We start from the raw sequence: 72089 nt of genomic DNA on the forward strand, positions 1-72089 counted from the left end.
ATATAACCAACATTAGCTTTATAGTTTGTGTAGTAGTAGGTTGACATAGATATGCTGAAGTGATGTATCTATCAATTTCATTTATTATATTTTAAACTTATTTGGAAATTCATAAAATTATTAAGGCAATGTTAATTTCGTCTTTGTCAACTTCAGCTTCTCATATTATATTGGTACATTCATAAATGTATTCTTTATTCTTCACGATGATATGATATACTAGGCTTAATTCTTTGACTACTGATGAATAGATATTCATATATGTGAAATAATTAGTCAAGTGTTACATTCAGAATGAAGAAATCGTAATAACTATAAAGTTGTGTTGGTTAATTAAATCTGAATTGTAAAATCATTGTGTTGAAACCAGATAAAGTTTTCTAAAATACTAACTGATCATAAGTGATACGTCTAAAACTCTTTGAATAATCAGATTATCAATGAAAAACAAGTTGTTTTACTCTCTTTTTATGCTTCAGCATATAGTACTTTAATTTCTGTTATGAATATGATCCAATAGAGTTTCACTTTTGTTTGTCTTAACAACTAGTCGAATAGAATAACATTTATTACGATACTTTTATTAATAAATTTGAACAGTCACAAGATAATTTTAGGCATGAATTGACGTCATCTATTGAACAAGTGTTCCCAAATTTTGACTGGTATTCCAGTTAATAACAATTTACTATGTGGATTATTTTTGAAAAAAAAAGCTAAATAATTTTCTACTAATCTTTCTCCATAGAGATTCTCGATATGTTTACATGTTCCCCAATTTATTTTCATATTTCAATGTTTTGTCATTTTTTCTCTTTTTTTAGAAAAACATTTAAAATAAATTTTAGTTTTTATAAACATTCGACTCAACTAACTCATGATCTCAACTATTACATTTACTAAAATATCCACAAAACCCCTTCTGATAATAATCAATATATGCTCACTAGTAACTAGCTTCAAGAGGTATTTCCTGCATTTCTAGTGAGAAATAGTGACCAGTGGAGTTCAATCGGGTCTGTTGTGAAATAGTAACTCACTGAAGACAATGGTGGATGTGTTGTTCAGTTTTGAGGATTAGTTGACGCTAAACATTAACACCGTTGGATGCCGGCAAGTTCAGTGGTTTAGAGGCTATGTGCTCGCGCGCGAGACTGATAGGTCCTGGGTTCGAATCTCGCGAGGCGGGATCGTGAATGAGCACTGCTGGGGAGTTCCACAATAGAAAGAAACGGGTTTTCCATGGTGGTCTACCTTCAATTGACTCATGATCTCAACCAATAAACTTACCATAATATCCGCGAAACCCCTTCTGAAGAAAATAACAATCAATTTCAACTTGATATATTACTAAATAAACAAATGAATTATTAATTTATCAATAATATAACGCATTTATTCAACATGTCATGAGTTAAGTGTCAAGTTGAGAAATTTTTAGTCAAAATAAATCTCAAATTGATTGTTTGTTATTTTTATTAGAATATAATGGCTTGATCAGTTCAACAACAAAATGATCATTGATTGTTCAATTTTTTGTAGGCATAAAATATATTAATGGAAATTAATAGATTGTTTTAAAACTAAGTTCCATATTTTTAACCATTCATCAATGTTAGTTAAGTGGATCTTTGTGGAAACTAATAATTCACAAGATATTGTAATTTTCATTATTCAACCATTTATTCATAACTACAGTCTTATAAGATTGAATTTTTTCACAATAGTTACCTATGAATAATGAGAAAATAGTATAAAACTTATCTTAGATAAGATTTGGTAATACGGGTATTTACGTAAGTTAGCTATTATAGCCAAGAGTTTTAAGTGTCGGTTGAAAAGTGTGTGGATTAATGAGATTTTCAATCAAGAATTGACATTGGACTTGGAGATTCCAAAACTCGATGAGTATATAACTGATTATTTACTTAGTGAACTTTCAGTCATGAGTAAGTATATCAGTGTTTTCACTAATTCTTATAGAAGACACTAAGAGACTCAACAAAACCCTAAGTAGACATCAAAAGGATAAATAACAACTGGAAAGGATTGTTCAAGACAGAGTTCGATAGAGAATGCTGGTGAGCGGCCTATGCTCTTCCTTGAGGGGTAACAGACCTAAGTAAGTAAGTAAGTATGACCCCAACCATATACCCAGATTGGTGAATTATTACACTTGTTACTTTATATTAGTGAAATATGTAATCATCCTATTGTATAAGAATATCATTATTCGGCGGAAACAGGGAGCATAGGTGGTCTCAGCTACCTAATTTTCAGTGCTCTTCCAACTAATATCAGTTCCCAGTGAAAATTACTTTCAGAATACTTAGTCCATGTTTATGTTAAATAATTGCCTTCTATTTTATTCACAAGTTACAATCAGTTCTTTATACGCATAAATGTTGTTGTGTCTTTACTCGACAATCAGAGTATTCTCTTACTAATAACGTTAAAGTTGTTTCACAGCCTAAATAAGAAACTAATTGAGTGTAATATTGATGTTTAAGAAACTTTAAATAAAACTGACATAATCAATGATCATACAAAACAAGAGTATAAACTTATCAACATTTTCAAGGATAATGTATGTATTCTATAGATGAATTATTAAAGTGGCAAGGGTTAATATTATTGCCCTAAACTAAATGTCAACTTGCATTTCTCCAGCCGAGTCTTCAGATTAGCAATTTTTTCCATATAAACTGATAACAATAAAAAAAACTAAATATCATGCATATATTAAGGTCAGTTGAAGAAATAATTAATCCAGAGTAATTAAGAAATTGAGCAGTATACTCATTGGTAGATTCTTGACATGTTATACTTGTACGACACAAAAGGCCTACTAGAAAACGGGAGAAAATTATCTCCGAAAAAATACATACAAACAAATACATTTGAACGATAAATAAATTAATATATTTGTAATATCTCAATGAGTAGAAATATTAGATATTCTGATGTTTGATTATTTATTCTCTGAAGAAGTGGCTTACACTAAGCCACGAAATGTCAGAAAATCTAATTTTTTTACTCATTGGAATATTACAAATATATTAATTTATTTATAACAATCTACCCAATCCTCAATTTGTTCGAAATTATCAAATCAAACCTTGGTAATGATCAAAACAGTGAACCGATCGTACGTTAGCATGAAGCACTAAAGTTGGCGCCGTAACCTTGAAATCTCTAAAGCGCCTCTGATTGTCTCGTTCATAAATTAGAGTTTTGCCGTTTTAGCTCTTTCAAAAGTTGACTTGTTTCTGGTTTGACGAAATGTCAGAAAATCTAATTTTTCTACTCATTGAGATATTACAAACATATTAATTAATTTATTGATAACAATCTACCCAATGCTTAATTTATTCCAAATTATCAAATCATACCTTGGTAATGATACCTACATTTGGACGATGTTTTAATTCTCTATAGATATATTTTGAATCTATTAAAAATGTATTGAAAATGTTAAAAGTCATAGTATAATTCTGTACTTTATTCTGTGTTTTTCTGTATTTCTAAAAGTACATATTATATAATATTGATAAGAAATAAGATTGTTATCAATTTTTAATAATCAATAAATCATTCGGAAAATAATCAATATTCTTTAGAAAGACTAATCATTATACAATATGAGTTATAATTCTCTGTTTCAGAAAAATGATTCATAAAAATAATTTATTAATTATAATATCACTGCTAAATATACATATATATTTGAGAATAAATTACATTGAGAAGGGATTTTCTAGAGATTTTAGTAGTATTATAGCTCAACTCATGAGTCAACTGAAGTTAGACCACCATGGAAACCCTGGAAGTACTAGACGGTCGTTTCGTTCAAGTATGGGACTTTTCAGTAGTGTGCATCCACGATCCCGCTCCATCTCCATAAAACCCGTTCTCATAATAATCATATGCTGACTAGTGACTAGTTTCAAGATGGATTTTCTGGAGTTCTAGTGAGAAGCCGTAACAAATGCGGTTCAACCGTGACTGTTGTGAGACAGTTACTCACTGACGACAATGGTGGACGGATGCGCAATATCATGGATTGTTGGAAGTTAAACTTTAATACCGCTGAATGCTGGCTTAGTGGTCTAGAGGTTAAGTGCTTGCGTACGAGACTGATAGGCCCTGGGTTCGAATCTCGCGAGGCGGGATCGTGGATGAGCACTGTTGGGGAGCCGTATATTAGGACGAAACAGCCGTCCAGTACTTCCAGGTTTCTATGAGTAGTCTGACATTATATCAATCCAAATAATATATATTTCAACATTTATAAGCGTTGAAAATCTATTAAAAGATGATATATTAAGAGTTACGAAACTTTGTAATTATTTGTGAGTTATCATTTCTCAAATATTTCTAAATCGAAAAAAATGGTAGTTGCTGTTGATCAAAAGACTATATAAATATAAATGGGTGATAAACAAAATTTTCATAACCTTGACTGTTTAAATCACTGTTTATCTAAAACATTAATTACTAATTTTATAATTATACATAATTAAACATGTGATTATTTAGTATTTGGTGTATCAAATCTATTAATTACTTACTTACGCCTGTTACTCCTCGTGAAGGAGCATAGGCCACTCACCAGCATTCTCCATCCAACCCTGTCCTGGGCAATCCTTTCTAGCTCCATCCAGTTGTAATTCATTCTTTTCATATCTGCTTCTATTATCCGACGCAATGTGTTCTTTGGCCTTCCTCTTTTTCGCTTCCCTTCAGGATTCCAAGTTAGGGCTTGCCTCGTGATGCAGTTTGACGATTTTTATAATGTATGTCCTATCCATTTCCATCGTCTTTTCCTAATTTCTTCTTCAGCTGGAAGTTGGTTTGTTCTCTCCCACAGAAGGATATTGCTGATGGTATCCGGCCAATGGATGTTGAGTATCTTGCGTAGACAGTTATTTATAAATACTTGTACTTTCTTGATTGTGGTTGTTGTAGTTCTCCAAGTTTCAGCTCCATACAGTAGAACTGGCTTGACGTTCGTATTGAAGATTCTTACTTCGATATTGGTTGAAAGTTGTTTTGAGTTCCATATGTTCTTCAATTGTAGGAATGCGACCCTTGCTTTGCCGATCCTCGCCTTTACGTCTGCATCGGATCCTCCTTGTTCATCGATGATGCTTCCCAGGTATGTGAAGGACTCTACATCTTCCAGAGTTTCGCCATCAAGTGTGATTGGATTGCTGTTCTCCGCTTTGAATTTGAGGACCTTAGTTTTCCCTTTGTGTATGCTGAGGCCTACTGATGCAGAGACTGCTGCTACACTGGCTGTCTTCATCTGCATCTGTTCGTGTGTACGTGATAGGAGGGCTAGGTCATCTGCGAAGTCCAAATCGTCTAATTGATTCTGAGCTGTCCATTGTATTCCGTGTTTTCCTTCAGATGTTGAGGTCTTCATAATCCAGTCGACCACCAGAAGAAAGAGGAAGGGAGAGAGTAAACAGCCTTGTCTGACTCCGGTCCTTACTTGGAATGCATCTGTCAGCTGTCCTCCATGCACTACTTTGCACTGTAGTCCGTCGTATGAGTTCCGGATAATATTGACAATCTTCTCAGGAACTCCGTGGTGTCGAAGAAGTTTCCATAATGTCTTCCTATCTACACTGTCGAATGCCTTTCCATAATCAATGAATTTGATGTATAGTGATGAGTTCCACTCAACTGATTGTTCGACGATGATCCGTAGTGTTGCAATTTGGTCTGTGCACGACCGATCCTTACGGAATCCAGCTTGTTGATCTCGAAGTTGGGCGTCTACTGCATCCTTCATCCGGTTCAGCAACAATCTGTTGAAGACTTTCCCTGGTATTGACAGTAGTGTTATGCCTCTGTAGTTTTCACATTTGCTCAGATCTCCTTTCTTTGGAATCTTGACGAGGTGTCCTTCTTCCCTGTCCATCGGCACTTGTTCCTCCTCCCAAATCTCTTTGAATAGAAGATAAAGCATGCTTGTGGTTGCTTCGATGTCTGATTTCAGTGCTTCAGCTGGTATGTTGTCGGGTCCTGTTGCTTTCCCGTTCTTGATTTGTCTGACGGCCATTCTAATTTCTTCCGTAGTTGGTGGATTGACATCTATAGGAAGATCTATGTGTGCTGCTTCGATGTCCGGTGGATTCATTGGAGCCGGCCTATTCAGGAGTTCCTCGAAGTATTCTACCCATCTGTTCCGCTGTTGTTGAATTTCGGTGATTGGCTTGCCTTCTTTGTCTTTGACCGGCCTCTCTGGTTTACTGTATTTCCCTGATAGTTTCTTCGTTGTATCGTAAAGCCGTTTCATATTTCCTTCTCTAGCAGCTTTTTCTGCCGTCGTTGCTAGTTCTTCCACGTATTTCTCCTTGTCGGCTCTAATGCTCCTCTTCACTTGTTTGTTTGCTTCTATGTATTCAGCTTGTGCTTGGACTTTCTCTGCTCGTGTTCGGCTGTTGTTTATTGCTTCCTTCTTGTTCTTCCTTTCTTTGATCTTGTCCAGTGTTTCTGTAGAGATCCATTCCTTATGATGGTATTTCTTTAGACCGAGAACCTCTTGACACGTTGAAGTTAATGCTTCCTTGATGCTTTTCCAGTTGTCCTCCATAGTAGTTTCTTCTTCCTTCAGTAGATCTTGTAAGGCTTGGAATCTGTTGTTGAGAGCTATCTTGAATTCATTGAGTTTGACAGTATCTCGAAGGAAGGCTGTATTGAACCTTTGTATTGCTGTTTGTCCACTTGTCCAGTTCTTTTTAGCTTCAGTTTCAAATTGGCTACAACTAGGTGGTGATCTGAAGCTACGTCAGCACCTCTCCTGGTTCTCACATCTTCCATTGTCCTTCGGAATTTTTGTTGATGCAAATATGATCTATTTGGTTCTCTGTAGTGTGGTCCGGTGAGATCCATGTAGCCTTGTGTATACGCTTGTGTGGAAATATTGTGCCGCCTATGACCAATTTGTTGAATGCACATAGATTTGCAAATCTTTCTCCATTTTCGTTTCTTTCTCCCAGTCCATGTCGTCCCATAATATCTTCATATCCAGTGTTGTCTATTCCGACTTTGGCATTTAGATCTCCCATCAGAATAGTTAGGTCCTTTCTTGGGCATTTCTCAATGATTGACTGCAGCCGCTCGTAGAACTGATCTTTAATTTCGTCGTTGCTATCATTGGTGGGTGCATAACATTGGATAATATTCATTAAGATCCCCTCCTTCTTTGTTTTGAATGATGCTTTGATGATTCTGGATCCGTGAGATTCCCATCCTACAAGTGCATTTCGTGCTACTTTGGACAGCATAGGAGCGACTCCCTGAGTGTGTGGAGCATTGTCCTCTTCGTGACCGGAGTATAGCAGCATCTCTCCCGTAGCTAGCCTTTTCTGTCCAGCTTGGGTCCAGTGGGTTTCGCTGATTCCCAGTACTGCTAAGTTGTATCTCCTCATTTCCATTGATATTTGACTGGTCTTCCCGGTTTCCCACATTGTTCGAACGTTCCATGTACCTATAAAAATTTTTGTTCTGGTTGTTAGAAGGGGCATCGGCCTCGTGGCTTCCGAAGGAACTCGGCTTTCACCATGAAGCGTCATAAGTCTTCTAAATGAAGACCTTCTAACTCCCAGAGCAGAGTTAAAATGGTTTGGATTATTTTTTCTGGTAAGCGTTTTTTTAGCGAGTTAGTTTTATACGGGTTGGGGACGCTAACCCCATGCCCAACCCTCCTCCTTTACCCGGGCTATATCTATATCAATCACATTTCATGTACAATAAAACAGTGGAACTAATGAAACATGTATAACATGTTATTAATAATTTCAATGATGCCATTAACTTCCCTAATGATATGGCAAACATTAGCTGAATCGATTAGAGTGCAAATGTTATATGAAACTGATTTATTTTCTAATCATCTATACCATTTGACCACATCTTGAGGAGTAAACATATAACTTGGTCGACTAATTTTAGATATTGGTCATAGATACTTAAATGTATGATAATGTAATTGTGTTCACACGTTGCATTATCGATCGATTGGTCTATAAACACTATATAATTGTAAATGAATCATACCAAAAAATGGTGTATTCATCTATCATTCTGATTTATTTGGATGCTAAACAAAATCATATCACCAGTCTGAGTTCTTACTACATGCTGTCGAATTCAGAGGTTCAGTACTAAGCACAAATTAACCGAACATTCCCGAAATGGTAGTTGGAATGATATATTGCATAAATACTTAATATAATATTATTTGGAAGTTGATTTCAAATGAAACAACTAAACATCGTTTGACAGATTAATTGCATGAGTAAAATTAATCCACTAATCTATTCAGTGATTTTCTAGCATATAAATACTCATACATCGAGAAATTTAGCAGACAGTATTTTTGTTCGTTTATCTTTCAGTAGTTATTTTACTGAAAACTATCTACAGATAGAAAAAAGCACAATACTGTTAGCTTATGTGTATTACATGCACTTGAACATATCGTAAGTTATTTACCAAGTACAACTTTAAGCGCTCCAACTTGAGCCATGTTATTTCTTCGACTAATAGCGGTGTTATCTAGTTGCCCAGACCAAAGTAGGTTTTGAAGGATCTGAACAAGGGGAATAATAATTATAAGTCGATTGTTTTAATAATTATTCTACCCCTGGCTCTATGTAATCTATTAAACTCTCAATAATCATACATAAACTTCCTGTTATTATTTTGAGTATCAAGAATACATACCAAGAAAGGGTAGTTCTTTTGTTAGTGTAGGACTAAAATTGATATGCATTAATTACGACTTGTCCGAAATTCATTCTTGAATTGTCGTTTTCCACTCACTCTGTGCCAATCCCTACATGTTTATCGTTATAACAAGGTTTCCTTATAAACGACGGTAGTTTTTTCCAACAAATCGATCTGTAACTACTTAGAAACGTTTCGCTTTTCCAAGTTATGATCAGCTTATGGATTCATATATTTGAATATTCTATTATAACCCACAGACAACTGTAGCCCATCCTACTTCTTGTTATGAAACTTTAATTAAAAGTAATAATTCAGTTAACTAAGTTCTGTTTATCACAACACAAAATAAGACAAAATACTCTTTATTATAAAGATAAATATTTAAGAATTTTCATTTTATTTCTTTAACTATGCAGAAGACACAACATCGTCGACAAACTCCCTCGTGCTACTCATTAGAATAGAGTAACTGAAGAGAGTATTGCACAGCTATAAATTTTACTAGTCTAGGTTTGTTCATAAGATCTGTATCATACAATTTAATTATCCTCTACTGAAACGTAATCAATCTTGAAAATAGTCAACTACTACGTAAAATTAATAGTGACGTTTCCGAACTATCTTCCAATAGAAGAGTTATTGGAGTAGTAAAATTCTGTTTCGCTAGTCCAATCGATCTCAGAAATTAATCAGCAGTTATTTAAGACTCATACAAATTACAAATCGGTTATGTTTAACATAAACTTGTGGATCATCGCCTTGTCGCCCAGTTATTTTATTAGAACTTCCAGAAAATAAGTAAACGTAACAAAGCTAATCATTACTTTGCAATTGCAGTATGTACAGCTAATCGGAAGTGGAATGCCTGACAGCAGAAGATTGAATCGAAGTGAACAGCAAAAGTAATCGAGACCAATTGTAATAACAACAGAATTGAATCATGAAGCATCTTAAGGACAACTAAAGGAAAATATGCAAACAATGCATTTATTGTATGATTTTCATATTTTTATGGAGTCACTCTGTAATCATGCATTATACAGCAAATTGGTTTACCCCACCAAATCTTCTTTCACTACAATATTATTCAATCTTCACTGAGAATATTAAGCGTACAACTAAATAGTATTTCAAATAAACAGAAATATCAAATAATCCATCATACTAGATTATCTCCTAAAAGATACACTTAGAAAACCGACTAGGTATTCAATTGGACCAAGCACTATTCACATGAAATGTTCTCTTGCATAGATTATACAATCTCTACTTGTCAGCAAAAAGACTTACACTAAGCACAATAGGATATTCATATCTAATATAGCAGCTGCAATGGGCAAGTAAATAAATATTTTTAAGCTTTATTTCAGGTTTGTAAAATATGTAACGAATTTCACACACTGAACAAAGACACTTTTAATTGGTCATACTTTAAACAGTTGCATAACCAATCAAATTAATTTACTGATAGGGTAGAAACAATTTATTGACCTCATGTCTGAAGGAAGAATAGCAAATGATTGTCCAATATTTAACTTCGATCTTGACTAGGTTCATAACTAGGTAAAACACCATCCACTGACAGCGTCAATTATAGTAACCTAGTAAACTGGTCGCATTACAACTAAACGTGTCAAGTATAACTTACATCAAATATTCTGTTATCAAAAATCCTGCGCACTAAGGTTTTCTGGAATCACTACTGGTCCGTACAAAACACCAAAATTAAATTTATTTGTTTGGTAAAATTCATGCACATGTCACAAATCGAAACTCTCTCAGTCCTTCATTATAGAATTACGGTTATGTCGACTTCTTTTAAACAAAAAAATCAGACATGCTTCCGAACTACGTTTCTTAAGAGTACTAAACTTTCAACTCAGAAAACTTCATTTTTCTCACATCCATAAACGGACACACATTTAGTTCATTCGCTGTCTGACAAATGACCATGGACATCTAATTGAAATATACTAAGAATTAACAAACTTTATATTCATATTGCTACCTATTTTTAACCTACTAAATTTATACAGTTGAATTCAGTTTACTAATTAAGAAAGCAACCTGTAAGATAAACCGTGAGAAACTTATGTTGCTGAGACACGGTAACATATAAATCGACAAGATAACATGTTTGTTTTTATTAGTTAACTTCTGTTCTTTTAGTGTCGTTCCCACAGATGGGTTGATTTTTTTTTATACATGATAAATAATATTTTCAGGCAACTTTTTCTTTCTTAAATGACCATTGTTTGCATTCAATATTAAACCATTTGAACTCAATTACTGTTAAGTTCTTGTACTTCAGGTGTTATGATTAATTTAAGTCAATATTATTGGAATCTATTACCGTCCCCACAACAATAATCTGTAGTGACGCGGTTATCTTATGCAGTTTACATCTATTCATATTGATTATGACAGTATGCAACATACTATATATGTGATGCTATGTTACTCATTCAGTTGTTCTTTACTTGAAACGTAAAAGCGTTTCTAGAAGTTTCGTCTTCTATCTTCGCATTCATGTGACTTTGTTATCGTTGAAATGTCACTACATATAACCAATTTATATACATATCATCAGCCAGGCTATCTTAACTATGTGGGTTTTTTTACAGAAGATAATTTGATAACTATTAGTATCACATAAAGTATAAGATTATTACATTATAATATGAGCATAATATATGGTTTATTTGAAGAAAACATTTTGCGTTTAGATAACGTTCTTATAACTTAATTCAAAATATAAACACTGAACAGGAAGCTTCCACATAAAATTTACTTTATCATCCAGAATAAAGCAATACTGATTTATATATTAATTGTAATTAATGTGTTAACGATCCTGATCCATACATGTGTACAAAAACACTGCACATGATATATGACAAAATGTAAGAGCCTTCAACTGAACAACTTAGGTACCTATATCTTTTTAAAAAAAAAACAAGTCAACTTTATCAATCAGCAAATCTTATACATTTAATGAATGAAGAATAGAAACAAAGCAGGATTTTCGAGAACAAAAAAACAGGTTATACAGTGAGACTTTTTATATTCATTATTGGTAGAGAATTGAAATAAGCTCAAACGAAAATGTATTGTATAACAACAAAAGTGTCATAAACGCATGATCGAGAAATTCACTTTGTTACTATGATGCTAACTGTGCAGGTATAAAGAAATTAGAGGATAATCTCTTGAAGAAATTGTAAAGACACAGAATGGACACATACACACATAAACTAAGAGAATAATATTACTAATTACTCCCATTCAATAGTTGCTGGTGGTTTCGAAGTAAGATCGTATAAAACTCGAGATATTCCAGGTACTTCTTCAGCTGCTTTCTGCATTTTGTAAACAACCTATACACAAAGATAAAACAATACTAAGTATTTCTAGATAGAGATAATATTAACGTTCACAAATGCAAAATACTAACAATATAAAAATATTTCTCACTCAAATAGTAGAGACAGTTTGTTGTATACTGACTCAAGCACAATTAAATTGACTTGTTGGTATTCATAAAAGGTCTAACAGTTAGTAATACTTATTGTACAACAATAGTGGATGCGCACTGCTGAGGAGTCCCATACTAGGACGAAACGGCCGTCTAGTGCTTCCAGGTTTTCCATGGTGGTCTAGCTTCAATCGACTCATGATTTCAACCTGTGAAATTTCTAAAACTCTCCACAAAACCCATTCTGATAATAGTGATTATGTTGATAAATTAACTGGAAACTAATAATATTTCAAAACAATAGCTACCATTTAAAGCGTAATGATAAAATGACCAGCACAACAAATGGTTCTATTTAGATACAACCATATGTATCATCGATTTCAATTGTTAACTGATGTCGTCGATTTTCCATTCGATAGTTATTTTTTCAAATATAATTTATCCATCATGAGCACTTTGAAGTCTCGCTTCAGTCACAATAACCGTTATGGATATAGTAGAAATCAAAGAAGATAAGATCTAGTGATTGATTCATCTAGTTGCATTATGTTGAAGTCTAATTGGTCACTTCAAGAAGATAAATGTTTTCAGGATAATTTCATACTACTTATAGTAGACACTTAACAAAGATTAAAATTTATACATAGCTTTTTCCAGACAAATTGGATGAAACGTTGTTACATAATGGAATGAAATGATTTATTGAGTAAATGAACGTTCTTCAGTGGCATAATTTTCAATAAAACATGTAAGCCTATATAGCTTTGTTAATGTCTATTAGTTTCCCAGTCATAAATATGATAATGGTGGGATAAATCAGAAAACAACAGAAATACATGTACAATCGAGATTTATCAAAACATCTGAGGTTTATCCAATCCTACTACCATAACGTAAAATACCCTCAAACAGCTGAATACACTTTTATAAAGCATAGTTAAAAGTATCGTGTAATACTTCCGCTCTTTATATCTTCTCCCAACTGCCAATGTCCATAAAGGTTCTCAGAATTCATACTTATCTAAAAGCTTTAAAAAACTCCCTGTACGAAAATGTATGCGATGTGACAATATGATATCGTTTATGCATGATATCATCTTGAATTTCTAGTGTTTCTAATTATAACTTCTATTTGTTACAGCTTTTTTCATCGTCGCGTAAAATCATTTGATAAGTAAGTTTGTAATCACATAGTTTGTAATTAATTGAGTAGATGCACTACATTATAGATGTATTCTGCTTTCATATGAATGCATGTTGCACTTCAGCAAAGTATTTTGGATTCACCTTAAAAATCGTAATGGTTCATGGTTCGAAACTTGGAGCTTAGATATAAAAATATGCCGAGGTTGGAAAACGATTGATATTGTTTGTTCTCAACCTTTTCTCTTATTTTTTTACCTGGGCCTATCTAGCATCAGTTTGACCAACCAGTTAGTTATTGAGTGGGATCTATCTTGATAAACTATGATTGAGTTAAGTGCGCAATCATAAAACATATAGAAAAACAATGCGTTTATAAAATTAACACATAAATATAGAATAAATAATATTGTAGACAATTACATACATCTTCTGGAATATGAACACCGGGAACAGCAGCAATACAAGTCATGAAATCAGCTGATTTCACAGGTCTGAGTACAACTGACCGTAAAATAGAAGGAACAGATACTACTTGACTTGGATCACGGTCAAAATGAATCGGTATAAGAACAACTGGCATTTGATCAACGTTGTTCATACAACCATTGTTTTGAAGTACTGACATAACCCTATCATCGACTTCTCGGAGAGTATCGATAACAGGTTCTCGAAGGTAAGTAATTGTAATATCATTTACTGGATGAACAACTTGTGGTCCTAATATATATACTATGCTGAAATAAATATAGGAAATAAGAATACCAACTTCATTGTGAATTCTAAGATCTACTTACATTTGATAAACAGTCCGTAAAACTATAATTGAGTGGAATGAACATTTCGTCTTTAATTAGAATTCAATGGACTAGTAGCTCTTTTTATGCACGTAGTCTTATGCTATTTTCAATATAATAAAAACGACATACGAACTAAAACATACCATGGAAATATAACAGTATGTACGTTAGTTTTTCCTCTATTGAACAAGGTTGATAGAACGATTTAGGTACCTATAGTTAATTAGCAAGGGTTTAAAAACTAAGTGAGCACCCTTTAGTAGAGTGTATCTAGAAATGCAAACCTGATGTTTTTAATCAGTGACAGATTTATAAACCAGTATGTTTTTAAACGTATGCGCTCTGTACACTTATCTTCACGCCCTTGGTTGACAGAAAAAAAGTACTCAAACACATTTTCTGGATAATTTTTATAATATTATGAACTAAGTATCGACGTGAAAAACTAAACTGGCTAGGACAGTCTGTGGAAGTGATATAACAGAATCCAACTGGAGAGTTGATCAGTAAAACAAGTCACAAAGATTTCGAATAACAATAATGAACCTACCGATTGATATTATGGCATATCCTAGGAATTAAATTAGCTAAAAACGAAAGGGCATCCCAATCTGGAGCAGTTGAACTAGATAAAGCACAAGCATAACTATAAGTACGATGATCACCCTAAAATACAATTAAAATGAAAAGATCGTAAAAAAAAGCTTAAAATTAGAGTAATTATTACGCAGTTTACAGAAGTTTAAGGGTGTGAATTTTAATCATTTTGAAAACAAACAGATTAACGATAGAACATGTAATTCATATATTCTATTTGATTAGCAAAATCATACTTGCACTCCGACTGAACGAATAGGTAGAACATAGGCGGCTAGAGACCGATTTGCTGTAATTTTTGATAAACGTTGTTGTTCTTCAGGTCTAGCAGCAGCATTGATCTTGTTTAAAAGTGCATGAGGCTGTTGGAAAGCAAAATGATAAGTAGCTGAAATTATGATGATATACGTTAAATGCAGTAAATCTTGAAAACAAGTACTTATAAAGATTAATACCAATAAACAATATGCATAACTCCAAAAATAACTGAAGACTTTTTGCCAGTAATAGGAATACTATTAAACGAATTCTGGCGTTCTTTCTGTGGTCAATGTGACTGAAATCACTAATGATGTAAAGGTTGACAATATTTATTTAAATGTTAACCAGAATCGATTAAAAATCATAGTTTTTTCAGTCCTAGTTTTTAAACTGCAAATATAAAGTTGGATCTAATACTATGAAAGTCGGGTATCTGGTGGTATAAACTTCTTGAGTTCCATATCTGGTTGGGGACCGCGAGATGATAGCAACCGATGGTTAGAGACCCTGAATGACATGGCTCAAAATCGTTTGCAATGGCGCAGGTGCATCCACTCTTTGTGTTCTCCCAAATTCTAATCTTCTGAATTCTTCATGTCTCTTTTTTTTCTCCTTCCAAATTGATTTCACTGTATTATACTCCTTAAATAACATCATCAAACCCTAATCTTTCTGATTACTGCTTGCACTCTTACTACCTCTACCACTACGGGATTTGAATCGACGACTGCATCTCTGTGCTAATGTGGTATGGCAACTTGAACCGATGTACGTACGCACGAAGTTCTACGTTATTACTGACTGATATCTGTTGACGGTTGAATGAGAGCGTTAACTTCGGGTGTGGAGCTTTATCTTATATATTCATATACAAGTGATGAGCATTATGTGCCTTGTTGTCTTTCTACGATGGCTACGTGTGAAATGACTGAAGCATTGAAAATTACTTTCTCTCGTGTTTTACTCAAAAAAGCAACCACTCGTAAGTGTATGCACTGTTTTCCGACTGAATCTATACCTATTGTCCGATGCGTCCTGATTGTTACTGTGAAAAATGAGGCAATATATACTCCTACGTACTTTTTAATGCTCCATATTAGGTTTGTAAGTACCAAAACACACCTCTAACGTATTTGAGGATGACCATATGAAACATTTCAACAAGATTGGATCTCGGTGAAAAAAGAACTAGATCACAAAGTATAACATTGAGGAGCTAAATTTGATTACCGAATAAGCGACAAAGCTTGACATAAATGTTATTGTTTTAAAGACGATTGGTAAAGATCTCACAACAAACCAACCTTTTGCGACATTTGATGATATCCAGAGATCATTTTTATAAGACTTGTTGTCTCCGAAAAATCTCGTTCAATATATGGTTCTGCAGCACATAAGATTCTAACTGCTAAACCTGGACCAGGAAAAGGATGTCGGTTGACAATAGCCTCTGGAAGTCCAAGTTGTCTACCAATCTGTCTAACTTCATCCTTATGGAAATCTGAAAGTGGTTCAACAACCCGACCCTTCAAAAACAAATAACAAGGTTTTATGTTTATGAAGTTATAGTTGAGGAATAAAAAGTGAATGATAGACAGATATAACATTCAAAAGTAGCCAGTATTTAGTAGTTTTTTCTAACATCTATTTTAGTATTCCCAACAAAAATTCGACACTCTACAGTCATATTCAAGCATTATGTACTACCACCCATTGAATATACTGGCCAATTTTAGAAAACAGTTCGTTATGAGAAAATCAAAAGCCCCCAAATGTCCTGGTACGGCCGAGAGTGGGGCGGGCTCGCCCTCCCTCTGGAAATGCTCTCACACGGCTACGCGTACACAGCTTCTGCCAGGGAAGTCCTACTCACTTCCTTCTCCTGGAGGGGGTGTTGTTTACGAAATTGAGAGGATGAAAAGTTAATGTCTGGCGCTTTAAACGGAACCTAAACCAATGGTGCACATGGGCTCCAGTAACCTGAGGGAACAAATGGCGTACGAATTAATTGTTGGTCACCGGCTACCATGGGACTGCATCTCCTCACGATGCTCCACTGCCTTGTGGATCAGACCTTTAGGTCAAAGGCTCGGGTGTGACCCCCTAAGAAAACCACCTGCCTCGGTTTGGGCACCCAGGCAGTATCACAGCCCAAATACAAATAGAATGAAATGACGATATTTGCTAAAAACACTATTCTCGCTTCGATTAACAGTCAAACATTTCGCATTATTATTATTGTTTACTACGTCACTTATTCACTCTCATTAATTTCCACTTTGTGCATCTTTATTTTTCAACTTAAAAAGCAGCTCGCCTATGATGGAAACTCGGTTCTATCTAAACGATCTCGAGTCACTGACTGGTTGAAAGTTGAGTGCCAACACCAAATACGAATACTGAGACAGCTTTTCTGAAACCACGATGTCTCTTCGTCATCTCTGCCTATGCCTTGACAGATTGCGGCCTGGATGCAATCAAAGATGAATTCTAACACCAGTTATCTTTTCTTCTCCAGAAAGTGCGTTCGACAGATATTGTAGTACTAGCCGGAGACTTGAATGCGCACGTCGGGTGTCTAAGCACAGGAGAGAATCGTTGAGGTGGCCGATGGGGACTTGTTGGTTGCAGGACAGATGACGGGGACCGTCTACTGCAACTGTGCACAGACCACAACCTGTTTCTGGCTAGCACTAACTTCCGGCATAGTCGTCGCCGATGTGGCACATGGCGTCCTCCCTCTGCATCTCAAGCCTGGACTCAGATTGATCACATTGCGATCAGCTACCGCTGGCGTGGTTGTGTACAAGACTGCCGCTCCTTTTGGAGTACCTATCTGGACTCTGATCATGCCCTGGTCTGCGCCATTCTTACCTTACCTTTCAGTGGCCGGCGAAGTGATCGTCACCAAAGGATTGATGTCAGCAAATCGGTTGCAACTTCTGTTGTTAATAAGTATCGAACCCAGCTAGCTTTTACACTAGCTACCATTCCACCAAAAAAAGTATAGATGAGCATTGGTCGCAACTGCATGACGCTATGAAAATAGCGAGTAAAGCCGCTTTCGGCTGCGCAAAACGTCCCGCTTATAAGCATTGGGTTTCTTCTGGTTCCTTACTACTCATTGAAGCCCGTCGGTCTACTCCGGATGACCGTGAGTTTGACCACAAACGGAGGTTGTTACGTAATGAAGTTGGGCAAAGCTTGCGTAAGGACCGAGAAGCCTGGTGGTCGGAGCGTGCTAATGAGATAGAAGCAGCAGCTGCATCTGGTAACTGTCGGAAGCTCTTCCAACTCATCCAAGCCACTAGCAGCAAGACGTTTGGTGCGAGTGGTACAATCTGCGAGGATGACGGGATGCCAATCACCAACATCCATCGACGTCTTGGACGATGGGCAGAATTCCTCGAAGGGCGGTTCAACTGGCCTGCTGCTCCGGTAACATCGACCAGACTGTCCTGCCCTCCATGGCCGGTGATGACTGATCCACCAAATGAGGCGGAAGTCCGCAAGGAACTCCAACTCTGAAAGCGCTACGAATCGCCGGGCCCAGATGACTTACCTCCGGCTTTTCTTAAAGATGGTGGCGACTTTCTGGTTAAGGAACTGACTTCGCTGTTTACAAAGATTTGGGAGTTAAACAGTATTCTAACATCATGGAACGAGTCAATAGTTGTCCCCATCTTTAAAAAGGGTTCACGTCGTTCCTGTAACAACTATCGGGGGATAAGTCTACTTCCGATTGCGTCCAAGCTATTGGCTTTCATCACACTTCGTAGGTTGTTCAAAACCCGAGAAAGATTGACTCGCGAGAAGCAGGCTGGTTTTTGTTCTGGTTGAGGATGTATTGATCATATCTTCACCCTCCGCCATACTTATCAAAGGCCAACAATCGTGTTTCTTGACATCAGGGCTGCCTTTGATTCGTTGGACAGGATTGTTCTCTGAGATTGTCTATTGAAGATAGGGTGTGCCTGAGGATTTTATTAACATCTTAAAGGCTCTATATACGAACACCTCAGACGAAGTGAGGGCATACAACCACCTTTCTCCATCGTTCCATTCAAGCAGTGGGAATAGACAGGGTTGCCATCGATGACATTCTGGAAACAGCTCTGATGGATGCAAGTAATGGCGGTGTGGATCTGTTGCCTGGAGATGATATTGTCTTACTGTGCAATAATGCCCAAGCCATTCAATCCGCACTTAGTCAGTTGGCAATCAGTGTCCGTAAGTATGGTATGTACTTTGCACCCTCGAAGTGCAAAGTACTTCTACTAGACTAGCAGGATTCTAATCCTGTACTCATCCTGGATGGTGAGCAGATAGAAGTAGTCGAGAAGTTCGTGTATCTGGGTAGCTGCATAAGTGCTGGTGGGGGTGTGAGTGATGAGATCAATGCACGAATAGTGAAAGCCAGAGCGGCTTATGCCAATCTGGACCATCTTTGGCGCCTTCGTGATGTCAGTCTGGCTGTAAAAGGTCGGATCTACAACGCATCAGTGAGAGCAGTTCTGCTCCATGCTTGTAAAACCTGGCCTCTCCGAGTTGAGGATGTTAGACGACTCTGTGTTTGATCATCGTTGTCTCCGAAGGATTGCTGACATCCAGTGGCAACACCATGTTAGTAATGCAGAGGTTCGGCATCGTGTGTTCTGGAGCAGAGACGATAATCCAATTGGTGTCACCATCTTGAAACACCGACTTCGGTGGCTTGGACATGTTCTACGAATGTCGTCCCAGGGAATTCCACGTCATGCATTATTTACCGACCCTGGGATTGGTTGAAAAAAGGGGAGGTGGTCAGTACATGACATGGTGTCGTGGCATGAAAGAAAGCTGACAAGGGCTGGCTTGTGTTGGTCTTTCACGACTCCCTGGCTGGGGTCCGAGAGATGGTGCAACACAGTAGCTAGAGGCGTTGTCCGATATGGCTCAGAATAGAAGCGAGTGGCGATCCTGCTGTAACCTTTTACTTTCTTCATAAAAAGTGGTTGGATCTTCCTTAACTGAAAGAATTCTTCTGGTTGTACCTTTCCGTTATTATTATTATTATCACTACACTGCCTTACAGTAATCTTTTCTTTTTTCTTTTTTTTATAAGCACCTTACCTTCTTTTTTCTCTCCCTATTCTCATTGTTTTATGTGGCGCATATACATCTGGTGCCCCCTTGTACCAATATTTATGTGTTCAAATTAATAAATAAATAATACAGTATATAGATAGTTTATTCTACACAATTCAAAGGTTAGTATTTTTAAATGTATTCGAACTGTCAAGAAGTATAGGACTGCAGCTAATTACAGTAATTCATGTCAAGATTTTTGTAACTAAAATCAGACTGCCTAGTAATCTTTATACCACATATTTGTAAACTGAGACTTGTACCGTAGTCGAAATTTTCATCAAAACGTTAAGACCTATTTTTGTATATCACTGTTACTACTAATGCTTTAGCCTTTGACTACAGTATAACAACATCTCATATGTTCTGACAAGGCTATCAGCAGTAGGTGTCGGACAAAACAACTGCTATACATCTCGCAGTTTCATTTAAGGTAATCAAAACGGTTTAGTCTTACAGGAACCTCAATGTATACAAGAAACCACTATGAATTATTTCACTTCACACACATCATGAATTAGTTTGTAAGTACAGAATAGATTTAACCTTTCAAAAAATTCACATATGCATCTTACAAACCATATTATTAATCTGCAGATCCTTTTTCCATAACTACAATGACCCAGGATCCCTACTCATATAATTATTGATATATTTAAATAATAAGGGAGAAAAGCTAGTTTCCTGAAGCGTGAATTCCGCCATGCAAGTTAGAATGAATGCATATGTCATCAAAATACCAACATCAAAGCCATGAATATATACATTTCTTCCCCTTGAAGTCTCATCAGATGATCAGAAAGTTAAATGAAGCTTTTAACCATCATTTTCACAAAATATGGTTACTAAAAATTTCGTGTAATTCTGAGACGTCCACACAGAATTTATTTTCTATTTCGTCTTGAAATATATATATATATCCTCCATCCCTAAACTAATAATAAATTTAAATCATAAACACATTTGTGGACAACAAAAAGCTTTTTGTCATAATAATTGAAATTTTCGCGTTTACCAACCTGCTTCTGTAAAATCTGGACCAGTGTGGTTGTATTATGATGAGTCTTAATTGTATCTGCTCGTTGACTAGCTAAATGAGATGCAGATTCGATTAGATCAGGCCTCAATGTTCCTAGTAAAGTAATAAAAATACACTATTTGTTGGAACCATTTGACTAAAAAGCAATACAAACAAACACCAAGTAGAGAAAAATTAAATTGACAGCAAATAATATTACGTAATAGTCCAATGTGTGAGAAATTTGTATATATATATATATATATATATATATATATATATATATATATATATATATATATATATATTGCTGCTTGAATCTTTTAGACCACGTGGAAGATTGTTATCTGGAGCGATGATGAGTGAAGTAAATCGAAAAATACTCATCATCACTATCTAACATTTTAATAGAGACGATAATCGAGATATTTATTTATCTCTAATTTGCTGAAAAATGTATCAACCAGAGATCTAGTCTATTAACAGTAAGCAAATAATAATAAGCGAAAACACCGACGTAATACAAATCACGAATAAAAGTTAGTTACGTGTTCTGATCTGTCAAATGCAATATAATGTTCAAGGACAGGTTGTTAGTGACAACTGGTTTAGAAATGAGGCGTGAAGCAGACGAACGTTCAGATAGTTGTTTAGCTTTGGATTTTTGTCACAAGCATTTATGGAATTCGCCGAAAAGAGAACTCTTCGCTGAACTAATCATTCTTATTTAATCTCTTAATAAGTGTATTCTGTTTACAAGCATTTATCTCGTAAGTAACACCAACCTAACATTCATCGAACGGCGGTTATCTTGAAATGTGTGAGTTAACTGTTGTTTTAAAAAACTTTTTAATATTTATTCATTTGAACACATAAATATTGGTACAAAGGGGCACCAAATACATATGCGCCACACAAGTCAATTGATTTGTGTGTGGGCTGTGATACTGCCCGGGTGCCCAGACTGAAAAAACTATCATCCTTTTGAACATGACTTGATTTCAACAGGGCTCTCTGCTACAGCCACATTTTGTTACTTTATGGTATTATTCAACTAACCGATTGAAGGCTATTGAGGAGATAAGGCAGACGTATTTGACTTTATTATCCAAACTCTGATTTATGTAAGCTAGGTATTGGGAAGTTCATCCAATGTCATGAAAATTAATGTCGCCCGCGAAATTTCCTGATTTTCTGAGAAATTTTATCCATACATTTCATATATATGATCAAACTAGACTAGGTACAGAGACATGAGTTAGTCTATGCGCATACCACACTACTACTGTTTAGAGAAGTCCAGTATATATTACCTACGGTAGAAAAAATTTGATAGGTAAGGTACCATCAAACATGCATAACAATCAACAGTAACAACAGCTGTCATAGAGTCACAATCGTTTTAATGGACATCATTAAAACATTTTACGGACAACAAAAATGAAAAAATAGCTGTATACCTTGGCAGAGCATTAAACTACTAGGATCTAACTGAAGTTCAGTCCATACTTCTTGGGCAACACGCACAAAAGTATCACCAATAATTTGTCGTTTATCTTCAGGGAAAATAGTAACTGTTCTAAGAGGTCCAATAGGAATGTTTCTTGATTCTACATGTGGGTGAATTCCACCACCACTGACATGTGACTGTCTTTTAGCGTTAGATGTATCCGTAGTTTGAGAGTATGCCATTGAATCTAACGTCGATCTGCACTCTTTAGTATTTGGATCTGATGTCTCGTCCGATGTTCCTGAGCTTATTCCTAGAAATACAATTTAATAATCAGAAATCCTATTTATTTCAATTACCAGAATCAGACTGTGCTTTAGTAGGACTGACGGAAGCAGGTGCCAAAGCCTCCGTCATTACATCGACGTGTAGCATTGTAGTCCCTGATAGGAATCGAAGGCCTGCATTGATCAGATGAACTGGGTAAAGTAAGATAATGCAAAAGAATGTAATTACCTTTAATTCCCAATGACTTTAATGATTCTATCACTCTTAAAGATTCGTTTTTTCTTAGGAAACCATTGTCAATGTGAACAGCAATAATTTGAGATGGATCCAAAGTTTTTGATAGCAAGGCTGCACATACAGTGGAGTCGACACCACCACTCAGTAAAATCTAAAACAAATATCAGGATTATCTAGGTAAGGTTGAAAAAACATTGAAGTACAACAGCCAGCTAGTTGAAAGTATGCTTAAAAAACGCTTCTACCTAGTTTGTACACAATAATGAAAACATTACTGGACTCCTACCTTGAATATACGAACCACTTTTAGTGTGACAAGAGGTCATGTAAACCTCTCCTACATGACAATTAGGCCCCCAAATGCCCTGGTACGGTCGAGGGTGGGGAGAGTCCGCTCTTTCTCTAAATACTCTCACACGGCCACACGTATACAGCCGCGAAAAGCGAATGTCCGGTGTTTTAACAGGGTTGATGGATATGGAGGATTTACCTAAGAGTTGGAAAACCCTGATTCCGAACCAACGATGTACATGGGTTTCAGGACTCTGAGGGGACAAATGGCGTATGAACCTATTGTTGGTCACCGGCTACCGTGGGGCTGCATCTGGCATTGCTTTACTGCATCGTGGACTGGACATCTAGATCAAAGACTTAGGGAGTGGCCCCTAAGAAAACGAACTACTTCGGTTTGGGCGCCCGGCCAGTATCTAAGCCCTCACACAAATCGAAGATGAAGTGTGGCACATATGTATTTGACGCCTTGCACCAAAATTTGTTTTAAATAAATAAATAAAGTGTTGCGACGAATTTCACCCTATTAAAGTGAGAGGAACTGAGACAACTGCTTTTTGAACACAATCCATACAATGTCAGAAAACTCGGCGCATCCGGGCAACTTTGTGTCGCAAGATATGTAGTAGTATTCAATAATATCGGATTCAGTAAAACTAAACAGAGAATAAAACTCAAAAAGGATAGACGAATTATAGAAATAAGAAGCGTGAAATTGTATTGAAAAGGTTTGGGGGTTAAAAATACACAGATCTCCACTGTGATCCATTTTGACTGACATTAACAATGGCCTTCAAATACTGAATTACCATGCAGAGCTTAACAATGACGTCTACATCTGCCAACACGTGCCAGGCTAACAATCAATGACTGTATGAAACAATGACGGTGTAGTTGTGAACCATACCTTAATCCGACAATAATCAACGAGTGACATGCACTCGCATGAAACAACAGAATTACTAAGAATATGGAAATTATACTTTACTGAGTTGCATCTACCATTTGACTACTAATTCCTATATTAATAATAACAACCACTTGACCTAATTCCTATTTTGTGAGGAAACTAGGCGACATTCCTTAAAAAACGAGTAAAATTCTCAGCTCACATAATCTAACCGAAGTAGCAAATTAGTATGGAGTAACAACCCAATGAAGGCATTTACTTATAAAACACGATGTGCATATAACACAAACGATATGGGCCAACAAAGAAGTGATTATAGGAGTGCGAAAACGATCACATTGGGAACTGATATGTCCAGATGTTACCACAAATAAATCAGGAATCTTGAGGACCTGATTTTTGGAATAACTTACCAAAATTTTATTTTGACCGACAGCTTCACGTATTTTGGAAATGCACAATTCTACTCTATCACTCATTTTAAAATCTCCCTTCAGGTTACATATATTGAACAAAAAATTCCTTAAAATTCTTAAGCCACATGTACTGAGATCCACCTCAGGATGAAACTGAACTCCGTAAAGTCGTTTGTCATCATTTGCGATACCTGAACGGTAAATAAATATAAATGAAACAAACTAACCAGCTATGTTGGAACTAGACTTGGCTATGACTTTAAATCCTGTTGCAGCAGTGATGCAGTGATCTCCATGGGTGAACAATACATGCTCCTGTTTTGATAATCCTCTATAAATTTATTACACATTATTGGGGATTGATTTACTCAAATAATGGAGAAGTTGTGTCACAGTCAATTTGAAATGCGCCATCTTGCCGAGTGTCGCCCTCCATCACTTGGCCACCAAAGACTTTGTTGATAAGCTAGACTCTATAGGAACAAAACATTCGCCAACATACTTGCATTCCATAACAAATCCCCAGAATAGGAATGTTTGCGTCAAAAAGTTTGGGATCACATGTGCAACTCATAGACTGGTAGACTGAGTCAGGGCTACCTGAGATTATGAAAGCCCTACATAGCAATAGAAGGAATATGGTAAGACACTACTTGTAATCAGCTTTTATAAGCGTTTCGAGAGGAGTGTTGATGGGCAACATCTCAGAAAAAACAGAGAGCTCCCGAACGCGTCGGTCGATAACCTAGCAAGATTTGATAAGAATAAACTACACTGAATATCCTATACCTTTCCATATTGGGCACCTGCATCTAGAATTGCAATCTTTTCCATCCCTACCGTACGGACTGGGTAGCGCCAACTTCCAATACGGCACAACTATCCAATGTCCAATTTCCTTGTGGGGAGCTCGCTTAAAAAAATTCAATTTATTTGCTTTTACTCCTTAGTTTCAGGATACTTTTAGACTCCTTGAATTCAGCCCGAATGGATATCAGCAATGACAGCAAAATCAAACAATTTTATGATCTTAAAATACTATGTGTTCTTTAGTTTTAGTGGTATTGTATACTTGGTTATACCTTCGCATATATGCCCCAATTTTCAGGTATCTAACTCGTCACATAACCGTATGCTTCTGGTCTATACTGATCTGCCAAATGCGCTTTTACTTACGCCGTCCACTCTTCTTTCAACGTGTTACAGCAATTAACTATAGTCGCCATTCACAAGGAATTTAGGTTGATGGACATATGTTAATCTTTATAGTTTGTTCTCCAGTGATGGTCCAGCTTCTCATTGATAGCGTTCGCTAGTGGGGCTGATACCACTTTTTCGGGTTGGAAGTCCGGTCACTGACCACTCGATGAGAAGAATAGAACCTCACTTTAAGTTTGTTAGATCGCGATTTTCGAAACTTCTTGCTCTGACCTCGAAAATTATTAGTACTGAGGGAGCAGAAAGATATGACATGTTAACACCCAAATCGTAATTAAAGATACGAAATGCCAATATAACGTCACCTCGCGTTCTACGATACGACAAGGAGAAAACGTTTAGGTGTTTTAGGAGCTCGTCGTAAGGGAGTTTGGAGAGAACCTTCGCTAGTTTGTTCACTCACGCTGAACAAGCTCAAACAAGTTGATATTATCAATTGGACATGGACTATCGGCTTGGATACAGTGCTCTAAGTGTGGTATTACATAGGTAGTAAATAAAATTTGAAACATCTCATCGATGCACTTGAATACTTAGTGAAGTGACCATAAAGCACGCAATCCTTTGGCAGATTCTCTCTTGCAATGCGTAGTTGTTTTCAAGTCGTCATTAACTATTAACTCTAAATCTTATTGTTCCTGCATGCATAGAAGAGATTTCCCGTCTATAGTATACTGGTAAATGTCACTGTGTCCGATGTGCATGAGCACACTTTATATAGTCGACTGCTAAGCCCCACCATTAAGATCATCTAATTAATTCTTCTAGGTTAGCTTAGAGATCAGAATGATCAGCCTTGCTTTTTACTGTCATCCAGATTTTGACATCATCCGCAAACAATAATGTCGACGAGTTAAGCAACAGCGGTAATTAATTTACGTAGAAAAAGGAAAGTAATGAACCTAAGATGGTTCCTTGGGGTGTACGATTTGTGCGGCTTCCATTCAGACAGTGCTCCATTAACCCTCATCCTCTGTCTGCGACCACATAGGAAGTTTTCCAACCGTTCCTGTACAGTATCTGTTGCTTTGAAACGCGAGAGCTTCTGCATTAGACCCAAATGAGAAACCTTGACGTTTATTAATATCACACTGACAGACAGACAGTTATCTAGGGTTGTTGACCAATCCTCTCTTACTGCAATTCCTCATGTAAAATACTGTTGTTTGGTAGATTCGATACCTTTATCTTTTTGAAGAGAGTACGAACAAAGATTGTAGCGGAATAGCATGAATTAATCTGGAAGGTCATGAAGCTCAATGACGCAATAAATGTAAGAAAAAGTTATTAAGGTTTATGATGCAACGAAGAAATATTTGTCACTAAAGCAAGGAAAGATTAATAACCACATCCTTTTGAGCACATAAGTCAGGTTTTCGACGTCTGACAGCATCGGCACCAGTAAACTTCAGAAGACCGTAGTTTGGCTACGTACTAATCATATTGGAAAATTGCAAGGTATCGACTGATGTCCTTTGTCAAGGAGATGTTTGGTAATTACACTGTTTGGAGTCCTTCTTCCTCTCATTCTAAGGCTCTTTGGAACATGCTCTTAAAATCCAGGATATGACTTCTTTTCTGTTTGGCAAGTGTAGTTGCTTTGGTATGTACAAGTAAATTTATAAATACGGTTGGTGGTTATATGAGAGAGGTGCTTGTCATCATTTGATTGGGTTAGTGAACATTTTTTTGATGCAGAATTAATAGTTTGGCTGCCAGGTGAGTTCTGAATAGTGCAGTGTCTAGCCTCCTGCTAATAATTCAAACCAATTCCTTCTTGTAACTGGTTGGACAAAATCAGGTAAAGGCCATTCCAAGTACTATTTTGATAAACCAAACGTCAAACTGTTTAAGTTTAAGCCCGACGAGTTAGTTGTTGGTAAACGATCTTCTGATAGCTTGCTATGTTCAGGAGCATCTAGTCGTCCTTCCCTAATATGATGGGCCATGTGATACATAAAATCAATGGAAAAAGTACAATGAAAATTTCGATTCATCGTAAGTTTTTCGTCAGTTTTTGTCTTTTCAGCCGTCTTGCAAAAAAAAGCGGAATTATAAGTGCATGGGATATAATAATGTTGTGTAAATTTTCAACCACTATCTGCTTCCCCAAACTTTTATGTCTCCCCGCCTTTAACGCAGTGCAGTTTAAATCTTCCTTCACGCTGTCGATCAGTTAGGCGAACAGGCTCTATAATCTTTCTTGAAGAAGATCTTTAAGTAACATTCTTTTCATATGATCCATATTGACTTTTCTTTTACTATGTACATATGTGGAATACGGTCTAGTATGATATTAGTACTGCTTTAGTAATAGACCTAATCCTAAAATTGCAGATTTTTCATGATATAACTGCCTAATCTGTAAGATCTTACGTGGAAGTCACATCACTGTTTACAATTATCAATATATGATGGAGAACACATTCAGGTTGGAAATAAAGCAATATGTTTGATACGAGTAAAAGTATGCTGCACAGAGCGACCACGCCTGCGAGGCTGAGCCGTGCCATCCGATCAATTAGAACTAACCCTATTCATTCTCCCCGCCTTCTCCATCGTTGGCTTTTCTCCTCGTTAAATGTTGAATATCTATTTCCCCACTTGTGTTAAGTCCCAATGCCACTACACATATATGTTCTATGAACAACCCTCTCATCTATTATGTTTGCGTATAACTATTAGACTATGTGTATTATTATGTTTTGGTAAATCCCCATTTTAGATCGCTGAATAGTCCGCCCACTCAACTTCACTAGTCCCAATAAACTTGACAGTTAGGTTAAGATTTACAAATCCTTGGTATGACGAATGTATTTGGTCAAGAGCACTGTCGTTGCCTGAACAGCAGCCGTCATAGCCAGTGAATTATTGGTGATAATGCGAGAGATTTCAGAATTGAAACTGGGTAGAGTAGGTGGACAGGGTCCATGGTTGTGTAATACTTAAATTACTGGTTGATTGGATAGGCAAAGGAACAGATAAATGTATGGGGTAATTCGATATTTGTTTGAACTAATGATTTCTCTGTACTTGATTCTTGGTTGATTTCAAGTTCTTAATACAGTACGTTCGTTTGTGCTCACCAAGTTCTATTTATCTTAAATTGCACCTGTTTCATGAATTCCTAGTTAATGCAATAATTTGAACACCTCTAATTGTCATAGATAGGTCGTTAGATGGAGGTGATAAAAGTTGAGGTAGGATAGGAGGAGTAGTCAATTGTAATGAGTGATGACTAAAGTAAGGAAGACTGATGGGTCCAAAACGGTTTTCTTCCTTTTATTGTAGTTAATTAAAATAAAGATGCCACGAGTATTCGAAGTTTAGAAATGCCTTTACACGTAACACCCTTATAATCGAAGCACGGCTACCCAGTCGAATTAGAAACCAGAAAACGAAGAGTTTCGAAGATATGTAGAATTATGGACTACTTTTTCATTAGTGCTACCCTAATAACAGACTTAATCTTCAAATTGTAGTTTTGTTATTGATGTGCCTGCCTTATCTGCAAGATCTTACGTGGAAGTCACGTCATTGTCAACACTGATTCAGCGTATCGTAACAATTACCATTATATGATAGAGAATATATTCAGGCTGGAGATAGAACAATATATTTAATATGAATAAGAGTAATTTTACATAAGTATGACCGCGCCTGCAGAGCCGAGCCAGGCCATCCGATGAATCTGAATTAAATAAATGTTATCGCGTACACCATTACTAACCTTCATGTGGTGTTACACGTTTAAAGTCTGTTTTCCCAGTTATCTCGTGTTCAATTTTCAGGATTGTGTGGTTAGGGCCCAACACCACTACAGATATATTTTAAACGCTATCGATATGTCGGAAAGCGTTTAATCCGAGCTGGCCACCCATGATCTGGTGTGGATGCGTAACCGAGCGCCCTCAGATAGATGTGTCAATTAAAACTAACGAGCTTAGCATCAAACATCGAAGATTCATAGAGTTATTTATTTCGGGAATTTATATACCGCTACAGATATTTCATGAAAATAAAGTAAACTATGGATACCTTCATGGTTTCACACTCTGAAAACTGTCTACTGAAGAGAGAAGAGCTGTAGTCACAGTGACTAGGGATGTATTCAATGCGGGGCTTATTCAAAATGAGAATAATCGTGAAGTTACTTGTATGTCCACTCTTTCATGTGCAATTCATTAGGTGTTACTTTTAGTGGCGAAATGGTGATATTTAGTTGAGATATTATATGGAAGCGCCTCGAAGTATCCAAGATTTATGCACTTCTATCAGATCTTTTTCCTCATGAGTTCAACGATGACTATCTCATTTGGTGATTTGTATCTTTGTCAAATTGGTCTCTTCAAAAAAATAATAATAGTTTGTTCTCAAACAACAGTATGTTGCATGAGGCATGCCAGTTAACAGGCAAGATTAAATTGTTACAAATGGTACAATATCCACCGTAGTAAATTACTCAGGTGGGTTGGTAATTTATAAGACAGAATATACATGATTTTAGTCAGTGTCACAGTTGGTGCGCTTCATGAAAGTGGCGTTTCGGCGTGCAGCTGATGGTCAAGGATAGATCCATTGAAGGTGTGAGCTTCTAGAAATCGCAACCTTATACCTCTTTGGAATACCTGAGGCTTTTAGGATGGTGCAGGATGAAGTCACCCGTTCCATATCTCAAGGGAGCTGAAAAAGGGAGCAAGTAAGAGAAAGGGCGAGAGGCAGAGTAGTCAATCCACTTTGTTGAATATCTCTGCATCCGTAACCCTCATATATCCGCTTCGCCTGTTATTTGTACTTAAAGCGAGGGATAACTTACATTTCTACGATGAGAAGAAAGAACACAGAAGGATGGCACAAAGTGAGCTCTGTTCACTCCAAATAATGACGATGGTAGCCAAAAATAAACTGATTTATCTGTTGGTTTGCACATCCATTTAGTTGTCAATTAAAGTCAGGTCACATACATGAAAGCTGCCCGGAATTATAACAACTCATATTCTGGGTGTAATGTGGAACATATTTCACGTTAACTCAACACGATGTATATTGTATCTTCGACAAACATCACACTAAAATTAAGCAGTGTCTTACTGAGTAAAATACGTATTGGAAACGACCATTACGTCAAACTAAAAACGAAAGTAATGTTGAACAAGATTGACGATGAGTCGAAAATATTATTTTTACTTTTTACGTCACTTAGAAAGGGTGTGATTTACTTGTGATAATGGGCACTAACTGCATAAAATTGAGACAGGTGGCAAATAAAAGTGTTGGCTTCTACCCATTTCTCCATTGACGAAATGCCCGTTTTAAACTCAAGTGAGTCGTTCTCGTTTACAAAGGTCCTCAGACTCCGACATCGCATTTATAAATGGGACCCAGATATTCACTATTATCTATGAGATCACTTACTAAAATCTGAAAGGGGTGTCTCAGGATACATTATAAGACTAGAGATATAATTACTGTACAACTCAATTGTACTCCAATAATCCTGTTTTCAGAAGTTCGTTTCTTAAAGTAGTTTTTGATTACTAGAAACCAGTATGAATGAACTATTAAAACATATCTTCTCATCCTTCGTAAAGTTCATCTTGTTTGTTCTCACACATATTATAGTCCTCATGAGTTCAGGACCACTAATTTCGTCTCTAATTTTGGATTTTGATCTAGTCCTTGCAGTTCTATAGCTTACTGATGTCTGTCTCATTTTTGTTTTGTGCTTTAGTGGCAACCACGCTGAGCGACTGTTTTTTGAGTGTTATTGCTCGAACTGACTACCCCTAACGGATAGATGTCAGGACTTAAATGGGTTAAATACATGTACTGCTATTGACCGCTCACCTTGTGAGTAGATTAATAATTGATTGCTAGTCGATGGATCATATGCAAGATATTTATTTAGATTTTTGAGTACCTATGGTGTGTAGAATTATGATACAAGTTAGTATTAATATCATACACATAATCTCCTTTATTACTTTAAAGAGAGCAAGAATAGAAATTGGTGCATAATAAAATGAATTCATTTTACGTCGTTAGGAACTCACTATCTGCTTACAACCTAAAATATATGAGAATCAACGTCATTACAGATATTGACGTACTTATGCATAAGTGGGTGATTAAAGATGAATATATGTATCATGATGTGGCGAATGTTCCGACAGAGTTAATGAGGTCATAGAATTTTGTTTCGAATAATCAAAGTTTGGGAGGCAAGGTTCCAGAACATTGTAATAGGGATTAGTTTTCATGGGATTAAAAAACAATAGGTGATTATGTAATGAAGTAACAGAAAACAGAGTAATGGTAATAAAGAAAGATATGGGTTGAAGTCAGTCAGTTATGAATGACGAAATTCTAAACTTCAGAAGGAGTTGGAATACTGAGTGACGTAATAAATAAATCAGAGAGGGGTAGTGTTACCAAGGCGAAGAGAGATTTATTGCCGTTTCTGTTTGTATACATAGATCTTTTTTTAATGTTTGGTTGCTACCGCTTCGGCAAAAATCAAAAGGTTTGATTTTGATTCTCTTCTAATCACCTTGAAGGACTTTATTGTATCGTCTTGGTGTCCTGTGTCAAGGTCAGCCGGTCAGTCAGCTACAACGTAGGACCAGGCACATATATGCATCGGTCCAAGTTGCCATACCTCACTAGCACAACAAGATGAACACCGGATTCATAGAAGTAGTTAATTCGATGGTGGTAATGTATAAAAGAAGGATTGCATATAAGGAAATAGTACGGCAAGAAAGAATTAGTTCGTAGAAAGGAAGATATGAAGTGATTTTCACCTCTTAGTTTAAGGGAAGACAGAGAGTGTATACACCGACGTCATTGTGATCGATTCTGAGCCATGTCACCAAGAGTCTCCAACTTTGGGTTACGATAGTCACGCGGACCCCAACCAAGTAGTCTGCATCTACCAATTTTGGCTCAGACTAGGAGTTAGTGTCTTCAAGCACTGATGCCACGTTTTGGTTTGGCCGCCCCTAGCTTTCCTCCAACCATCCCTAACAATAGCCAGCATTGCGCGTCGTGGTAATCAGTGTTCAGAAATACATAACACGTGGCCCAATCATCTCAGTCGATGAAGATTAACAACCTCATCAACTGATCTACCATCATTCCCTAATACTCTGCGTCTAAACTCACTATTACTTACCCGGTGATCCCAGCAGACGCCAGCAATATTTCTAAGGCATCTGTTGTCAAATACTAGCAGCTTACGAGTATCTTCTACCCTTAAAGGCCATGTTTCGCAGCCGTAAATTAAAACAGAACGGACTGCCGCGCAATATACTCGTCAAGGAGATGTCTTGCGATGACACTATTGAATGCTCTTGGCCCGTTTTATCTTAAACTCTTCGGAATATGTGTTATGTCCAAGTTTCTGCTCGTTCCCGTTATTGAAGTACGGTATGTCGATCTGTTTTTAATTTACGAACCAAAATTAACAATAGAACCAAACTCCAATTTAAGTACCAAAGTTTATTCTCAATTTACAAATAGTCGACCCAAATGTCGTTCTAACAACAATAATTATGACAATTACAAAACAAACCTTCAACTTTGTAGGTTCCTGGTGCAAAAACTCCCAAATACCAAACCGAAGACAAAAGAAATCAAAATGTCCGAAAATAGTGATATAAACAAACTAGTTCGTAAGTTGAGTAAAACAAATACATTCAAAAAACAGTAAAATTAATAATACACAATATAAGGGTTTTAATCAGACAAGTGTCTTTAGTTCTCCTGAAACAATATGTTCTTTGAATCGGACGTAGGCTCTCCTTTCTATTATACCAATGTCACTGCATTGGCAGATACATATGAAATTGTATACACAGATGGTGGTAACGTAAAAGGGATACCTGCCGACTTTTCATTGTGTCAAAGAACATGTTTTTTGGGCAGGACAATCAGTTTAGCTGCAAGATAAGTTTTTTTCAGTGCAGTTTTTGGTCCCATATTGATTGACCCTGTGACATTATCACCTATGAATTTGAGTTGAATAAAAACAGGTTTTTTTATTTGTTGTAGTTTCTTTGGGTTTTTCGTCTTCACGTTTTCCATATTTCTCGATTATTTTCAGTGGGTATCCGTTATTCCCCAAACACTTTTTAACATTCATAACTTCCCCTTCTAATGTATCGGTAGTACATATTCTTTATGTTCTGTGAAACAGTGCTTTGACAACTGCTTTTTGTAACTGATTAAACAAAAGCTATTGAAATTGAGATAACTCTCATTCTATGTGTCTTTGTTATAAACTAAACGTTGAACTGTACCATCCTTCCTTCGGTTCATCGCGATATCAGGAAAATGGAACTTGTTTTCTTTTTCATGTTCCATAGTGAGAAGGATATTTGGTTGGGCTTCGTTGAAAAAATTTAGCAGATTTGTTGCATGTTGTTGATTATTACATATGATTAAGGTATCATCAACATACCTCGAATAATACATCGCTCCTTTGAGCCTGGTTTTTTCGAATTTGGCCGTAAAAATATCTGCTAGGATAGAACCTAACGGACTTCTCATTGCTACACCGTCGGTTTGTCGGTATATGATACTGTTGAACTAGAAGTGAACATCTTTTGTACACATGACTAACAGTCGTCTGTATCCTGGTGCTGGTAGAGGTAGTATGTCAGAATGCTGACAAATTATGCCTACGGTTTCGAAAAGTGGTATTTTTGTAAACGATGATGTCACATCAAAAGAAATCATAAACTTACCAGAAATAATAGACTTATTGATGCTACTAGAATGATGGATCTTATAGATTTGTAGTGGTATTGGTCCCCAACCGCACGATATTTGAAGCCGAGCATATAATCGCTGAAGAAACGTATATTTAGCACATAGCACTTAAAGGAGGTTGACATTCATTTAATCAGATGGTATGGTTCAGCCTTGCAGATGTGGTCGTTATATGTAGCTTATTACTATTCAAGTTAAAACATGTTATTTCATCCCTAGTCCAAATGTGTCCATCGGAAGTATCAAACATCGTACTGCTGATTATCACGATACGACGAGCCATATTGACCAAATAGTCACATCATGACAAATCTACAATTTTGAGATTAGTTCTATTATTGTAGTAGCGAGGGCAAATGCACTAATACCGAAATAGACCATAATTCAACATTGGAAAGCCCAATGTGATTCAAACGCGCAGCCAAAATTGATGGGCCTGACATAAAAGGAAAAAGGATTTGTCATGATATGACTATTTAATTTATCACATCTTACGTGGCTACACCATCATGGCCGAGCCATGCCATGCGGATCTCACGTTCTTGTGCTCACCATTTCTGGCCTGTGAGTGTCAAATGTAAATTCCAAATCTTCACAGTAATGGTACATTCGTCTTCAAATATCGTGTGGTTGCGAATCATTGCCACAACGATTGTACAAACTTGTTTAAAACTGTTCAGGTGTTGTACATGCGTGCTATTTACACACGATTATTGTTTCTGTTAGTGCCATTTAATTACCGAGTCAATGTGATTTTGATTATTTGGTACGTGACCACCGAGTCCATGTCTGTACAAAATATGAATCCAGAGTTCTGTGAGTTTTGGACACAACATCCTTCTTTTTGAAGGATGCATGTAGTATGGATTCAGATGTTCTGAAAAAGCAAAGGAATATTTGGTGTGCCTCTACTTCATGGTCAAACCAGGTTGTCCAGCAATCCTTTCAAAATCCGCATTGGGCTTACTGGAAGATTTTGTCATGTTTAGACACTCCCTCATCTAACCATCGCCTAGCCCTACCACAACCTATGACAACACCAGGAATAGTACGGCTGATCTGTTATGCTGAAACTTATTGCCCCTCACTTCTGAAAATTTGGAAGTGAATGACTTACATCTATGCTTTGGAGGGTTATTGGGGCTCAAAATAGTGCCAATACTGACTGTGCAACGGCGATTATACGGTTTCTAGTTATTGCTTCGGCACTGTGATCTGAAGTGATGTCTGGCTTATCGTCTATCAACCCATTAATTTGGGAGTATGTTCAGACTGAAGGTTTACCTAGTTGGGGTTATCTGTTTGTCTGCAGACTCTTTAAGGTTCAGTTTCTGTGACACCCGTCAGAGGATTAGGTAAATGTCGTTCAAACCGTCGATTAATCTTGAAGGGCATGCCTATTGCCATCACCAACTCATACATTGAACATTCGAATATACTAACATTCATATTCTAATATGCGAAAATTTATCCCCCCGTCTCTATGACCAATCTGTTTTGTATCATATCAGCCTAAATTATTAAAATAACGGCGATTTCTGTAGAATTTGTAACAGTTTGGTCGTGCTCGCAAACTGACCTGCCCCATGTAATATTGTTATGAGAGAATAAATTATTATTAATATTTGGAAGGTATTTTGAAGACTGCAATCAGTGTACTACTAAAGCATAAACCTAATCATTATCGCTGCAAGACATCTGGACGAATGAACTGGTATTCACTTTTATCGATTTCATTTATTTGACGACCCTACTTGGGAAGCACGCTGTGAGCCAACAAATGTTGTAATTTGTAGATCATGCCTTTAAAAATGGAGTGTACCTGCTCATGCAGAATTATGTTATTATTATCATTATTATTATTATTGTTATTATTATTATTGGTAGCATTACTCTGGTCGGCACGAGCTGCCGCAGTCTATGTTAACTGAAGGACTTTACATTTTATGGGTTTGGTGGGTAAAATTACTCTTTTTTCATGACATAAATACCAAGGTCACAGATACAAGTGGACTGTTGTGGTCCCCAAATACCACTTAGGTACCTCAGTTCTCAATGGTACGGAAGTCATATGGCACATAAGTTGCATTCAAATAGCCATTTGTTTTGGTTAGTGAATTGCGTACGATATAATTGTCGCAATTATGTCCTGCTCTCCTTGTAAATGATATCTCCTTAGATCTTGTCCTAAAACTTCTTCATTTATCTGCCTGTGTCACGATGGGGTAGATACTCGACCGGGATAAGACTTGTGTTACATATTCACATACATGAGACAGTGATTCGGGTTGTTTGTATGAGGATTACTGCCCTTAGCGCTGATCTGAAATTTATCCGTTGTTTTCGAGTTTTTGAGAACCCTCAGGTCGAAATATTTAATTCCCCAGGCAAGACCTTGACGGTTTATCTTTGTAGTAGCGGATTAGAAAGTAGCGACGAGGTTCATATTGTGAGGAGTGCTTGATCATCAAAAAATGTAGATACAAAACTTTGATTTTCATGGCTGAAGTACTGACACATAATCATTAGTTTCAAAACATAATTCATGAATTGACCTCCTATCGATGCGACCCAAAAACATGAACGGCAACATAGTTTTACTCTCAGTGATCACTAACAACAACTAAGTGTGCAAAATAACACTTGTCTGCAGAAACATAAGTTTACAGGAAATATCAATGAGTGAATGACACTAGTAAGCGGAATTATTATTCCTTTTCGGGTGCTCTGACTGTCCATTACTATAACAATCATCACACATTGGTTAGCTGTGCGAAACGCGAATATGTGCACCAGTAAGCTTGAAAATATTGAACCGCATCGAGAACAAATAGATTTTAGTTAGAATCATGAAACTATCCAAGTTAGACAACTACTGAAAATCAAGAGACATTGGACGGCTGTGTTGTCTTAACATGGGACTCCTCAGAATTATACAATCACGATCCTGTACGCGAGACTCGAGCTCAGAACCTTCGGGCTCTGTGATGATTAAAAGTATTTGAATTATTATACAAACAGGGAACCCCTAAAATAATTCGATTACGGCCAAATATAACTAAGCGACCACAAACGAACGTATGGTATTTAGAATTCGAAATCAAACAGACATCAAGTATAAAGGAATCATTAGCTCATACAAACACCACAATAACCTAATTCACAAATGATTTGGGTACATCAACCGTATTTATTTGCATATTTCCTCAGTCTCATTCATTTAACTTACAATAGTTCAGTTTTAAATAAGTCCTCACATTATTTCGTTGCTGAGAAAATGTAAAAAGATTATTACAAAACCAAACTTTCGTTTGACATTGTTAATCATCAACGTAGATGATCTATGTCGAAATGATTGGAGGCCAACTCGAGTTAGACGTGAATGGTGTGACAAACTAGCTAACGTCGAAGTCACACCACGTGGTCAGCACCTTACGTGGATTACCCCATTAACGTGTCAAGGTACCATAGATGCTTTGAAGACTGTACAACACAGAGGACGTTATTACAGAAATATATTAGTTAAAGTAGATACAAGCGAGAGTAAGACCACTGTCGCATAGGCTAGTCCATGGCATATGATTAACTGATGCGCGTTGGTTGTCCCTGACCTTGACGAGGATCGATGATTTGTTCGGTATTCAATGACCCAACTGCCGGATGATTTGGCTAGGACTCACTGGAATTTCACTGGCCCTACACTATTAAACCAAAAATTTAGTGAAAGTGGATTTGGAATTGTTTTTAGACTTAAGAAAATATTCAGTGACGCATAAGTTACCATTATAACTACAACCGTCCAAGTTAATGGTATTGTCAACAGTTTGTAGAAGTTAGGTAACCTACTTTCTTATATAATCTACGTTTTTTGTCACACAGTGAAATGAACTAGAAATCAAGTATTATTCCAGACATTAAAAATATTTTGATTCACAAAGCTATGACAGAATAAGCATTCATGAAATGGTATACTCAAAGTTAATGTCAAATTATAAAACCTTAGTTCTAAAACATAGTCACTGTAAGTCTTTTTCAGTCATCATCGTTATGAGGTCAGCAACTAAAATTTTAAAATCCGCTTTTTTGTTATGACTTTAAATGGAAGGAAAATAATCCATTTTGTTGTAGGAATACTCACACTAACACAAATGAAGAATTTTATGGATCAGTGTAGTCAAAAGTAAACATATGACCAGCGTAAAATTAATAGGCATAAAAAACGATGTGTTGCCTATATCTCAAAAAGTTTCAAAACAGAATTATCTATATAACATAACTCAGTTTTTAATATGCTGTCAGAAAATTTCATGATTCTGCGGTGTATCCTACTTACGTCGATAGATATAAGTAGTATGCAGCACCAACCGGAAGTTTGATGCCTGATACCAGATGATTGAGAAGATTGAAATGAAGAAAACAGAAAAGGGAACAGAGAACAGTTGTGATGACAACAGAATTAAAATAATCATGAAGCATGTAAGGGACAACTGAACGAAGATATGTAAATAATCTATTTAATATATGGTTTTCACATTTTATGAAGTCACTCTCTAATTTTGCATTTGGTTATCCCCATAAATTCTCCCTCCACTACAGTCCTATTATTCTTTATTTATGAATTCAGAAGTGGGATTAATTATAATTAGTAAATGAAGTGTACTGAATCTGAATGTTACACCATTAGTTTAACCCACAAATTAATGCTCAGTGTTGACGTTTTGGAAGTTCACTGATGTCTGAAATCATAGCTCTAAAGCTCATTTTTACACTAACAACAGAAATAAAGATGTCTCTAAATATTCTTTTCTGAAGGTAAGAGAATAAAACCTTTGTTCATATTTGGTAAGTGTCTATCCGGGCATTTACAACGAGAGCATTTTGTCTCTCCCATCATTTCTCAAGACATCACCAACAAAAATCAGCATAGATATTTAGTAAGATATTATCATGAAAACTGTCTCAAACTGAAACCATATGAGTAATCAAGAAAAAAACCGGGAACCAGTGAGCAGCTGTTTCGTTCTAGTTGACTATGTCTTAGTAGTGTACTTCAAATACTCCACCGATAATTGAATAGGTTAATTAAGTTTTATCCGGCAAGCTTAGTATTTTTAATCGACTAAACAGAAATTCAACCTCCACATTTCTAAATTCAGTTAGTTCAATATCACCTAATATCATCGATCAGACCAGGGTCACCATTGATATGATAGTAGGAAATAATTGTGTCTGAGCTTTATATATTTTTGATTGTTAAATATTAACATACAAATTGTGTGCTTATTATAATGCAATAACACTGTTTGATTAATTAACTATTGTTCTAGGATCATAATAACCTGGTTAAATTTAAAGAATAACTTTGATTTAAAGTTTTAAATTGATCAGATTAATCTAGTTTCGAATAGTTCATTTTTAATGTATATCTTAAACTATATTTTAGTTTAATTGACTTAGTTACACAGCATACTTCATTAGTTGATATAAAACTTTAATTTAGTTAATGTATCAATCCTGTTTTTAAACAATGTTGTACAGCTAATTATAAAACACTCTATTTTTAAAGAGAATCAGACAAGTCATTTATTTTGTAATTTCAATAGTTAAACCAGTACTCAATAAAATTACATCTGCTAAACAATTGCATTATCTACTTGTTTAATGCATGAGGAAAAACATTCCATCTCTTGTATGTCCTTATTTATCAGCGAAGTATCACGTACAACTTTCTGAAGTTAAATTTCCGATCTGTATAAAACAAGAACAATATATATTACTGATTAGGAATTAATTTTATTTTTATCACTTTTAAATTAGGAAAAAACATCCATTTATCCTACTAAAAATAAACTAGAATAACAATGGTATCAGTTTTTTTAGCAATATCTATTAGTATAAACTGTATGTCAATAAGTCATTACTAGATGATGGTTGGAGTTAGTCGACACGAAACCCTGGACCCGGGTTTCGTGCTACCTGGCACTCGTCAGAAAGATGTACCTGTAATCTTGAGGGAACTGGTGCTCCCTGACGGATTCGATTCCGTGTCACCCAGCTTCACCTGACACACATGGCATTGATCACGATCCAGTGATCAATCAATTGTGATAAGTCATTACTTTACGCTATTAGTAAAATTTCAATTTTAGTGGAAAACTTAGTTAATATAATCCAATGAAATAACTAATGAAGGCTAGTGAAACTCTACTGTCCTGAAATGTAAACACAGCTTTCAGCTGACAAATAAGATGTCCTAAAAATGGTACATAGGCTTTAATTAAAATTGTTTCGTCTTATTGTTGAATATAATCCATTCCAATTAAACTTTGCAAATTTTAAAATAACGAACTAATAGTATTGGTTCTATTCTAAATAACTTCACATAAATTAATGAAATACCATGGTTGTTTTATTAGTTACATAATTATTTTTTTATTCATATCTAAATTAAAATAGATAATGAAACAATTAGGAGATGATTAATTTATCTTTCGAAACCGAAATAGAATAATCTTGCCATTGCCATGAGAAGGAGTTAAAATTTGTCTAGTAATACTTTGTTCGAATTTGCTGTTGAACTAAAAGTAACAATATACAAATGATAACTTTAAAAAAAGTGGTCCAGTGGTCCAGTAGGTTAAGAGTTCGCGCGTGAGACTGGAGGCCCTGGGTTCGAGTCCTGCGAGCGGAATCGTGGATGTGCACTTCTGAGGAGTCTCACAATAGGACAAAACGGCCGTCCAGTGCTTCCAGGTTTTCAATGGTGGTCTAACATTAATCGATTCATGATCTCAATTAAAAAAAATTAATTAGAATAACATGGATTCCATTTAATTTCATTAGGTTCTTATTAACTGTATATAATCTGTAACATTGAAATGCTATATGTTACAAGTTGTTCAAAAATTAATTTCAAAAAAGGATCACTATGTTCAATAAAGTTGGATCGTGGTTAATTGTAGTACCTAGGACAGGTGTTAACTTCTTTTTATGACGTATCAAGTGAATCTAATTGCATACTAGTATCAATGTTCTCACTGAGATGCGAAACTAATTCCTTTCGCTTCAAACCTCGATGGATTGTCTACTGAGCTACTGAGTAAAGATAGTCATTAATGTATGCAAAAGATGTTAGTATGTATTAGAAAATATCAAGTAGTTTTAAAAATCAAATATTCCAAAGAAATATCACATGTAAGAGTAGGTCTAGAAATGAACTTAGTTCCAAAATGACAATAAGGATGGAAACAAGGCGTTATGTCACCATGGGTGATCATATGTAAATGCTTTCTAAACAGTGTTTTAAGATGAGAGAATCTAAGTTATGTCTAAATAACTCAATACTTTTTGAAGGTAGTATTTGAATTGATAGTTAAATGATTGTTTCGGCGTATATAAAAATAGGAGATGATTTAACAATCTGATACAACTTATACGCAGAAAATTTATTAGTTTACCATACAGTGAAGAAATTGAAGTTTAAAAAATAAATCATCGTAAATCATTTTTTGAAAGATGATAACCGATTATGAAATCTTGTAGACTAGTTGTATATAGTTAGTTACTGATAGTTAACAAATATCAAATTTGATTGGTTATGTGTAATTAATTCCTTTGACTTTGACTAATCACCGCTCTTTTGTTCCACTTAATATTAAACATAAGAAATAAGTAGAACATTTCACATTTGAATTAATAATAACTTCAAAATAGGTATACTTTGAGTATGCTGAAACTTGTTAACAATAAGATAACATAAATGTATTGAATAAGTTACATTCTTTGTAAGCAGAATGTGAATTATATAACAAAATATGTGATCTGTCTACAGTTGACTTCAAACATATAGATAAATTCATTGATTTCAGTGAACACTTTTTGTAAGTATTAGCAAGCTTACAAACGCCTGTTCTAATTTAACTTCCCGCTTTTTTCTGTAAATGAAAATTCGTTTCACTTTAATCACTGAAATATATTTATGCTCTATTGGTCTCTACTAACAGAAATGACATGGTAGAAGAGACAGGATAAACATCTCTAATGACATTGGATGAAATTTATCATTTCGATTGACTGATTTTAATTGTATGAATTAAATCATTGAAGTGGAATTATTTTTGATTTGATAGTGAATAATATTGTAAAAAAAAGAGTAAGAATTCAATGAGTTTTCATTTCACGTTGCATAATTTTATACACAAGGGGTTTTGTGGAGATTTTAGAAATTTCACTGATTGAAATCATGAGTCAATTGAAGCTAGACCACCATGGAAAACCTGCAAGCACTGGACGGCCGTTTCGTCTTAGTATGGGACTCCTCAACAGTGCGCATCCACGATCCTGCACTCCGCGAGACTGATCCCAGGACCTATCAGTGCGCTTAACCAACTACATCACTGATTAGGTATCCAACGGTGTTAATGTCTAACTTCAACCAATCCACGAAGTTGCGCGACCGTACACCATTGTCTTCGGTGAGTTGATATCTCACAACAGACCTGGTTGAACTTCACTGGTAACGGCTTCTTACTAGAACTCCAGGAGTAACTTTTGAAGTCAGTCACTAGTGAGCAGATGGTCATTAAGCGCCTGGCGCGAGACTGATAGGTCCTGAGTTCGAATCTCGCAGAGTGCAGGATCGTGGATGCGCACTGTTGAGGAGTCCCATACTAAGACGAAACGGCCGTCCAGTGCTTGCAGGTTTTCCATGGTGGTCCAGCTTCAATTGAATCATGATTTCAATTAGTGTAATTTTAAACAGTTTGTGGTTTTAAGTAATAATTTTTAAAATCTTGTAATTCATCTATTGTGTTGATGGCACTCAATGAGTTCTTGAAGTATAATGCAAAGTTCGCAGAAACAAAAACATCATTGGTATTAATTTTTAATAAATGTATAATTATGCAGGTATTTGTAACACTCTGTTGACAACAATTGTATTTCTGATACATAACTTTGAAATATTGCATGATTCAACTTAATTAGTGTTGTATCCGAAGAAGATGACATTATGGGTAACTTCTGAGTACTATCTTTTATTATAGACTTTCATTCCACCTAGTGATTAACTATTTTCAAGTTATTCCCAATCTATTAGTTACAGTCTCTTACACTCACAGCCACATTCGGCTTGTTCTTGTATAATTTATATTTTTCATTTTATTTTGTGATGAGCTCTGGTTTGATCGCATATGAACTACGTATGTCTAAAATTTACGATTCATATTGCTGAGGTTCAGTTCTCGAGAGGTTAAGCGGCTCAGTGATCTAGGGGTTAAGCGTTTGCACGCGGGACCAATGTCCTTTGGTTCGAATCCCGTGAGGGGGTCGTGGATGCACATTACCGAAGAGTCCCACAATAGGACGAAACGGTCGTCCAGTACTTTCAGGTTGTGGGCCTCGTGGCCTAATGGATAAGGCATCTGATTTCGGATCAGAAGATTGTGGGTCTGAGTCCGGTTGGGGTAGACTTTATTTCCAAGTGTATTGTAATGTACATTGGTCATCAAGGTACAGATACATACATGATGAATGACATCTAGCTACCTGTTTTCCAAACACACAATAACTTAGGAGTCATCGTAAGCCAAGGCTCAAAAACAAATGCACACTGACATGCAATAGCCGCCATAGGTTTTAGAACCCTATGGTCAATAAGTAGGGTATTTTGTCATGTCAACTCTAAAACATTTTTAACTTTGTGTACAGTATTTATGCGTCCTCAACTTGAGTAATGCATACAAGCGGTTAGCCCTGCTTAAAAAAAGTCAGTGAGCTTTTGGAAAAGGTTCAGAAAACAGCAACTACGGTGATTCCAGGAATGGCGAAGCTCCCGTATGCTGCTCGACAGGCTAAGCTAAACCCATTCCCATTGTCACATCGAATAACTGGAGGTGACTTGATTGCAGCCTTCGAAATGCTTAGTGATAAATTCGCATCCGATATGCCCTCATTTTTATTGACTTCTAAAACAGAAAATTTACGAGGACACTCCAAAAAGTTTACAAGCTCAGAACAAATTACTTGTCAGCTGACTCTCGACTTTCCCATCGAATCATCAAACAGTTGAATTCATGAACTCAACACGTGATTAGAGACCCGTCTGTCGGCTCTTTCAAAAGAAAGTTGGATCAACTGAGAGACAGTAATTGCCAGAACTAATACATCCCATTTAGCCTCCTGTCCTTTGCAAAGTGAAACTGATATTTGTGTTATGGACCGAACCGGTTGGGTTAGGCGAGAAGCTATTATACGGAGGACTAATAAGAACTCAGAGTTGACTCAAAGCTTCTTGTGCCGGTCAACACGTCATTAGTTTAGCAGTGTCAAGGCTATATTAGTTGATGTCCTATTTAGCGATTTTGTCACGTGATACTTGACAGGACTCAGTGTTAACTGATAAATCAGACTGCAGTATACTTTACATGTATCTAGAAGGCTTATACAGGATTGGATTAGCACACAGAATGAAACACATCAGATGATATGAATTAAAAAGATGTCAAAATTAACGCATATCTCACCACTACCGTATCGATCTATAATGATAGCTGATTGGATTTTATGAGTAATAACAGTAACTAATACCAACAATAGAGAATCATTTCACTGGAAAATTAAACTTAAGTATAGATAGAACCTTAACAATCAACGGAGCATTTTATGATCTATAACACTCTGATCCAATAATATTAAAGGAGTCAATCAGGACAAAATATTTTTATAATAAAAACTGAAATTATCCAGGTTTTCAGACAAAATTTCACACATTATAATGATAGTGAAAAGTATTTGAAATAGTTTGAGTAAAACTGATGAAAATAAAATTGTTTCAAAAAACTTATCATTATACCCTTTATTTAAGATAGAGTATATAGAACTATCTAGACTTATGACTAAGCATTAACTTAGTTCAGTGCTTCCAGGTTTTCCATGGTGGTCTAACTTCAATCGACTTATGATCTCAACTATTGAAATTAATTTTACTTATTAAACGTCATATTAGTATGACTTAGCTTGTAAACATTGGGAAATCGGTTTACTATGAAAATCGCTCATAAAAACATTCTTGAATAATGTTAATGAATGTCTAATTCAAATAACCACCTAAAAACGGTAATCGGAATAATCCAAAGTAGATAATTCAAACAATAACACAAACGACTGATATTAGTGCAAACATCAACTGTCAGCAGTAACAAATAACAAATTTACTTGTCTTCCAGGTTCTGTTCAGAATTTTAACGTTCACTGTAAATATAAGTATTTGTCATTGACGTTTCTTAATTTTAAGGATATTTGAGTATCAGCGTAGATATCGAACATTAGTAAAATGTACCACCTACATATTTATTTGAGATAGTGAAATCATTTTACAGGTATAATGATGAATCTTCCTAGTGTTTCTATACCTACTGGTTCTAAAAACATATCACTCAGTATTTAATTAGAACGGAATCGGTAGAATTTTGGGTGAATTCAGCTACAAAGATATATATATATATATATATATATATATATATATATATATATTACTTTTTGACCTTGTGTTTTCTTCGGCTCACAATTTAGCAGCAGAATCTATTCAAAATGTTTCCGGAATCAAAGAAATTACACCAAGAATAGATTGACTAAGTTTTGAGGAATGTTAAATGGTTTCTCCCCACCTCTTTCCGTAAACTTCATTATTTGATGACAAAACAAATAAGGGAAAATTTGATTATACAGATCACCTGTACTTGAATTCTTGTATAAAATGACTCATGAAATTATTTTATTTAATGATGACCACAGCTTTCATAGTAAATTGATTTTATCAGTTTATAAATTCATATTAAGGTCAGCGGATAAACGAATGAACTTAATAATCAGCATAAAATTCATAATTGCATGCTGCTCTCAAAATGAATTCATTATCTCTTCAAGACCTTAACTTTTATCTACTCATAGTTATATTGCATTATCCAAAGTTAATTATAACGTTAAATGGTCAAAAGAGATAACTATAATATTTACGGATCTATGTTTTATGGTATTCAGAATTTGATTCTAAAATATATATCTGTATAAATCCTGGGTACAGAGTTTCTTATCGATTACCTCCACATACCTAACATTAGCAACATAGTCTATTCTATATCAAGTAATTTGAATTTGTTACGACAATTCAAAATAATCTATAAAGTTAGATTCATACTAATGACTAGACAAAAGTGATACCGGTTGCTACCCTGAGAATAATCAATTATTTGTCGAAATAATCCTGAAAAACTTTAATGATGCAATAATATGCTTGACATTAAACTTAACAACTTTCGATTTAATATGTACATCGCTTTGAAGAAAATCATGGGAAACAACTGTTCTCTTGTTAAATACACGTTAACAAATTTAGTTTCCCATTGATTTTGGTGATTTCAGTAAAAAAGAATGACATATTTTAAATGATCTTAATTATCTGGTAGATTATTAAACATTTTCCATTTTTCATTCTGTAAATCTTCCAAACATGCGCTTATTTGTATAAGTAGAAAGTTATTTAGATATGATTTGTTTTATGTGTTACGTCATTCATATTACGGTCATCGCAATCTCGGATAATGCAATGTGAAGCGGCCTGCTTGAATATCTGGGATATATGTCCCTACCATCTAGAAATTTCAACAAGTTATCTAATTTTGTTTGTTTTAATACATTATTATGGCCATTAATCGCATAACCTTTTCAAGGTGTATTTCTGCAAAGTGTATAACCTTTCATTGTACAAGTTACAAAAGGCCCAATTACAAATATCGTGGTTGCTGGCAATATACAGCGAAAAGAATGTACACTATTTAGATGTTGATTGAGTGGACTGCTAACTTCTAACTACCGATCATTCAATATTTATCGACACGATCCACCAAGCAATAAGAAACGGAAACTTGTTGAAATACTTTGTGCTGAGAATTCTATATTGTACCAAACATATAATATTCAGTAAAGCTAATAATATTATAATATGTATATTCTTAAAAAGACATAATAATCCACACTTTCTAATAAAAAGTTAGTTCATATAAAATCAAACGGTGCTCCAAGGAGGTTTAGTAAAATCTATTTCAAGGAATTCTTCAACTTTGTGGATTCGATATAAATAATTCATGAATGTGGTTTTTATAAATGTATGTCAATGTGTATATTAGATTTTGAGTAAAAGTAGAATCATTAACTTTCTAACTGACTTTCGATATGTATAACAACGTGCTATGCAATGTGCTAACAATACATAAACGTAGTTACCTTAAAATGGTCTGACTGTAGACAAACGGATTGAAGAAGATTATATTTAATCATTTAACATTAGTCGATGTCAACTTGTATAATCATAGTTGGTGAGATAATGTGGAAAATATGAATGATTGAATCTACGTGATAATGATATTATTAATACCACCGGTTTACATCCAATCTAATATAGTCATGTAAGATAATCTGTTATGTTATATAATAAAAGATTTATTCTGATAAATTAAATTCGGAAATTTAATTTCCTGAAATATAACATGGTAGAAAATTAATATTTTTTTCATTTGAATGGATACTGTATTGTGTGTTACTGATGGTGATAGATATAAGTAGTATATATCATCAATCGAAGGTGAAATGTCTGGCTACAGAAGGTTAAGAAGATAAAAGAAAAGAGAACGACGACAGATGATGATTGGTTTAAAAACGAAAGAACAGTCAAGTCTGAGAAAATTGATTGATATTTTGCAAATGAAGTATTTACTGTATGGTTCTCGTATTTTACTATGAGATTCCGTAATTATATGTCCGAGCACGTTCGGTTGTCCCCACTAGTGTCCTCCGTCACCACAATATAATTCATTGAAACCTCCATATATTTCAATCGAAGCTATGTATATTTTAAATGATAACCACTTATTGATTGGAGGCTATAATTCTCAGTAAATAGAGCAATATCTGTGAAGAGTAGAACAAATTGTTTTCAACATCCTTCACGCATTTTTCTTAATATATGATTTAACATGAAAGAGTAAACACTACAGTCCAAATAACATCACTTTGTTTATAACATTCTGTTAATAACTACTAGTGAGCAAACTAGTACACCCCATTTTATCTAGCCATTTTTAGATAAAATTATCCACAGTTGGAATGAAGTAGAATCCTGGGTACTATACAGTAGTGAAATGAACAAAACAATAAGGTAGGCTAAAAGAATGGGATTTGGATAGCGAAAACAACCAACATAAATCGGTTCAATTTTATTTTGAATACTTGTTAACAACAATGCATTTTAAATGATTTGGCTTCTGCTCTGGAAAACTAGCACATTTGGTTTTCAACACAACAATAAAGTGAAACGATATGAGAAATAACAACTAACTGCTAGTGTGAGTTCTACATTTTTATATACTAAGTATGGATCTTTTGTTAATTAACAACTACTCATTAGCACTTCAGTGAAGAGAAGTATAACCAGTGATATGATTCTCAAACTATAGAGGAAAACTGTTATGTAGGGTTGAAGCGAAATATTAATGGATACATAAAAAGCGAAGCATTTTATCAGATTATACTATATTTTATGTAAATGATGTATCTATCTTTGTATTTCTGACGCTTCCTTTTACATACATAGATAATTTTGAACTGTTTTTTTTTACAGAAGAGTCACTTTCAGACTCTTCTTTCATTATAATTATAATCTCTTATTGTTAAACCTCAACAACCTACGCTGTCACTTTTACATTACCATCACAAGTAGATTTATTCATGATTTTGTACCTGTTCTGATTACTATTGTTATAATAGTTGGGATCATGAGCTAATTGAAGCTAGAACACTATCGAAAACCTGGAAGCACTGAAAGGCCATTTCGTTCTATTGTAGAACTTCACAGCAGTGCGCAGCCACGATCCCACCTCACGAGATTCGAACACAGGACTTATCGGTCTCGCGCGCGAACGCTTAACCTCCAGACCACTGAGTGGGAATCCAATGGTGTTAATGTCTAACTTCAACTAATCCATGAAATTGAGTGACATATCCATCATTGTCTTCATCGAGTTACTATCTCACAACAGACCCAGTTGAACTCCAATGGTCACTGCTTCTCACTAGAACTCCAAGAAATACCTGATGAAGCCAGTCACTAGTGTGCATATTGTTGAGTCGGCTTTCGGAGAACTTCAACGGAGCCTCCAGAGGCCCAAAATGAGCCGAAGAGTACTAGCCAATCAGAGTGCAATGGAGCATTCTAGAATTCCAACGTGGCGTACTACTATTGGCCAGTAGCATAATATGTCGTTAACGGATTGGCCGAAATATGATGTTGATTTAACAAACGCTAACACTTATAAATACCCATGTATAGTTCTAGCGTGCGGGTTATCAGAATAGCTTAGGAACTAATATAGCGTCCAATCGACAAGACTTATCACATATGTTGATTAATATCAGATTAATATCCACAAAATCCCTTCTGATATTAAAATTATAAGTTCGAATTACAAATGAAATAATAGTCAAATTCGAAAACAGTATGGCTAATTTTCGCTGTTTTTGTTTTTCTCCCAATTTTCAAGTACGATATATATAAGTGATCATTTGAAAGGAATTTAAATGTAAATCAACATCTTTTTTTAATGTTCATCATGATAATTCATTAATAAATTTGTTTAAATGAATAAACGTTTAATTATGTATAACGTGTACAGAATTTATAATTAGTAAATATGAAACATTATAAATGAAAGGAATGAAAAGCACTGTAAAGTGGTGAGATATCACTAATAGAACAAATCGCTGTGAATTTAGTGCAGAATGTTAAGTCATGGTCATGAAGATAATAATAATAATAATAGTAACAATAATATCATGTAAACAAAAATGTATGAGTCCATAAAAATTGAGCAAAGAGGTGATAAAAATAAAATGAAATTGTTGGGTAGGATGATGTAGGCAGCGTTACTTATTTGATTGAAAATGGAATGATCATAAGAAAGTGGTTGAACATGATAGTTTTAGGCACAAGGTAATTATTTCTGTGAGTTTGTCAGGATGCTTTTCATTATCAAGGGAAAACGTAATGATAAACCCTATTCTAAATTATTTAGAATCTGTTTTTAAAATAAAGTATCACCTTCGGTTTTAGTGTTATTTCGGTAATCTATTAGATGGATAACGATGACATTACTAAGAGATTGTATTATCCTTTTTCTCATGAAGGCCATTTGAATGCTCATATACTTTTAATATGTCATTGGTGGGCAAAAAATGTATGGAATTGAAGTTGGAATGAACACATTGTCATACTTCTGAAAGATGCTTCATACCAAAATGTTTTAAACCTGTTAGGTCCTCTACTTGATTACAACAAAATACGATAGACAACTAACGGTACTCACACGTGTAGAACATTACAGTGCTAAGCCAAAAGACGGAAGAATCAGGGGAAGTGATTATTTGGCAAGAATAAAAAATGTACAGAAAAACATGGTTACTTATAGTTATTATAATTGTCTACAACATCATTATAATTCAGCCAATCCACAAGAAGGTAGTTTATGCTATCGTCCAATCGTAGTATGTCACATTGATATTCTAGAAGACTCTACATGGTTCTGATTGGATGGAGTTTCTTCGGCTTCTTTATAGTCTTTGGAGGCTTCATCGTGCTTTTCGAAGCCGTCCCAACAAAACCAATATTCAAATGCGTAACTGAACTTGACATAATTGTAATTATTATATGACTGATATGGAATAATCATTTAGCCATAATTATCAGTCAGTAATAGGTATTTTATGTCACTTTAAAACTTTATCCAGACAGTTTACAAAAGACGGTTGTTTGTTTAATTATGTATCCAGTTAGATAAAATGTGCTCCACAAAGCTATTGCTGCAGCATGTTAAATGAGATGTATAAATAGTGCATATGCATTTGAAAGGATCAATTGGAATGATAAGAAAAGTATCAGATTTATCAAACAGAAACGAAAAGCATATCCAACATCACTTTATACTTTGATTTAATGTTCAACAATCATTTACGCTTCATCTACATTAGTAAATTATTGTCAAAAACTGAGTTAAGCTGTGAATTCAAATTGAAGATTAATTAAAATTAACTCTGTGCAAACGCAAACTGTTGTGACTTTTAGCCCGGCTAATTATCACTTTCTTTATTCGCCAATCAGAGTACGACTTATACAATCATAGCACTATGCCAAACCAATTACTTATCCACCGGTATGAGAAGCCTAGCGTCCTTATTGGTTATTTTTTCTCCCAGCCCTGTCAGTTGAGTCTAGAACACCAACACCATTTTCCATCATACTAATCATTTATTTTAAACACACTTGGTTTATATATAAGCCATACAGACCACATCACAGCATAAAATAAAAAAAAAACATTTGTACATGATCAAGCCCAAAAGTGGCTGTGATTGTAGAAAACTGTAATTTATAATTTGGGTATAACTTAAGAACCGTAAACCGTATAATAACAGTCTATAGATCAAAATTAAGCTTATAATAAGAGGAATGTAGATATTCATAGTCTAGTTACTGAATAGTTATACAATAAGAATATATATATAATATTAGCCCATTAATAGTTCTCAGAAGTTATCCGTAGTTTAATCTTCACTAGTATATTACATAAATCAATAGTGTAATTCTCTTATCGAGTTATACAAAAAATTTGATTCGAGTTGTTTTCAACCAGTTATCATTATTGGATAAACTTATATTAAACCGCTGATCTTGAGAAAAATACTACAATTGCGTTAAGACCTCAATGTCCCTTTTAAGCCAATGAATTAACTTTTCATACAAGATAAAATAATCCACAAAAAAGTGATAAGATCTGAAATCAGCACAGTAGTTCTGTTAAGGTTATACATTTTTCCAGTTACTTTCTCTTTCCTGACATTGGAGAAGATTTTGTTACATAAACGTGTTTATCAAAATAGAAATAACTCTTATCCTGAATTACTTATAAGGCTATAAATAGTTTTGTAGACGATTCTTGATCATTTATGTAATACATTTTTTTTGAACATATTGACCGAAAAGTAAACGAAATAGAGTTGTGTGATAGAGATATGTAGAACTCATGAACATACGTTTTTATCTATTTTGGCAATTGTATACAATAAAAAAGCCTGTTGTTCAATTAGTCCACTTTGAAAGTAGTAAGTATGGAAGAAAATAATTTATTTATGTGTTGTATGCCACCATCAACAAAATGAGTACTTTTTTATTAGGTTTTCTTTTTCATTTGCACACTACCACCCTATGATGGTGATACACAATTTTTTATATCACTTATGTACTTTATATGCGTTATATGATAAAGGCTTTTTCCTACAGAGCTGTATGACATCGGGATTCATCTTTTGAGTTTTATGTCAAAAATAAAAGCAGTTTCCTGATGATGTTAGTAATAGTAATGTATAATCTTAAACATTTTAATGATTGTATTTCATCATACAGACCCTTTCAAGTTGGTTTACACAAGTATATATTTTACATATTTCGTAGGCGTTAAATATCTAGTATAGTTTATAAATATTGAATCTAATATAATGTGATCATTTTCAAGGGAACAGTATGTTTTCATTATTAATTGAATTATTTGACTAGATAATACTTTTGTGATTAATACATAGTTGTTGTTATACAACAGGAGGAAATCATTAGGACTCATAAGATTTGAGTTTAGAATCGGATGGCACTGTGGACAAGATTTGTAGCTCAGGTGGATGATTTTGGTGGAGTTTTGTTCTCTGAGCTGGATGGTTTGGTCGTGTAGCTTTCATCATTCTTCTGAACGACATCATCGGCACAAACTTCAGATAGAAGTGAAGTGTTCAAGCTATTGCACTATTGAAAGCCCTCGAAATAATATGAATTCATACTATTCTGCACCAATATTTGTTCTCCATATGTGTTTCATCAGAACTCAAGTCAAGCACAAAAATCAACAAAAGGATCACCCTACCGTACATACAAGGAATATCAGAAACCGCAACGAGACTGCTGAAAACCTTCGGGATAGGTGTGGCACACAAACCGACAAAATCACTACAATCAATCCTATGCAAACCAAAGGATGAAATAACAGAGGAAAACAAATCAAACATCATCTACAAAATAAATTGTACCAACTGCGACAAACACTACATCGGACAAAGTGGACGCCCTCTCCAGCTTCACCTACATGAACATCAATTAGCAGTCAAACGCCATGATATCTCTTCACTTATATCAATACACGTGGATAACTACGGACACTCATTCGATTGGAAAAATGTAGAAATCTTAAAGAGAGGAAACTCCAAAAACACCAGAGAATTTTTAGAAGCGTGGCACTCGGGTCAATCAGCAATCAACAAACATATTGAAATCAATCCAATTTATCAACCAATCAGGAAGATCATGCATAAATATAGGAACAAAAATCAAACCAATAGGAGACACAACCAAAACAAAGAAGTAAACAATGATAAATTTAAGGTCAATAAGAACCGATCAACATCGAGGTGCACAGAACAAGCTGTGAAACACATATGGAGAAATTCGAACACTTTACTTCTATCTGAAGTTTGTGCTGATGATGTCGTTCAGAAGGACGATGAAAGCTCCACGACCAAACCTTCCAGCTCAGAGAATAAAACTCCACCAAAATCGGATGATACTAACACTCAGGATGTTGTTCTCAGTGAAGTCATACATGTAAATGACAGTTAAAAATTATAGTTGTATACTTTCTTGTTAACTGATTATCTGATATCTCCCAACATACTAACTAGTTTCCTTATTTCCCATTATTAGTTTATTGATGTGTATTAAGAAAAAACTCACCATGAACCAAACGGAAAAAAGTCAACGTATTTTATACTTTCATTCATGTAGTATACCAGAATATTTCAATACACTAATCTTGGTTTGTAAAATAAAATCTTTGTTATCTTTTGCATGTAGTGAATGTATATATGCACGTCTTTTCAGTCAATACTGTGTTTTTATGTGAAGTCAATTGTGGTCAGTCATAAATCATATAAGTTACAGTTAATAATATGTTAACAAATTCTAATCGAAAGTTTTTTTACTAAAAATATATACAATCTATGTTATTCACCCTAACACTTGAATTTATGAGTTGTTTTGGGCTTGACTGCCACTGAGAACCTGGAAGTACTAGATGACCGTTTCGTCCTAGTATGGGACTAGTCAACAGTGTACATCCATGATCCGTCATATGGGATCCCAACCCAAGAGTTTCGGTTACGCGCGCATACGCTTAACATCTAGACCACTGGGTTCGCATTCAACTGTGCTAGTGACTAACCTCGATCAATCCATGATCTTGCATAACTATCTCCCATTGCCTGAAGTAGGTAACTGTTTCACATTCGACACGGATTGGTTTCCGACTGGTCATGATGTACCACTAGAAACCCTTGAAGCTATTCACTAGTGAGTACACAACTACTATCAGAATGTGGATGTGCCATTGAGTATGTTGATGTCTGATGCGGCTAAGACATTAAATATGCGTTTTCTTCTTTCAATTTAAGTGAATTTATTCAAATTCAAATTTATTTTTAATGAACTCTAAGCTCCAGGCTAATTCTTACTTGGGGTATGATTGTTGATTGTTTTATCAAAACACTAATGTTTTGTTATTACTATATTTAATGAATGAAAAATTAATGTGTAAAGAAATTAAGTGTTACAAATACCTGATTCCGATTTATGCACTACAATATAAGGAACATAAGAATGTTATGGTATAATACTGTTTATATTCCGGTATAAGCCACAAATAGAATATGAAGTTACAAATCATGAACTGATTTTGTTTACAGAACTATAGTAAACCAGGAAGAACTATGTAGCTGTTCTGTCCTAGCATGCAATTTCTCATCAGGGAGTAAACAAAAGTAATAATGTTTATTATGAACTGCTAATTTAATAATCTCATAATGAAATAAAATAACTACCCAGTTCTTTTAGATCCTTTCAGATTGATATGTTAGCTACAAAAATGGGAGCTATACTGAATGAATCAATTAAAGCATTATTTCTAAAAAACATTATTCCTTATAGCTTAAAAATTCACTCAAAGAGATATGTTAATGACTAAACAAACAATTATACCAGAAGCGGTTTTTATGAATATTATGGCAATTTTTAATTTTTATTTTTTAATAGTTGAAATCATGAGTCAATTAAAGCTAGACCACTATGGAAAACCTGGAAGCACTGGACAGACTTTTCGTCCTAGTATGAGACTCCTCAACAGTGTAAATGCACGATCTCTCCTCGTGAGATTTGAACCCAGAACCTGTCAGTCTCTCACGCGAGCGCTTAACCACTAGCCCACTGAGCCGGCATCCAACAAGCTCTGTTGTGATATAGTAACTCACTGAAGACAGTAGTGGATGTGTCACTCAATTTTATGGACTGGTTGAAGTTGGACATTAACACAATTGGATGCCAGGCGTTTCAGTGGTCTAGAGGTTAATTGTTCGCGTGAGAGACCGATAAGTCCTCAGTTCAAATCCCGCGAGGTGGGATCATGGATGCGCACTGCTATGGAGTTCCACAACAGAACGAAATGACCGTCCAGTGCTTCCAGTTTTTCGATGATGGTCTAGCTTCAATTGACTCATGATCAAAACTATTAAAATGGATAATAATTATACGTCTTTATTAATAAAGGCCTTATCTTTTGAAAAAGCAAATACTCTTTTTATATTCATTACACTAAAGTAAAATAATGTCAATAATAAAACTGTTTCATAATTTCGGTAGTTGTTTTCATCAAACACAAATTTGTTTAAGTTTTTGCAAAAAAAAACCAGAACTAAATAAGTAGTTTAAAATTTCGTAGTTGTAGTCTATCAAGTTACAACGTGTTCGATTAGACAATTTTTTTACCGAACAGACTTACATGGTTATGTTTTAAACATTATTTAGTTGAATTGATTTCGCAAAAAACCGTGTATTTTGTTATAAACGTTTAGATATAATAAAAGTAAAGATGAATGGCTGGCTAAGTGGATAAAGCGATGGAGTTTGGAACGAACAGTACGAGGTTCGATTCCAGGAATGAACATCAAATATAGGGTACAGGTACATCCAGCTGACAAGTCTCAAATTGGAAGTAACATGTGTCCTGGATTCCACTGCCAGCTACCATCACATCTCAAAAGGTGACGCAGCTGTTTTGATCGACTGAATCATTTAATTAAGAATATTAAACAAATTTTTTCGTTAGAAAATAGTGAGTCTCAATAAGATCTAAGAAGTTTTCTCAATTCTTTTTTTTCTGCATATACAGGTATATTTTTTTCAGAGTGATAGAGTATAATGCAGTGAAGAGTTATCTCATTAGTTCTGAAATAAAATTTAAAGGGTATGTAATTAGATCATATTGCTTTATGACACTTTATCACGATGCTTTCATACGCTCAATAGTTAGCATATTTATAAATTGTGGTTCATATTCTATCAATAGACATTGATTGATATGGATGTAGCTAAATCAAAAAAACACTCCATCATATGGTTCAATTGAAATATGTTAAGAATTAATGTAGAAAGTCTTAGATTTACAAAACAAAACGTAAGGATTGTTTATTTCATTGAGATCAAACTCACGCCAATTACAAAGACTCTGTGTTTAAACAATAAGTTGTGTTCTGTTCATATGAGGTGTACTTCATAACGATGTAAATGTCTGCACAAGTTAACACTGCTTTTTAAAGATTCAACCTTATTATGATGATATTCGTGATTTGCTGATATACCGGATATATCAAATCAATACTCTGAAATAAACGTTTCGGCAAATAACTGTGTGTTACAGTTGATACAATCAGTCAATAGTGAGAATGTAGTTGTAAAATATGAACAATTAAATAATCTCTGTTAAATTCTCACTAAAACGGTTCATTCAAGGGAATTTAATACAAATAAAGAAATAAAACAAATAGCATAGCTAGTAAATGTAGATTAGTCACAAAATTAAATGATTGACAATTTAAAGTAACTAAAGATGACTGTTCTTCGGATGAAAGAATATATAAAACATATACGGTCTTATACATTAATGTTTTGTTCAGCTAAAGATACAATTCCTTCTTGAGTATTTTGAATGATTAACAAAGATATTACTTTATATAAAAGTGAACATAACAATATCCATAAGGACCTGTTATAATTTGGATTTTCAGGTTAGAATTTCCTGAATTCAAGATATTTTCAGCTATTCGACTGTTATATTAAATGAGCTTGTACAATGAACTACTAAAGTAAACATAAATACCATAATTTAATATAATTTATCTACTAAAACGCAAGAATATTCAAAAGATTAGTCCAAATTACCAATATGTTATCTAATTCAATGATTTATTTATATAGATACGATTACTAGTTGTTTCCAACAAAAGTTATATACCGAACATAGTAATGTAAGGTTGACATCAAATCAGCATTTGTAGTGTTATAAAAAAACCTTCAAGGACGTATACTAAGGTTTATTGAAGCCTTGGCTATACGGAAATTGAAACCCCTTTTATGTGTTCAAAAACAATTTGTCCTTACACTTAACCTACCCTGGTAATACTGATTTATTATCCAAAGTGGTAATGACATTTGTTTTTGTGTACTTTATCATAGTAATGTTCAATAATGTTTACATAAAATAGAATATTTAATGTAAAGAATAAGTAAGTGACAGAGAAGAATCTCACTACTGAATTTCAAATAAAAAGTAATCTCCGATATTCATTAATAATGTATAAACATAGACAGGTTTGATTTACATTTTTAATATACCACTTTAAACTAAAATTTATGTGAATAAAATATAAAAAGGCCGGTAATAAGATATATCTTCAGGAATACTTCAAATTCAATGATATACAAGTTATCTTACAATCAATTGTGCTTTAAATGACTTTTTATGAGATTAAATTTCTCGTCAAATAGTTTGAATATGATAATCACTTTTAGATGTAAATCATGATATGAAACGAGGGCTAGTTGCTTTCTCCTCTGATATCCCTTCGCCAGGGAGACATCTCCACAACTTACACTTGAAATTGATTTGTTAAATTGATTGCAAATATATACAATCACATTGTATCCTCGCGTTATACCAACATATAAACAATAAAATCACCACATCCTTAAGTAAACTTTGGGTTCCCAAAGCTTTTATTACAAATTAAAACTATAAAAAAGTGTATTTATACAAAAACTTCATATCTACTGTCATATATTGCTTTAGATTACATAAAATATTTACATATTTAAACTGTATTTTCTTCATAATAGCTGATATAACAGAAGTGTCCAAATCTGCAGTTAATTGAGATTTCAACTGAAATATATTTCTAGGGAACATTTAATAAATTATTTTAAACACGAGTAAATTATTCATGGCGTTGGAAATAAGTGATCTTAACAACAAAATCTATGACAAGTTCGATTCTATACTACGTCACGATTGCGTGCTATTCATGGGTCCTAATAACCATGCATAAGTTTATTAAAAACTTTATGTAAGTATTCATTTTTGGTAATGAAACTTGAAGATCAATGTAAGTTGAAAATTTTACACACTATTTATTATGCTTATGATAGATTTTTTGTGTAAACAAGAAGAATACTACTGCCTTATTTATTTCATGTATCATTACTCTGTTATATAAATACTACAGATAATGCATATGATTGTTGTTTTCTACTCAAATAATTATTTTTAAACTCCTTATTGTAAATTTATTTATTTGTCGAGAATGTGTAGAATTAGCAGATACTGGCTTCAAGATATAAATCTCAGAGTTTCAATGGGAAACCATGATCAATAGAAATCAATCTGTGTTGAGTGTGATGCAGTTGCCCATCGAATACAATGGAAGATGGTTGCACAATATCATATATTGGGTGAGGTTAGACATTAACAACGTTGGATGCTGACTCAGTGGTTCAGAGTTTAAGCGTTGTTAATAAATGTATGTTGGTTTCACCAACAACCAAATAGATATTCAGTGATACCGGTTTTTCAACAGTTATTTCATCCGAGTTGGTCCGTGATTTCAAATCACAAAATCCAACAACCTTCTCACCACTCCATATTAATGAATTTTATCATTGGCTACGGCTACCCAATAAGCATTCAACTATTTAAATTATAACATAATTTTAAGTTTTCCGATTTCCATATCAACAGTATAACAAAAATTAAAAAAAGTGACAAAATAACACAAGTGCATAAAATTCTAAATTTCACAATATTCGGAAATAGCTACAAAATGCATAAACATTTCAATAGAGCAAATCTAAACTACAATTGTATGGTCCAATTAATGGTGCATATACCCAACTGATGAAAGCATCCGGAAATAACTCAGTAAGTGTATCAACACTGAATAGTAAAGGAAGTATTATCATAACGTCGTAAAGCAATATATACCATCGATATTCGTTATGCCTATTAGATGATGGATTTGGGTTTAATTGAGGTTTATTTTTACCTCATATTGGAAGATGTTGGAAGTTGTTCTACAAAACTGTCCACATAGATTCAGAGACTTGATTTCTATGTGACACCATCCTAGAAATCAATGTTCATTTAGATCATTAAATAAATATATTATCATTTCCGTTGTCTTAGCTGTTGTTTAAATGAGGGATATTCAAGTTTGAACATCGAATATTCTCAAATTCTGAGAATATATTTATTGTAATAAATGAATACTTTGAAGCATTTTTGAATAATAAGGTTAAGAAATCTGATAAAAATTAATAATTATTTCATGTTTCTGAAACCAGTTTCTATTTACTGAATAATTCCAGCACACAGATAAATAAACACACAACTATGAACAAAGAACTGTTCTATTCAATAAACTGTCTTCATGTTCTACAATCATGTGTCCAAATTGAAATATTGTAAACATGATCAAGTGTGAGGTCAATACATATATTCAAATGATAACATGTGAATTCGGGATTAATAGTAAAATAAAATTATCGATGCTTAGTTGAATTGTAAACTGTGTTAAATTTGATAACTTTATATTTTAAATGAAATTGTGAGAATAATGATCAGACATAATATGGGCAACATGGGTTGATAGAGAGGAAAGTGTAATTACAAATCAGAATACGTGTCTAGTCAAAAATACGTAATATGTAGTTTATTATGGTATGTAGTATGATATCCAGCTCAGGTAATGGGAGATCGTCACTCTGGATCATGGATTGATTGAAGTTAAATATTAAGACTGTTGCATGTTGACTAGAGATTGAGTATTTGCGCGCGAGATCGAAGGTTCTGGGTTCGGATTCCACCAAGTCTAATAGAAATTAATTTTAATTTCAATGAATTTATCATTTAAATTTACTGAACGGTCACAATTCTTAAATCGTCGTCATTATTTTTCTTTCATCGAATTGTAATTCAAGCCACTTTTTTTTACGGTTCTTATCAATATCATAAGGCATTTTGCATTTAATTTAGATATCTAAATCTTGTAACACGTTTTCAGAATATCGGGGTTTATACTAGTTATACTAGTAATTAGGCAAATAGATCATTAAAATAAGATATATCGATATGATTTATTTTATGTAACTATTGTATTCGTCTGAACTAATCTTGTACTGCTTTCACCTAAACTTGGAATTTATCATGCTTTGTAATAACAGCCTTAACAAACAAAAATATTTAGAAAATTGTTTTATAAAATAGAAAACCTAATTATTTCCGATGTTTTCTAAATGAAGGAGATTTTAACAAGATACGTGGGAATCAGGAATATTTTGTGTTGACCGACTGTTAAATTACCAAGTATTTGTGTACAGTAAGTTTGTAAAAACATGAAGTTGAAACGACGTATCCAATAATTGAGTATCTTTAATAATGTAACTTACTTACAAATACCTGTTACTCCTCATGGAGGAGCATAGGCCGCCCACCAGCACTCTACATCCAACCCTGTCCTGGACAATTGTTTCCAGTTCTTTCCAGTTGTTATTCATCCTTTTCACATCTCTTTCTATTTCCCGACGTGATGTGTTCTTTGGCCTTCCACTTTTCCGCTTCCTTCCAGGATTCCAAGTTAGGGCTTGCCTCGTGATGTAGTTTGGTGATTTCCGTAATGTATGTCCTATCGAGTTCTAACATCTTATCCTAAGTTCCTCTTCAACTGGAAGCTGGTTTATTCTCTTTCACAAAAGGCTGTTGCTGATGGCATCCGGCCAATGGATGTTGGGTATCTTGTGTATACAATTAATTATAAATACTTGTACCTTATTGATGATGGTTGTGTTATTTCCCCACTCGTCTAGAAAAGTTGTTTTTCATGTAATACAAGGATAAAAAAATGAATTGATTATAATATAGGTTATGACAAAATGTTAAAACATGAAATTTGAAATTATGAAAACCTCAAGAATAAAACAAATGTCCGTATTCAAAGCACAGATTGAAAGTTTTACTAGACTGAGTCCTAATTAAATTATTGGTTGTCCATGTAAGATTATACATGTAAAATCTTATGTACGCTTTATTTTTACAATTTTCGCAGAACACTGAAGGAAATGCTAATGCTTTCAAGAACTGAAACTGGCTGGATAACTAGTGGAAATCAGAAATTACTGAAGAGTTGGATCGCCCTACGTCAAAAGCCTAAGTAGTGCTGAACTACTTTTCATTTGTCTTTGAAATCATAAATCAATTATGATCATTAAAACCATTTATTTTAATTCCAGTATTTCACGTTTTTACATTTATTCAGTGTTTATTTCACTTCAAAGCCTCGTATATATCTTTTCAAAAATACTTTTATGAAAAAACTTTCATCCACTGAGCAAAGTGGAAGAAAAATGGTACACCTAATGATAACAGATGCACACTGCAGGATCCGCAAATACTAACACGTCACAGAGGACTAAAAGATGAAGTTACAAAGGACACTCACGTCAGGGCATTTGAAAGTCTTGAAAAAAGCCATCGGGATATCATGCAAACGACACAGAGAACGAACAAGAAACACCTTAAAGAAAAAGCTAATCAAGATCTCAAAACCATCCATGGAAGAAAACACAAACAACTGCGTGATCAATCTGTCAAAACAACCGCTAACAAATACGGAAGAACACCTACTCTAAAAGGGATTAAACTACAATACAAGCGACGCCTCAAAACTGGAATTCTTCGCAGCACTAGAGTCATTACTCAAATCAGTGAAGAAACAACAAGAAATAAGGCAAACTATAGTACCGCTAACTCAACAGATGAACGAAAACAACCAACTGACCCCACAAGAACTAAAAGCCTTGAAGGAACTCAGAACTAGAAAGGATATTGTCATAGTTCCAGCGGACAAAGGACGCACCACAGTAATTATGGACAAAGAAGAATACGTCAAAAAGGTCGAGGAACTACTTGAAGATAAGAGTACATACAAACTGATGGATTTAATCTTGTCAAAAAATTAGACAACCGAATCTCAAAGACCTTAAACAAGCTAGTCAAATCAGGAGAAATATGAAACGGCTTTACCCATCCTTAATGACAAAACGAGTTTATGGATAGAAATATATCCATGTTGCAAGTTACGTTTCACTATTTATGTTAAATGTAAAAAAAACGAAATACATTTCAAGGTTATATTGAATCGATTTGGCTTGAAGTATGGCGAAGTTTTACAGTCGTGAAGTAGATTTTTCAACCGGAAGCATATTTCATTTCTGAGTATTTTAATACAAATGACAATATGTAAGTCTTCTGGGAATAAACTTCACCTACATCCTCTATAATCATAACATCATAAAAGCTTACGTGTTTCATACTAGTCAAAAAAATAATGTTCAAGGCAAACACGTTTACAAGTAACCAATATCCAAAATTTATTATCTTATATCTAATCGACAAACCTTTCATAGTTTTATTACCAATGAGAATTTGATAAACAACTGTAACTTATTATAAGATATTTCATAATCTAGTTATTCTAAAAAAAAGATCGAACCTATTCAATTTGATGAATTTCAGTTAGCTTGTTAAAGTACTTTGTATCATGAAAATGAATTATTGATTAATCGAAAATTCCCATAATGTAAATAAAAATAGAGCAAATAAGTGAAGAATTTTACTCACAATTGATTGATCACTGGGTGGTGACCAATGTCATGTGTCAAGTCACCTAGACTGGTGGCCACATTGCAACATGATCGATAGCATTCGATCTGCACTAAATAAGGACCTGACACACATGACATTGATCACCACCCAGTGATCAATCAATTGTGACCACATCTCAGTCCTACAGGAGGTCGGTCGAGGCCCGGGTAGCTCAATGGTAATGTCTCTGACTGTAAAGCTGGGTGACACGGGGTCGAATCCGCCAGGGAGAACCAGTTCCCTCAAGATTACAGATACACCTTGCTGACGACTGCCAAGTAGCACGAAACCCTGGCACAGGGTTTCCTGTTGACTACCTCCGACCACCATCTAGTGTGAAGAATTTCACTTTCCAACAAATTTTTATCCGATTTCATAGGGCTACACTTAAATGTAGTTAGGTATATTTGAGTACGTGAATTCATGGGAAATATCAAACTATCTTGATTAAGTCAATATTTTTTTGTAGACCTATATAAATATTACCGCCTATTAGAGGAAAGATTGATGAATATCCAATTGAAAACAATATTATTCTATTATATGTATTATTCTTATTTAGTTATGATTTTATTCTTTGCATAAGTTATTAAGACATGAAAATGAATTCTATTATGTTATAAAGAAAATATTGTTTTTAGTCTAACAGTGATGACTAAAACTATGGAAGGTAAATTAATATCACACTATAACTCTTATAATCAATAAACTTTGGCGGCTTGCTTGAACATCTAGGCTACCTGTTCTTGACATCAACATATCTTAATAAGTTACTTGTCTTTTGTTTTTTCTAGCATATCATTATCTCTATCAATTGCATAACCTATTTAGGTGCATTTATGAAAATTTTACGATCTTTTGCCTTACAATTTACAAAAATGTACAGTCAGAGATATTGTGATAGATGTCGATATGCACTGTAAAGAATGATCATCGTCTAGATGTCTATTCCTGGTGATCACTCTACATTTATCGTCAGGATCGATTAAGAAATAAGGAAAGGAAACTTGTTGAAATACTTGGTGCTGAAAATTCTATATTATACCAAAAATATAATATTGCATAAAGTCAATAACAATAATAAGATTAACCAATATAAACGAAGATTTAAGTAAATAGCTTCCATTGTAGACTATTTGTATACAATAGCTCATGGATAGTTGTATGAGATAGCTATTCATTCAATCATTTATCATCAAAAACTCAAATTATAATTTTAATGTCTGAGATTATTTTTATATTCATGGAAATTGTAATTTATACTAATCACAAGATTTTTAACAAGCAAACTTATTACTAAATTTACTTTGCTTCTGAAAAGATTTCAATATAATTTTCTTAAAGGACTTACATTCTGAATAAAAGTACTGAAGGTTGCTTTATTTTCTATGGTAGAAGATTTGTCCACCAACTATATTTTGAGATATCATTATACGCCTACTTTTTATTAGTAATATTTTTCGTATATAACTCAGATTTGTTTTATCCCTTTTTTATAGTTTAATGTTCTTCAAATAGACTAAAGGAAATATATTATACAACTCAGTTCACTTTCGAGAATGATCGATCACATCAAACGTTTATAAACTCGTATGGAAGTATATATATATAAGAAATACATCTAAATTTATAAGTTATATTTAACGCAAAATGAGTTGGTAATCTGGCAATTATTTGATCGAACACTATTTTATATATAGTGTAACAGGTTTTAGATAAAGTGGTTTCAAGAACAATGTCTGCTGTTATTGTGGTGTGTGCTTTTTAAATTGACATAAGTAGTATATGATGTTAGTCGTGAACAGAAGGTTTGGCAGCAGAGAAACAAGAGGATTGAACAGTAAAGAATCGAAACAGAATGCAATTTGTATGAAAATGCAAGGACAATGAAGTCTGAGTCATTCTTAGACAATTGGTGGATAATTTGCAAATTAACCATTTACTTTATGATTGTTAAATACATTCGATTGTCCCCACGGGTGTTCTTGTTCACTACATTATAATTAGTGACCGGTTTGGATAATCTCAGTGAACTGTGATTTCCAATTCTAAACAAGTTTAAAGACATTTGATGTAATCAAACGTTTCAAAAAATAAACCAAATAGCAAAACATGTTTATACTAGTTAGTTTGAAGAACAGTATCAGTGAATCACAATACTAGGCTCACGTGCAAAGAGGCAATTAGTGAAATTTGCTCACGTGTTGAAAGTAAGGGTTTTCAGAGTTTGAGATCTTTCACTGTCTTAATGTTTGATAACAAGTATTTTACATTGTGTCATTAATTACAGCTTTCAAGTCATGCATTCATGTGAAATATTGCGTACAACACCATATACGAACTACTTTCTCTATAAAACCAATTTTAGGAAATTCCATTATTATTCAACAATAGTCAGATTCATTCATATATTCTCTAAGTCTTTCATACATGCACTAGTTCTATATATATGATGCATGATACTAATAAGAAGTAGCTTTATAGATATTGTTGACAAGATCACATTTGTTCTTTCTTTACAGTTATTATTTACAAATTCACCTGATTACACAATGATTATTATTCTTACCTTTGTAAGATGCCTTCAAAGAGATTTAAGTGAACGAAAGAACAGTGAGTTGAGTTATTTAGATCCATCTATTTTTTTATCATACAGACTATTACACTTTCTACAAATATATCTACTGAATAAAATATATAAACCTTATATATTAAAAAATAAAACTATATACCTATCACTCTGATGCTTTCATAATTAATATGATAGGAACTATCCTTTTGCATTTGGTGTAATAAATATAAATGATCCCACATTTGATTGTATTCATATTAAAGTTTTATTTTTCAATTATCATTTTTAAGTGTTATTCATTTATTCCATTATTAACAAAATTTGGCCGTCTATTGAAGTCATTAAACTTGCTAACTACTTATAATTTAGAGCATTAATTTTATTGCATAATAGTTTTAAATTTACGCACAAGTACCCTATTCTTTATCATCTATATGATATTCATTCAAAGTGATCTTATCTTACAAGAAAAAAAGCAACAACGTTTGAATATATTATTGAATATGAAACAGTTCGAAATCAAGTTGAATGAAATTACTGTTGATTTAAACAATTAATTTTATCTACATATTGTCAATTTTGTTGAGTTGGCTTCTGAATATTATAAAGGAGCCGGAGAATTTCCATCCAATCAGAACGTGATGGAGTTTTCTATAATACCAACATGGCGTGCTACTATTCAACAGTAGCATAATATGTCTCGTTGCGGATTGACCGAATTATGTTGATTTAACAAATGCTAATATCTGTAAATACACATGATTTTCTGTACATTTCGTATCTTACTAAATGAATACTTTCCCAGTTTTTCTTCTGTCTTCTGATTTGCAACGGTGAATTGCCAACCGTATTCTGCGTTAATCAAGTAACGAATTTAACAATTTTATTTTTTTAATGAATTCATCGGCTACTGTATTATTATATTTGTAAATGTATACAATTAATTTCATTGAATTTCACCTTTTAATTCTATGGATTACTTTTTATCTTAATCATTATGAAAAGCCACATATTGTTAAGTTGTTGAAATGAATATTAATTACTGTTTTTAAAAAATACATTATTTCTGTTGTTCATCATGAATTCCCATAGTGTATTACGTTGTTTACCATGAGGTAATAGCTTCCGGTATGTATATTTCGATGTTTAATGGAAAAATAGAGTTATATTAAATGATAACAATACAGTATAAAAAAGGGGTTGAAATATTCAGAGTATGTTTTTTAAGTATTAAAAGAGAACATGTTTTGGAATATCTTGTAAAAACAATTTTTTTTCGTTTGTCTTTCTTATTCAAACTATATTAAAAAAGCTTATGTTGTTCAAAGACATGCAAATGTTTTGATTTTTTCCTTCTTTTTTTCATGTTGACAAATCAATTGGGCTTTTTGTATTATGTTACATGAATAACTCCTTGATTATTCATTTCAAATGATGGCAAATTTTGAATTATTTTTTTCATGGGGATCACGAACTGATTGATGTTAGATCACCGTTGGAAACTTAGAAGCACTGGATGGCCATTTCGTCCTATTGTGGGATTACTCAGCAGTGCGCATCCACAATCTCGCCCGCAGGATTCGAATTTAGGGCTTTCAGTCTCATGCGCGAACGCTTAACCTACTTAACCACAAAGCCGGAATCCAATGGTATTAGTGTCTAACATCAACCAATCCACGAGATTGTTCAACCATCTTCCATCTTATCAGTTATAAATCTCTATACATGAAAAAAATATTTAAAATACCAATGGTTGATAAATAAAAGATCTTAAAACCTTTGTTTAGTTACTGTTTAATATTACCTGGTTACAAACTGGACAATCTTCTAGTTTAACTTTATTTTTACCCATTAAGTGTTGATGTACAGTTTTAATGAGATACACACATAAGTCAATAAATTGATCCATATAAATTGAATTTAAGTAAACCAACTTCTTATGTAAAACTAAACATACAAAAAAAATACTTTAATTATTTTTACTATGAAATAATGTCAAGAAATCTAACACATCTCATTGAAACGCTTTCATATTAAAACTGATAACGTAACAGTTTTTTTCTGTTTATCATCGGAAAGCAGTATCTACAAATAACCAGACAAAAGTAATGTAGCATCAAGTCTTTCGGCTGTCATCTCACACTTCAAAGTCTTTCAAACTCAAAGACGAATAATACTAGAATTTCGCTTGTCCTGTGCGCTATAATTAGAGATGACTATGAGTTATGATTACTTAATTTGAAATTAATACTCCAAATAAATAGTGTTGTGCTCACAATATGTTAATTTTACTAAAGAAAATGTACCAGCACATCATTATATTACGATAAGAACTTATATTTAGTTATGTGTTCAAACTAGGATATGTAATAAATTATTCAGGCATAACTGTTTTCATGATTATGACAAAAATTTGAGTATAAATTTCAAAGTACTGTGAGATGAATGTTATATGGGTTAATGTAAGCATCAATAGCAGTCTGAAATAAATATCTCTGTTATATAGCTTAATTATTTCAGTCGATTTCATTATGTCACAAACTAGAAACGTCTGAAGTCATTTGCAAGCAACCAACCAATGTACAGAGTAAACTATAATTATTGTATATGACTAAATTATGAACCTCATCAAGTTACCATGTGAAAATACTCCAGCATATCATCATGAGCGTCAACCAGTCAAGAAATCTTTCTTATCTTATACTATCATCAATATAAACAAATTATCGTACCATTCCCAATTACAACTTCATTTTTACAGTTTCCATTAAATTTTTTTTAACAAATCAGTGTGAATAACTAATGTCCTTACATAAATCTACTACTCATCTTATTATTAATCCATCCATTCAGAGAGAATCTACCTGGTTATAATTGGTTCTTCAGAAATAGGTGAAATACATTCTTAATTTCGTTTTTCTTTGTGTGTGTTTTATTTACTTCTTTAACATAAGAACCAAACATTTACATCAAATACTTCCTTCTTTATTTAAATAGAAAGATTATTTTTATACTTTTGATTTTTCTTCCCCGATTTTGATGATCATTTATTTTTTTCTAGTGGTTTTTGACAATTCATTACAGTATACAAACAAGTAAATTGTTAAAATAAACATTTGTAGTTACCTACTTTTATCAACAGAACACGACTGATTTAATGGAAACAATTTTTATTGTAACCAATTGTACCAGTGATTGTTTTACTGTACTTGGTTGTTTGACTATACAAAAGACATTCTTCCTTCAGTTGATTGTGACCTTGCACGCACTTACGTTTGCTCAGTGATTCCGCTTGTACTCCTTTGGCACGATATCGATATTCTTTCGATACCATGAGATCGTCAAGAAATATATATCGCTACAACCTCCAATTGCCTTTTGGTATCTGGTACGCAACCTTCTTGTGGTGGTGATCATAGTCAACCGCGACTCGACGCCACGCTACAACATTAAAGGAATACAATTAGAATTTTGTCACCCCTTAGTAATTTGACTATTTCTATCTTGAGTACATTTTATTTATGTGCCAAAAATACATATTTTTTTCTTTTATGTATTTCTTTTTTTTTAGTAACAAAAATGTAATAACAACAACAACAACCCAATAAGTTTTGTATGAATCAAAAAGTGATATAGTCTAGTTTGTCGGAATAAAATTTAGTCTCTCGTTTCATCTCGAAAAAGAAAAGAAAACAAAAATAGAAATGATAAATAGTGAAATTTTGAATTAATCCCTTTTGAGATATGGTATAGCTACCTTTTTTTAAAAATTAACAACTAAAACAAAGACAGTTGACAATGTGTTTGATTTTTGATTTTTTTTGGGGGGGGGGAGGGTTTTTTTCTGGATAACACAAGGTTAACTTCTTGCTTAAAACTGGTCAATTTGAAGTAAGATTGCCTTTTTTTCTTTCAATAAAAATAGTGAACAAGCGATCAAATTGTAAGTAGTATATATTGATATACATCAATTTCCCGTTTATATTTAAATCTGCATAAATTAAATTATTTTACTTTAGTTATAGGAAGAAAATTCAAATGATTAATGTGAAGTTGTATAGTTATCATTAAGTCATTTATAATATTTACATGTAAGTAAAATAAGTTATCGGTTAAGAATGAATCATTGTTAAAATACAATTATATGAATAATGAATACTATATGCTGCAGTTCTTTATAAAGTTTTGATAATGTTTTGGTTTCCATAAACTTTATGTTATATTTTAGGAATTTATTGAATGCTTTCAATGAAATGGATTGATTACAAGATTTTAATTACTATGTGATTATATGAACAAAATGAATTCTTGAGGTATAACACAAAGTTCATGGAAACCAGAACATGATTACAATTTATAAAGAACTGTATGAAATATTCTTCAATGATATAATTATGTTTTAATATAATGGGAATCATTGTTAGTCAAAGCATTTTTATAATGAACAACATTATTTACTGTTTGTCACTAGAATGTATTTACTCTATTGGTAAGAAATACATCATTAAGTTATATATTTCATTTTGCCAAGTGACAGGAATGTCTTAAAACAGATCAGTTGAAATATTCTAACCAACCAAAAAATATCTTGGAATGTTTTAGTATACAGAACTGTCAGTATTTATAGAAATTCTTTGATGAATCTCATCCATAATCTGAAAAATGACGTTCTCATTAGAATAAAATAGGGAATATTTCAATGAATATGACACATTGGTGTCATCGGCAATCTTTATATGGGTATATCTTTGTAACCATTAAATATGCCATTTGATTTCTACTTCATTAAAAAGTTAGATTTTGAAATTTTCTACTGATAATAATACATTTTATCAGAAGGGGTTTTGTGGAGATTTTAGAAAGTTTACTAATTAAGATCATGATTCAATTGAAACAAGACCACGATGGAAAACCTGGAAGCACTGGACGGCTGTTTCGTCCCAATACGGGACTCCTCAGCAGTGCGCATCCATGATCCCGCACCCCGTGAGATTCAAACTCAAGACCAGTCAGTCTCGCGCCAGGCGCTTAACCGTCTAGACCACTGAGCGGGCATCCAACGGTGTTAATGTCTAACATTTATAAGAATTTACTATATGTAGAATTTACTCGCCACTTTTCTCCATGATATAACAATATTCAACATAAAATTATACCATGAACAAATTGATTTGAAAGAACATTGTATAGAAAGTACCAAAATTCAATAACCTAATGAGTTGAACGTTGAAGTGAATATTTATTGAATATTAACCTTAAGGTTTAAATAAGAAATTCACAACAATAAGAAAATATAAATAAGTCGTTAGATTCAAGTTACTTTTAAAATCAAAATGAACAACTGAATCTAATTCTCCAGAATGAATGTTTGGGGTAAAAATATAATTAATGGTTTAATCTATGTTTTATAACATCATATACAATCTTAGAATAATAATAATACAAACAACATGAACAATTAAAGCAATGCTTGTTTCAACCTGCGTGATTATTGGCATTGCTTTTAATAAATCTGATAAGAAAATATCTAAATGTTTTTAT

General features: G+C 34.1%; 1 protein-coding gene across 2 annotated transcripts; it reads right to left on the reverse strand.

Moving 5' to 3' along the window:
• Window positions 1-11429: 11429 nt before the first annotated feature.
• Window positions 11430-25653, reverse strand: MS3_00006555 (uncharacterized protein; the record flags this gene model as incomplete). 2 transcript variants are annotated; one of them, XM_035730829.2, is made up of 15 exons in its annotated part: window positions 25551-25653; window positions 25415-25506; window positions 25264-25378; window positions 25130-25227; window positions 24989-25092; window positions 24759-24952; window positions 23136-23295; window positions 22979-23098; window positions 22630-22932; window positions 21171-21283; window positions 16329-16550; window positions 15000-15125; window positions 14717-14832; window positions 13794-14103; window positions 12021-12122 (listed from the first exon to the last, which is right to left on the reverse strand). In XM_035730829.2, the coding sequence occupies exons 1-15, from the start codon at window positions 25593-25595 to the stop codon at window positions 12021-12023; spliced, it is 2220 nt and encodes a 739-aa protein (XP_035585502.2). In that variant the 5' UTR covers window positions 25596-25653. The 2 variants fall into 2 exon arrangements, with proteins under 2 accessions (XP_051067904.1, XP_035585502.2); XM_051214716.1 differs by having other exon boundaries at window positions 11430-12122; window positions 24759-25092; window positions 25130-25506.
• Window positions 25654-72089: the final 46436 nt, after the last annotated feature.

Source organism: Schistosoma haematobium, chromosome 2, assembly GCF_000699445.3.
Source record: "Schistosoma haematobium chromosome 2, whole genome shotgun sequence".
NCBI classification, from domain to species: Eukaryota; Metazoa; Platyhelminthes; class Trematoda; order Strigeidida; family Schistosomatidae; genus Schistosoma; species Schistosoma haematobium.